Source organism: Streptopelia decaocto (assembly GCF_964273445.1).
Source record: "Streptopelia decaocto genome assembly, chromosome: 1".
Classification (NCBI taxonomy): domain Eukaryota; kingdom Metazoa; phylum Chordata; class Aves; order Columbiformes; family Columbidae; genus Streptopelia; species Streptopelia decaocto.
Window position 1 is genome coordinate 94807125 of NC_138663.1, and position 54528 is coordinate 94861652.

At 41.8% G+C, this 54528-nt stretch overlaps 3 protein-coding genes across 5 annotated transcripts; 2 read left to right on the forward strand and 1 right to left on the reverse strand.

Annotated features, from left to right (window-relative positions):
- Nucleotides 1-1946: 1946 nt before the first annotated feature.
- TUBGCP5 (tubulin gamma complex component 5) lies at nucleotides 1947-30035 on the reverse strand. 3 transcript variants are annotated; one of them, XM_082076268.1, is made up of 24 exons: nucleotides 29767-30035; nucleotides 26873-26926; nucleotides 26683-26791; nucleotides 24493-24589; nucleotides 23795-23905; nucleotides 23170-23249; nucleotides 22483-22618; nucleotides 21369-21486; nucleotides 17309-17398; nucleotides 16669-16762; nucleotides 16117-16363; nucleotides 15749-15951; nucleotides 14907-15022; nucleotides 13297-13565; nucleotides 12163-12361; nucleotides 10526-10714; nucleotides 9180-9362; nucleotides 9006-9090; nucleotides 8782-8902; nucleotides 7640-7818; nucleotides 6764-6889; nucleotides 6096-6184; nucleotides 3981-4081; nucleotides 1947-3013 (listed from the first exon to the last, which is right to left on the reverse strand). In XM_082076268.1, exons 1-24 carry the CDS (start codon nucleotides 29925-29927, stop codon nucleotides 2967-2969), a joined length of 3204 nt encoding a protein of 1067 aa, XP_081932394.1. In that variant the 5' UTR covers nucleotides 29928-30035; the 3' UTR covers nucleotides 1947-2966. The 3 variants fall into 3 exon arrangements, 2 of the variants coding, with proteins under 2 accessions (XP_081932394.1, XP_081932395.1); XM_082076269.1 differs by lacking the exon at nucleotides 23795-23905; XR_014186684.1 differs by lacking the exons at nucleotides 1947-3013; nucleotides 7640-7818 and having other exon boundaries at nucleotides 4032-4081.
- Nucleotides 30036-38630: 8595 nt separating this feature from the next.
- Nucleotides 38631-39662, forward strand: LOC309453062 (inositol 1,4,5-trisphosphate receptor-interacting protein-like 1; the record flags this gene model as incomplete). Its single annotated transcript, XM_082076192.1, has 1 exon — nucleotides 38631-39662. The coding sequence occupies one exon, from the start codon at nucleotides 38631-38633 to the stop codon at nucleotides 39660-39662; it is 1032 nt and encodes a 343-aa protein (XP_081932318.1).
- Nucleotides 39663-49733: 10071 nt separating this feature from the next.
- On the forward strand, nucleotides 49734-50765 carry LOC309453069 (inositol 1,4,5-trisphosphate receptor-interacting protein-like 1; the record flags this gene model as incomplete). Its single annotated transcript, XM_082076205.1, has 1 exon — nucleotides 49734-50765. One exon carries the CDS (start codon nucleotides 49734-49736, stop codon nucleotides 50763-50765), a length of 1032 nt encoding a protein of 343 aa, XP_081932331.1.
- Nucleotides 50766-54528: the final 3763 nt, after the last annotated feature.

Below are 54528 nucleotides of genomic sequence, written 5' to 3' on the forward strand. Positions count from 1 at the left end.
GTTCTTTTGAAACTATTAAGTAACTATTTCTTATTTTATGCTTTTTAGAGCAGGCATATTTAGGGGAAAACACATGCTTTTTCTCATTTAAATATAGACTAGGCTTTCGATGTTATGAATTAACATCCCTGAGCTCAAAAAAGAGATAAACTAATAAAACAAAAAAAGCCCTTGAAAGTTTAAAATCTGCCACCTAGAGGGCTTTTTAAAAAAATATGTTTTTAAATTAGAAGATACACACTTTGGAAGCTTATAAAGCTCAGTTTCTACATGTTTTGCTGGCTATTTTTTACATTTTCCTTTAGCTAGACTTGACAATTTACAACACAATAGTCTATGACAGAACCCCTTTAAGTTATACACACACGTAATAAATTTGGCCTCATTTTTCTAACATCTCTGCAACTGCATACTTGAAATTCCAGAAGTGCAAGCAAAGCATAGTCAAATGCTAGGTCTCCTCCATCAAAAGGGGAAGAGTGTCCAAAAGTTAAGACTCAAATCAATTCAGAGATAACTGCTAAAAATTGTAATTTGGGAACAGGGTTGAAAAATATCCAGAAGGAATGGAGACAGGACAGAATCCAAGTAATACCACTCTGTAAAGAAATCAGAAAACGTTACAAGGAAATTTGAGCAAATAGAAAGCAAAAATATCTCAAACCTCACTAAAAGCCTTCTTTCCTCCAAACAGGTAAACAGCCACTTAATCTGCTCCAGAGGACTGATGAAAAGGTCCCGGTGGGATCACAGGGCATGCACATTAAAATAAAAGACTTATTTTTCTGTGGTTCTAGAGAAAAAGGGGTGCCATAAGATGGACTCATCCAAGGGAATTTCTCTGCTGAGCGTTACTGACACACAAAAAGCTAAGCACAGGGGATGTCTGTGACTAGAATCAGCTAACATTGCCAAAGCTAGATCTTCCACTGTGCTTTTCTGACAAAAGAAGAGCAAACAAATATTGGAATCTGGCTGGAAAACAGCATGCAGGCATCACCCACCTCCAAGGCGCACAGAAGTCTCTCTGCAGAATGCAAAGCTAATTCCTAAGCAGGAAAATAGGTGAAACAGCAAATTCTTTCACTTGCACGGAGTCTTTCAAATAAAATAAGTAAAATGTGCAAAGATATTCACTAGGAATTATTGTTTCAACAACATGAAGGTTTGAAGGATTTTTTTTTTTCCCTTTATCTAGCTAATATTATCCAAGGTAAGTCTATGAAAAGCAGTTATTTCACTGAAGGTAACCACTGTATAGAAAGGAGAAATAAAGCAACCACTTGATAGATTTTTAAAAGAACAGAGTAGAAGAATACAGATACTCAAAAAGTAATGAAGCAGCACCAACAAGCGCTGAACTTCGCAGTACAAGTATGCCTTTAAAAACTACTAGTATGCTATTCAGTTTTACTCTGAATGAGCATGAAACATCTAATAAAGACCATATGCTGTCTCTGCGTGCAATAAATAATATGCAATGTCAAATGAGAACCAGTCATGGTAAAGTGGAAGTAAAAATTACTGTTGTTAATAGGCGTCCACCTACCACAAAAAAACATTCACTTGGCAAAGTGTGTCACGTGGGAGCAGAGGATAACACAAACATCACGTTCTTTAAAAAAAAACCTCCACTCAGTCAAACAAGAATATACTAAGGGGCAGCAAAGTTTCCCAGTGTTATACTTCCAAAAAGAAAAAAAAAAAAAAAATTTTACCTGAAAAGATTTTATGGCTGTAACTTGGAAGAACCTTTTGAGAACTCCTGTTCAAACAAGAACTCCAATATTCATTTTCATATAAAGTAATTATTAGTTCACAGCTAAAGTTTTATAATGTAAGCCACGGAGTCGCACAGTTGGTAGTAATATAACTCATTTATCTTGCAGAAACAGTCCTCAAACTTTCAGTTACCAACTGGATTTCAACAGAAACGTACACAATGGTGACATTCCAATTATTAAATATTTTATTTATTCAAATAAATAAAGATGTAAATGGCTATGATTGATTTTCTCATATTAATGGGGGTCTACTGATGCCAGGATTACAGAGAAAATTCCACAGGGAGGAGACAGGGCAAGTCACCTTATGCAGAACATGCTCCACATTTAGTTCTCTAGAAATGTACCCTTCTGTATTACAATCTATCGCTTTACAATAAATCATCTATTACATATAAGGTTTGTTTGCAAATGCTTTGAAGTAGGAGAATGATCAAGTCGTATCTGACCACCTCTGAAACATCCCAACAATCCAACAGTTAAAATTAATATATTACCCACTGGGATCTTGATCCTACTTAAACAGACAAGACTTGCCACTAAAATTAGTAAGCATTTAATCATTTAACATAAAAAATACAGGTATTTTATGGTCTGCAAAAATTTTGATAAATTAATCTTGTATTTTTTACGTCAGCTTATCATAACAGTCATAACTGTTCCCAAAATGCTCTTAAGAACCATTTAGTAAATAAGATTAATGCCTCTTAGCCTTTTTTCAAAGGAAAAAAAGGCCAGAAATGAACACAATCAACCTTTGGAATAATATGAATTGAGTCACACCACTCCACACTGCCCTGTAACCTAGTCACAGCTGCAAAGTCAATGGAAACAGTACATCAGCAATGTTTCTTAACAAAGAAAAATAATAATCCTTTTTACATCATGAAGTACAGTTTTATGTATTTTCATGTAAGGTTGTTTACACAGGATGAATTTTACACTGTACATGTTTTTTGATGTCGAAGCATATACATACAGAGAAAAATACTGCCACAACTAATACACCTAAACACCTATACATTATTTACATTTTGAAATGTTTTACACAGCTCCAAACCATCAGCATCTTTTAGCTATATAAATTTCAAACTGGAGTGTAAAATGCTTACAGTTTTTTAACAAGGGGATTTCAACATAAACGCTGCTTTCAGTTATTTAGCAGTTCAGTGGACTCAGGTGTTAACTTTGTTCCATGCCAGCCATCAGTGACAAAGCTAAAGATTCCACTGCAAACCAAACCATAAAAACGTAGTTAATATTTGCATCTGTAGCAGTCTGCAAGTATTTATTGCAATATCCAATTCTGTAGCTTTTTTTTTTTTAATTGTAACACTCAGGATTTAAGATGGTAAGACATTTTATGAATTTCTGACGGTTAAGATGGTATTTTACCATCTTCAACATCAGTTATCCATTAGTTACTTCAGGTGGTAAGAACTGATGAGAAAATAGTTCATTTGTTTGAAATACTACTGCTGTACACAAAAAAAATGTTGTGGGAGGTTATATGCAGTAAGCCATTCTCACAGATTGTTCTTGCAGACAAGCTCTTGTAGACTGAGTAGCAGTGATGTCAGATATAACCTCTTTTAGGAACCCATTCAAACACGCCCTGACATCCCAGCTAACCCCCATTCAGCAGGTGCCCCCCAACTCAAACTGGCACTGATTAGCAATTTAAGCCAATATCAGGCTGCAAGTAGAAGCACAGACATGTCATCTTCTGCTGTTTCTGCTACTGAGGAAGAAACTTCCAACAGACAGGCAGAGTCAAGAGCTCGGTGCAGTGGCAGCTGAAGCATCGTAATACAAAAATTGTATCTGTTCAACATATATCACAGGTCTCATCCAACAACAACAAAAAGAATGCTTTTCTATGCTCTCTAAAACTTAGTTCAATTAATTTGTTTAGAAAACTGCTTGTCATTTGCTTATCTACATCAGCATCCCCTCATCTAGAAAACAGGTAAGCTGAAGACAGCTGTCATTAAAAACCATGGCATGAATACTTTAAAAAAATAATGAAGTTAACTTATTAAGAAGTAAGGCTTCACATGCCTCTGTGAATACCTCACAAAATGAGATTATTTGAGATGTATTGACAAACACTGAAACAGATTAAAACGTAAATACGTTCCTTGTAACACTTGTGTCCCAATATATGCAGGTATGTGAAAAGCCTTGTGTACTTACAGTGAGGAAAAGAGCCTCGACAGACCGCTTTGTTGAGAACAGTTACAAGAAACATGTGACAGTTTTTAAAATCGGATTCCATCTTCTCTATGGATTCCATCCTGCAAAACAGTTTAACAGAGGAATGCTTAACAGACTAGCCACTATGTTATCACCAAAATATGACCAAAACTTCAAAGTAAATGACAAAAGTACTCTTTGCATAGCATTCTGGCTTCAACTTACAGTATTCAGTTATCCCTGCGCATACTGCTTCTGGAAAACAAAGGCAATTCTGACAGGAGCATCTGAGCACTATCACAAAGGCATTAATAATTTCCTTATTATCTTGGAAATCTCTGCAGTAACCAGGAAGAACTGTGTGGTTCCAACTGACAACTATTATTCCTATATAGCTTTTTATTTCAAGACCGCCATTCCTGGTTCCTATTGCTTCAGAACTCCTTGGGGTAAACCTATTCTGCCAAATAAAACAGGGACACCCACACTGCTTTACTGTCAGCCAGCTCTTGAATTCCACTCTGGACTGTGCCAGCTGTTGCTCAGAGGAGGGAGAAGATGTAGTTCACAATAGTCACTCCTTTCCTTTTCCCCCTCTCCCAAGAGGATACAGATGACAGCACATCAGCTATGACTTTTTCCTGTCACATCCAAGAGCAGGCAACCACATGCCCTGAGTTTCAGTCTTTATCAGCAGCCGTGACAAATTATTTCTGACACTTCAAAATCCAAAAATAGCAACTTCCAAATGCCACAGAGAGAAGGATCTGAGTTCTAGGTTCTGTGCCAAAGAGTATTAGTTCTGAAAAATATGGATGAGAGCCAGTCCACACCAGCTGGCCTCTAGGTCACAGATCAACCCTTAAGTGCCAGACATAGTCTTGGAGACTTGCCCTCTATCATTCATCCTTCAAGCAGTAGGTTACACAAGCAAAAGTATAAATTGGGAGAGAAGTAGCTGGAGAGCAACCCTGCAGAAAGGGATCTGTGGGTGCTGGTCAACGGCAGCTCCATGAGAGTCAGCAGAGTGCCCTAAAAGCTGAGAGGGCAAAGTGCCTCCTAGGGTGCATCAAACACAGCATAACCAGACAGTAAAGAGGTAATTGTCCTGCTGTATTCAGCACTGGTGTGGCCGTATTCAAGTACCATGTGCAGTTCTGGGCCACGCAATTTATTAATAAGAAGGGTGTGAAGGCCCTTGAATGCCTCCAGAGGAGGCAACAAAGCTGGTGACAGGGGCTGGAAGGCAAGTCCTGGGAGGAGCAGCTGAGGACTCTGGGCTTGTCTAGTGTGGAGAGCAGGAGGCTGAGGGGTGACCTCATGACTCTGCAGCTTCTGAGGAGGGGAAGGGGACAGGGAGGTGCTGAGCTCTGCTCCCTGGGATCCAGTGACGGGACACGTGGGAATGGCTCAAAGCTGCACCAGGGGAGGTTGAGACTGGACATGAGAAAGCATTTCTTTACCAAAAGGGTGGTCAAACACTGGAACAGGCTTCCTAGAGATGTGGTTGATGCCCCAAGCCTGTCAGTGTTTAAGAGGCATTTGGACAATGCCCTTAACAACATGCTGCAACTTTTAGTCAGCCCTGAAGGACGAGGTGATCCCTGTAGGTCTCTTCCAACTAAAATAGTCTATTCTATTCCAAAAAAAAAAACCCAGATATTATTTTTAATCTTGTCTAAGGGACAACTGATTCACAGACCAACACACTAATCTTATCTTGGAAATTACAGGTAGATTTCTAACTTCAGTCATTGCACATAAGGAAGCACACCTTTTCTAAAAATCCCAACTATGACACAAATCTCAGGTTGTTTCCACAGAAAAGGTACTATAGGAAAGGGCAGACCAAAAATAACTTCAGAATTTGAGCATTTGAACTAATGGAATTAAGCATTCTGCATGAAAATCTTGATTCCAAAGTCAATGGCACTGAACACTGAACTCCAGTGCATGAAACATGTTAAGTTCTGGCTAAAACAAATTTCACTTCTGCTAAGAAACAGCAATTAGCCTCTGGTATCTGCCATTAAATACTGAGCAAAAAAATATCTTGAAGTCATAGTCTGAGCTGTGAAATTATGACCATGTAGAACTTTAGGTAGGTGTACTTACTTCCAAGCCCCCAGACCAGCCTGCCAACGGTCTGCAAACATCAGTACTAAATTTAACACCTTCATTATAGCTTCTTTCACAAAGCTCACCTAAAATAACCATTAAAACAAAAGGAATAACAGTCAGAAATTCTTGTTAAGCATGATCAATTTCATTATGAAGCTGCAATACAAAGGTATCCCATGCCATTTAATCTGATGTGTAAAAACAATCTCCCAAGTACAATGTGATTTTTCCAAATTTGTGTTTTGTATTTGTTCTCTAATTCATTTCACAGATGACTATTTTGATGAGGAGTAAGCATAGACAGTATGTGGGATAAAAGGCTACAGTGCTACCCCTGTACCCCCTTTTCCTGCCATAACAGTATGTATAATCCTTATGATGTCACCAAGTTGGTTTAAATCCACCCACCTCTTAGATACAAATGAGTCATCTAAAATCCCATATAAAGAATATAATTTGATCTTCTCTCCTTGACAGAATTGAGCCGAGACTTGCAAGAGAAACTGGATCTCAGTGCTAAATCTGGAAAAGCTACTGTTTCCTCAAGAGTACCTATATATTCCTTAGTACGTTTCTACTGAAAAGACAGCATAATTAGTACTAAACTACATTCTTGTCCTACTAAACTCAATATATCAAATATGCCAATTTTTTTTACTCACCTTCTCTCTCAGTAGGCAGCGATCATGGATTGTAGATAGATATCTGTAATGAATCTTTATCAATTGATCTAAATCTTTGGCTTCCTCTACCTGATGCTGAAACTCCAAGCCTGTGCTGTGAAGTATCTTAAAGAGAAGACCATAGTTATTAAAATCCATGTTATAAACAAGTGCTTATGACTCTCTTCCATTAATTTTATTATTAAGAGCCTAAAATTACCTGATTAATTTACTCTTCCCTCCCAAATTTTAGGCTCACCATCCAAATTACCACGAATATAGCAAAAAATTCAAACTCTTCTCACAACTGCACAATGACATTCCTCATACAAGTAAGAATATTGCCATTGCACACGGGCAGACAGACTATTCCCAGAGGAGCCGATTTGGAGTATTTCTATTAAAGGCAAAAAACCACAATAGTAGAGTAGACACAAATCTACAGGCATTGCCTTTGTATTGGAGAAGTTGTGCATACATTTCTGGATCTGTATACTAGAGATTTTTGAGAAGGATCCATTGAACTATAATGTCTGTAGTAACACTTCTATAGGCAAAATAGCTCTAAAGAGAGTAACAGCTTACAGAAATTACTTTTTACAGGACTGTGCTTCAGCCATCTAGCACTGGGAGAAACAGTCACAAAGAACTAATAATACCCAAACATCAATCATATGCACGCAGAACTTCTAAAGCATTTTTAGAATTATTGGTCTATAAGTGACAAGTTAAAACTGAAACACGTTTAGCTCAAAATCCTTTTACAGAAAGGACAGTAGACTATGACTTTGCTTTTTAAAATTTTTTTTCAATTAAAATTATTACTGCATTTCCAGTTAGAAGTTAACATAAATGAAAGTGTGATATTAGACAAACCCTAGTCATGATGTAGTTGTGCAGGCTGTTAACAAAATGCATAAGTTTCACTCTTAAGAGGAACATGCGATGTATTTGTTGTTTTATACTTTCTGTTTGCAGTCCAAATAGAGGAAGCGTTCCTTGTTCTAATAAAGTTCCTTCCTTAACCTGTGGGTTTTCTGCAGCACAAACTAATTCTACAAAGAAAAGGCAAGAATATTACATTGCAGTGCATATGAAGACAAACTGTATCCAAAACGTTACTTAAAACTGAAATTTGTTATTTCTTATTATTCTGCACACAATACTGATGTAAGATTTTGCTTGTAGTGCAGATGTGTTATTAAAGTATAGCAACAACATACTGAATAGTTTGACAGTATGTGTACAATGTACTAGAATAAGAAATGCTATTTAAGAGCTAAAGACTCTATGAAAGATGAAAGGATAAAAAAAAAAAATCTACATTAAAATAAAAAGTGTATACTCTCTCCACAAAGCACAAGGCTATAAAGTTTAAACAATAGAAAACCACATACTTTTATGAAGAGAAATACTTAACAGGTATACAGAACCTATCAACTTTCTAATTTATTTTTCTAGGACATCATGTGTGTATCCAGTTTATATAGGACATGAAAAATACAAAAATTAACCTGGTGAAGGAGACACTAAGCAATCTGCTTCTACGATCCCCAAATATTTAAATTGTAGCTTAAAGTATGCATTCCAAACTATGTAGTTTATTGTTTCAATCTCAATGAGAGTATTTTTATCTTGTTTTCTTAACTTGTTTGCAAGTTATTACTCACAAAAACTTGGACTACACATAAAGCAAAACATTAGAGCGTAGTAGACAGACCCTTCAACAGCAAGGTCTGAAGAGTGAAGTAACAAGTTTCCAATATAATTAACCAGACCTGAATCAAAGAGACAAAGAGAATGCATGAATAACTAGTGTTGTCCTTGAGGCTGAAAAGAAGTTAGAACCACGCTCAGCCTAATATATCTCATTTTCAATGCTAATAGAGATTAATATTTTATAGAATGAATCAAAATTCCGACTGGTTTTACTACCTACTGCAGAAAGCAGCAGACTATTTCTACCTTAGATGATAGCACAAGTTTTTACAGTATGTTTCACTGAAGATGTTTCTTACCATCAAATCGCAAAACATCTAGACTATACTTGGCCCACTTTATTTGAAGTAAGAGCAGAAAAACTTGATTGTAAATTTTTTGGCACTCTAAGCTTATAACTATATCCACAGGCCAAGGAACCTAAGAAAAAGAGAGGATAATCATGACAGAAAACATGAGTCACTTTAATACAACATTTCAAATCTGTTCTAGTATAAGAACTATAGCAATATTAACCCATTACCTTGTAACTCAATGTCAAACCATCTAAGGTGTGGACAGGAAGTTTCTTCTTTGCTGTATCAACATTTTCAAATGATATGGACAACCTATGCAAGGAAACAAGGGATTTAATTGGTAACAATCCAATTATAGGTAAGTGTAAAAGAAACATATTTTGCAGGATTTTGCATTTTACCTTGAACTGTCCTCTGGGTAGCGCTGTCCAACTGCCTCTTGAAGCTGAACATTTAAGAAAGCAACATTCTGCCAAGTTTCCTTTTCTCTAATTTTGTCAAAAATAGATGTATAGAAGTCATACATGGTATCTCCAGCTTCAAGTAAGAAAAAGTTTCTCATTGCCTGCAAATATTCTACAAGCCTAAACAGGGAAGAAACAATTAACAATTCTTTAGTCTTAACCATAAAAGTGAAATCAAACACAACTGTTACAGAAACAAAAATCTGAAAAACTTCTCACTACAAGAACTCTACTGAACACAAACTTCATGAAGTCCACAGGAAATCCTTTGCTAAATTCTCAGGCAACCTTCACATACACTCAAATTGAACAAAATCCTAAGCCATTTCCTCCTGTGAGCTTGAACAGCCCCACTGACTTCAACAGAAGCGCTCATGGTATTCAGCAGTCTTACAGGCTGGGCAATTCTCAGAAATAGCTCAGGGTTTGGAAATCCTGTCCCTCTCTCTAAACAGAACTTAGGGAAGTAGATGAAATTTCAGAGAGTTCTGTCTGAGACTTTAATGTGGAGACCCAGAGAATTATTATATGGATTTTCCTTTTCTGAGAAAGTAGGAAGAATGAGTATCGTTACGACTCTCACGAGAATCATTACTATAAATACATGAAGTATTTCAGACAGACAGCATGATGACTTATGACTACCTGAAAGTTAAAGAAAATAGGCCATTTTACTTTAAGTAATATAAAAATATCACATAATACTCTTTTGTCTGAATATCCACCAAAGACAAATCACAGAATGTTAGGGATTGGAAGGGAACTCGAAGGATCATCTAGTCCAATCCCCCTGCCAGAGCAGGAACACCCAGATGAGGTTACACAGAAAGGTGTCCAGGAGGGTTCTGAATGTCTCCAGAGAAGGAGACTCCACAACCCCCCTGAGCAGCCTGTTCCAGTGTTCTGGCACCCTCACTGAAGAGGTTTCTTCTCATACTTAAGTGGAAACTCCTGTGTTCCAGTTTGAACCTATTGCCCCTTGTCCTATCATTGGTTGTCACCAAGAAGAGCCTGGCTCCATCCTTGTGACACTCACCCTTTATATATTTATAAACATTAATAAGGTCACCCCTCAGTCTCCTCTTCCCCAAGCTAAAGAGACCCAGCTCCCTCAGCCTTTCCTCATAAGGGAGATGCTCCACTCCCTTAATCATCTTTGTTGCTCTGTGCTCGACTCTCTCCAGCAGTTCCCTGTCCTTCTTGAACTGAGCTTTGCTGTTGATTTAAGACAGACCAAGTTTTCACCCAGGATTCTATCATGTTAGATCCCCCTACTTTCTTACCTATAATCCTTCTTTAAAGTTTGCATTAGATTACCACAGCATTCCAAGTAGTGTTTGTCTATGTGAGGATAAAGGCAGGACCTCAGTGTCAGTTCAAAAGTCTGGCAGGTCACGGATTCTGATGATCTATCCACACAAACATCCCCACCTGTAAACTTCTCATGAAAGTCACTCTGCTCCAAATATAACCTCCAAAATAAAATAAACTACTTAGGGAAGAAGATTCATAATTCACATAATATGTTATATAGAAAACAAAAAAGTTATACATTCAAAAATTTTAAACAAAATTGGATCTATCTGCTCTGAAATATATGGTGCAGAAGTAATACAAGCTGTCTCACATAACTATAGTACATATCAAGCCTACTAAGTTATCCTTTGTACTGTTTTTGTATGACCAGGAGTAAGAATATCAAAAAGGATGGCATACTGTAATGGCATAATTGCTCAAGGAATAATCCTGAAAAAAACAACATCAAGTTCATACACTATATGGCTTAATAAACAAATCCATTACCATAGGAACTTTTAAAACTATTGTGTGCATACACAGCAGTCAGATTAACTTCCTGGGAAAGAAAAATAAAATTAAAGAAACAAAAGTAAAAATTTGAAGAACAACAAAAAAAGCAAACCCCAACAATAACAAAACAAATCCAAAACCACCAAACAAAAAACCCACCACCAGACACATGGAGAATTGGTTTGAGGCACCTTATATATGGGGTCCCTATATATTATCTTTAATATTGTATCATGGAAAGAGAGTATCTGCAGTCTACACTTGGTAAGTTTAATTATTTTGTCACAGAACAGATCAAATTATTACAATATTTTGTAAAAAGCTACTCAATAGTTGAAGCCACTGTAAGAGGAAGCCCAGCCAATAGCAGCTATTGCCTTGATAGACATGGGTCAGACATTAATCTATCAATTTTGACAAATAAAATAGTCCCAACGAACAAAGGAAGTAAGAGTCTTATCTGCTATTCATTATGATTTCTTTAAAACAAACTCCTCCTAGCACTGACATAAAAACATGCAGATCACCAACTAGTATTGAGGAAAAACAAAAATAGCTATTGTCTTATTTGTAATCACAATGTAAGTAAGATTTTCAGAGTTTGTCTTTCCTTCTAACTGCCAAGACATTTATAATATCTACATGACTTCCCTCATTATAAAGAATGAAGAGCTTTTATGCATTAACTTGAATTCTGGAAGGCTTTAAAAGTTAAATTATTTAAGCACAGCACAACTGAAGCTGCATTCTCCAAAAAAATGTACTTGGTGCAAATCAAAGACATTGTGCACAAATTCCAAGCAAACACATTAAGAAGTTTAGATTTTACAACAACATTCACTATCAAAACACTTATTTGCTAAAAAAACTATTACAGTAAGGACTACTGCCGCTTTCTATGCTAACAGATGCGAGTAGCAGATTCATCGCTGATTTTGTTTTTCTTTAACTAAGTGCAAGGGTATTGTTCTCTTAGGTTCTATTGCTTAACATTGGTGCTTCTCTTCATTCCACACCTGCCTGTTTTCAGCAGCAGTAAAAATCTGGCCTGCCAAATGACACCAAGCAGAACATTGCTCTCAGCATCACAGCAGGAAGATCATTCATTTACCTGGCAAAATTAATAGCCAGCAGTGGGTCATGGACATCATCCAATTCCAAGTGCCTTTCTGCTATAGACTGCATCTTGATCAGGCTCTGCTTCGTGGCCTGCTGTTCTGTGATCAGATCTGGGATGGACTCTTCCCCGTGCCGCAGGCGAGACTGCACCGATTCCAAGAACAGCGTATATAGACTCTTCCGTTCAGCATCTAAATTGGGCAACACATTCCACGGTTAAGATTTTGTTCCAAGAGAAAACATCTTAACTACAAGAACTCCTCCATAGTTCAACATTTACTTGGTAAGTTTTAACATACTAAATTTAGGCCACTATTAAGGAAAATACTCAAATCCATATTTAACTAAATATTGCCAAAACAGTAAGAGTAGTCCAACACCTGAAGTTGGGCATACATTCAAGTAGATTGTTAAATGGGTGTCTGAAATATGAAATATTTCTGAGACTGTGAGAGAACTTTGTCCTTCAGGTGCAAAGGCAATTAATTCTTAGCACCTCAAAACAACCCTGCAGTATTCACTGGAACAGATTATATTAATATTCTCACACCAAAGGGAGAAATACACCTAGAGAGACTCCAAAATAATTTAGCTATCTCTACTTCTAAACACCAAGAAACTGCAAAACAAAAAAATGTTAAAAAAAATATCAACATCAGTTACACTGTTGTACTGCCTTAAAATCACTCAAGATAAATATCCAAAATATCGATATCTTTCATCTAATTATTAGTAAGCTTTTTAAAAAAGTTCCAGATACTATTTCAGAATTATTTGACAACTTAGTGATGGAAAACAACTACTTATTATAAAAGAACAAGCTTACTATTAGAACATACACTGTTTTTGTTTGCTTCATAACAAATAAAAATATGTTTTGTAAGCACATGAAAACAAGGTCAAGAAAAATTTAAAGCAATGAAAAGCAAAGGGAGCACCCAATCTTTACTCACTTCGCTCTTGTCACTTGTTTGCACCAGAAGAGTGTTTTCAATCAGACCTGCACAATACTGACATTCAACACGGAACATCGTATTATTCTAAAACCATGGCAACACTAAAACAAAAAATACACCCATCCTGTTAGATACCCCAAACCATAACAGTCCACAAACTGACATCTCACCTCTTGATGCAGCCTGCTGCGGAGAGCCATCTTTGCACTGAAGATTCTTCAACAGCTGCATGGATTTTCCAGCCATGATGATTTGCTTTAGCACAGGTTTCAGAAAAGAGACCATAGTGTGTTGCCTGCTGGAAGGGGCCTGATCGCTGCCAGAACTGGCACTGGCATTGTCACTCATCTTCTCTTCATTCTCAGTCTTCTCTGACACACTATATAACGTGTAGGTAGCATACCAAAAATCTCTGTGATTAACTGGAACATTTTTGTTTCTGCAAAGAAATAAAAAGGCTTTGAGCATTTCCCTTTTCAAAAGATGAAACTTTATTACTAGAAGATGCATATCATCTTTGCTCTATGCTTTTCCTCTTACAATAGTCAAGAAGTACTTTCAAAACTATATAAAATAAGCTCATTCACACCACAAGCTATCTAGACACCTCTAGGAAAGCATGAAAGCTTTAGCTGGATGAAGAATCAGCTCACAGGAGATAAAACAAGTGTCTAATGAAATAAATCCCCAAAACAAGGTAAATTGAGTAATCATAATTAAATTTGTCCAGGAAGTTAACTATTCACAGTGGCATGCATCCTCAATAACAAAATGATTAGTTACTAACTTGCAGTTGTATTTAAAACCCACAATGAAGCAAATACTAGTGGGACAGCTGAAAAATTCTAGAGTAGGTGAAACTCAATTCTTGGTTTACTTTGCTTTTTTGTGTTGTTTACATCAAGATACACAGTTTGGTCTTTGAATTCAGAGGGAAAACAACGTGAGATAATTAAAATGAAGCACAAATATAAATAGAAGTTGAAATCACCCCTGTTGGTAGCACTGAAAACACAACTACAGAACCATAGAAAGAGAAATCAAGTAGGACACAATACGGAAGTTAAAGATCTCAGCTACTAGGGATTTATTACAATAGCACCAGAACTGTTCTCTTACTTCATGCCCACTGTGATCTGGCTTAACAGAGAGGTTCAATTAAGACTGGCAGACAGGGGAAATGGGATTGGCAATTACGAGCCCAAATTTTATTTTTATATTCACTTTCCACTTCAAGCTGTCAAAAAAGGGACCAGCAAAATGCAGCATACAAACAAAAAGAAATTGACAACTCAAATAATGTTTAAGATATGTGCATGTAATTCAAGACATCATATTAACTTGTACTACAAGTTAGAAGGAATGAGTGTTTTAATTCTAAATAGCATTTGATTTCTAAAAACTATACATTACTAGAAGAATTAAAAAGCAAATTTTGTGATTTTTGCAAATGTCTTGGATTTGAAAAATGGTTAATTGCTTTTGAAAAAGTCAACATATTCAGAGTCAGACTGGTGATTATTTATCATAGATGGAAAAAATAAAATCATTGATTTCCATTCTAGAACAATACCTGGTAGGGCTCCATATCTAATGCAATTTCCCTAAGGGGAAGTTTGAGACAAGTTATAAAAGTATGATTAAGAAAGTAATTCTACTTAAGTAAAATAACAAACAAGAAAACCTACTTTTATTGTCACCCTTTACTTTCTAGGTTCTACAGCAGGTTTTGCATTAATATTTACATAGCATTATATGTGTCCAGTATTAGCATTCCTACCTCTGAATGATAAATTCCTTTGCAGGATCAAACAAATTACCATGGACTATCCACTCATCCACTGTCTGTAAGTATGGTCTCACAGTTTCAACCCAGAGCGAGAACAGAAGGGATACCTGAATTTAAGGGGGCGGGGGGGGGGGGGGCGGGGAGGGGGCAGAAAAAGTGGCTGAATGTTTTTATACTACGTATTAGAAGCAATATGGCAAAGCCTAACCTCTCCATTACGCAATTATGGTTTATAAGATATACATAACTACTGTTAAGGATTTTTGAAGATAAAATGTTAAACTAAAAATTAAAGTTTTAGTAGTTTCAATAGAAGCTTGCATTGTGAATGCTTCCCTGTGTTACTTTTGTCATCACAGTTAGACCCAAACAACAGTTTTCATTTTTTTCACTCTTTTGAACAGTAAGAAATAGTCATAAAACACTCTGTGGTTTTATAATGTAGAAAACAGGAAAGCAAAAGGACATTATGACATCTACTATATTTCAGTAATCAAGTTACTGTAAAAACCTCAAACCGTACACTTCAGCATTAACTAAATCATGAAGTTATAGAAACAGAAGGAGGGAAAGCTATTCCAAAGCTCCCTCTTCCATAACAGCCTCCTGGCCTCCGATTTCCCCCAGTCCCAAAACCACACTGCTGCCAACCTCCTCATAAATCTGATTTTGTCCAGGCTGAGTGAACTCATGTCAGAAAAAAATAACTCATCATTGCTATCAAATTCATCCTCATTCCTCAGTAAGCTAATATACTCCATCACCATCAAGAAATTTAAGTTACTAAATATTCTAGTGTGTCGTTCTATTAAGGAAGGAATAATTTCCTCTACCGTTTGCTCAGATGCTTCTCCAACACTGTCATATTCAAGAATAGCTTTGTAGAGAGTATTAAGCAGGTGAGATGCTCGTACAACATTTCTAGTGTCAGGTGGGACTTCAGCCACTCCTGTGCTGAAAACTTTGTGAAGTACCTTCAGCTGTGCCAGTCGAGGAGACAGCTTATCTATTACTATTGAAAGTGTGACTGTTTTATCTGGGGAAAAAAACCAAAACAAAATAATAAGATGTTAATGAGGTTTTAAAATGCAGCATGGCATCTTGCACAGTTTCAAAATGTATCTGCATAATGTTTTTCATTATTCACTCATAAAAATTTCCTCGTGTGCCCCCCTTGTGTAAAATTTCCCTTGCACTGTACCTTTGTTAATTATGCATTTTTCAATTTCAGTAAGTTCTTCTTTAAAGCTAATGAAATATTTATACAAAGCCCACATAAAAGCTTGATAGGTTCTAAAAGGGGCTTCAGTAGTTTTCTTGGGAGTGGAAACTGTTCCATGAATTATACTTTCTGGGCTGTGTCCCATCACTTCATCAATAAACTTCTGTAGTCTAAACACAACTTGACCATACGCTGCTATCTGCTCCAATACAGATCTCAGGCAATTCTAGGAACAAAAAAATACTTTTTAGAATCATCTAATATTTTTTTTTTATTTTATAAAGCCTAAAAATTAAATCATAATATATTTCTATCAATTAAAATATAATAAAATTCTGCCATCTCTACTGCTTCATCACATTTGCAGATATAGGAATAGGCCATTCATTTTTATTACATCAGATGTTCTTAGTTTAGTCAGAACACAACTGTGGAAATGTGATTTTTCCACAATCAGTTTAATATCCTGTTCCCCAAAATTACATCTTCCTAATGACAGATATATTCAGCTGAGATTCAGAAACTACTTACATGGGTTAAATGAGTTACAATGATATCATTCCGCACAGCCACTTTTCCATCATTCAGCTGAAATATAAAAAGCTTTTTCACTCCTGAAAGTAACCTTGAAAAAGAAACAAAAACAGTAGTAATTTTCCCCCTTAATAGCCTCACAATCATATAATTAATAAAAGAACTAGCTCTCCCTTGCCTAAAAGTTTATTTTCTTCAAATAAAAGTGGACCACAGATCAACTACGATGCTACTGGTACTGTAAGTTGTTGCTAGAACAACAACAACAAAACACTGGCATCAAGTAATCATCTTTTAAAGTTCCTTTCCAGTTGAGATAATTTCCAGCTATAGGACGACTCAAATCTATTTTTGAAAATTGGACACTATTAAAAAATCCATAGAGGCAGGATAAGAACAAGTTGATTCCTCTTAACAGTTAGACTTGAATCAATGCATACAAGAAGTACCAAGCTACTTTCTTCTTTATGAATGTGAATGGTTAACACATAAAAGCAGAATCTTTATTGTCAGCAATGGTGCACGCTAAATGCTCAGTAATAATTCTTTCTTGAGACAAAACTTTGAAGATAAATCTCTCATTTCCTTGAGAGAAATGCTAAAAGCTAAAACACAAGCTTTGTGACGTTGCTCTTACCAAAGTGTTTCCCTTATAAGCTGAGTTTCAGTGACGAGTGTTCTCTCTTCTGGCACATATAAAGGATCACTGGTGTACAAATGGTGGTCCCTTATAAAAAGGAAATGAAAACCATTTAATGGCTGAAATACCAGCTGAATCACCTGAACGTAAGAATGAAACAATAATCTTCAGGCTCAGTTTTGTTCTAATTTTATCAGATTACACTTGCTGCTCATTTTAAGGCATTTTAAGTATATAAATTAAAGCAGAGTTTGTTTTCATATTATTAAGCAAAATACTACGGAAAGCATTAAAATATCATCTAGTAATATACAGCAAGACAAGCAATTAAATAGCAGAAAACTACAGTACTGAATCTGCATTGTTTTGATTTTTGTGGGTTTTTGTTTTGTTTTGGTTGGTTTGTTTTTTAAATTCTTGATCCTTGATTTTTTCTATTTCTCATTCAAAAAATTTATAGTTAGTTTTGTTAAAAATACTAAAGTAAAAAGTAAAATATTAATTTCCTTAAACCATGTAAGAAAATTCACACTTTAGTCCAAAAGTTTACTTAAGAAATGGTGGAGTTGCTCTGTATGTGAGAGAGCAACTACAATGTATTGAGTACTGCCCAGGCACAGATGAGGAGCGAGTTGAGAGTCTGTGGGTGAGAATTAAGGCTGGCAGGGGTGATACTGTTGTGGGTGTCTATTACAGGCCACCAGATCAGGGTGAGGAGATTGATGAGGCCTTCTACAGGCAGCCAAGAGCAGCCTCACAGTCACAGGCCCTGGTTGCACTGGGGGATTTAACTTCCCTGATGTTCGCTGAAGGACTACTCAGCCAGCCACAGTCCAGGAGGTTCCTCCAGTGCCTTTGACGATAACTTTCTGATGCAAATGGTGGATGAGCCGACTAGGAGAGGTGGATTGCTGGGCCTCATCCTCACTAACAAGGAGGGTCTGGTTGAAGCAGAAAAAGGTTAAGGGCTGCCTTGGTTGCAGCGACCATGAAACGGTGGATTTCAGGACCTCATGTAGCAGGAACAAAACAGCAAGCAGAATTGCAACCCTGGACTTCAGTAGGCCTTTTCAAACAATTGCTAGGGGAAATCCCATGGGAAAGGGTACTTGAAGGTAAAGGGGCCCCAGATAGTTGGTTAGCATTCAGGGACTGCTTCTTCCAAGCTCATGATCAGAGCATCCCAACACATAGGAAGTCAAGGAAGGGAGCCAGGAGACCTGCTTGGCTAAACAGGGAACTGCTGGGCAAACTCAAGTGGAAGAGGAGAGTTTATGGATCATGGAAGGAGGGGCTGGCCACTTGGGAAGAATATAAGGCTGTTGTCAGAGGGTGTAGGGAGGCAACTAGGAAAGCTAAGGCCTCCTGAGAATTAAACCTGGTGAGAGGGGTCAAGGACAGCAGAAAGAGCTTCTTCAAATACATGGCAGATACAACTAACACTAGAGGCGATGTAGGCCCACTGATGAACGAGGTGGGTGCCCTGGTGACAGAAGATACAGAGAAGGCAGAGTTACTGGATGCCTTCTTTCTCTCTGCCTGCTCTGCCGGAAGCTGTCCTGAGGAGCCCTGTACCCCTGAGGCCGCAGAGGAAGGCAGGACAATGGAGGAGTTTGCCTCGGTTGATGAGGACTGGGTTAGGGAGCAATTAGGCAATCTGGACACCCATAAATCCATGGGTCCAGAAGGGATGCACCCACGGGTGCTGAGGGAGCTGGCTGAGGTCATTGCTGGACCACTCTCCATCATCTTTGACAAGTCTTGGGACATGGGAGAGGTGCCTGAGGACTGGAGGAAAGCAAATGTCACTCCAGTCTTCAAAAAGGGCAAGAAGGAGGACCTGGGTAACTATCCACCGGTCAACCTCACCTCCATCCCTTGGAAAGTGACGGAACAACTTATCCTTGGTGCCATCTCAAGGCATATCAAGGATATGCCAAGGTCATTAGGGGCAGTCAACATGGCTTCACCAAGGGCAAGTCATGTTTGACCAACCTCATTGCCTTTTATGAGGACATAACGAGATGGATGGATGATGGCAGAGCGGTGGATGTGGTCTATCTTGACTTCAGTAAAGCATTTGACATGGTCTCCAACAGCATCCTCACAGCTAAGCTGAGGGAGTGTGGACTGGATGATCGGGTAGTGAGGTGGACTGTGAACTAGAAGAAGGAAAGAAGCCAGAGAGTTTTGGTCAATGGGACAGAGTCTAGTTGGAGGCCTGTATCTAGTGGAGTGCCTCAAGGGTCAGTACTGGGACCAGTACTATTCAATATATTCATCAATGACTTGGATGAGGGAATAGAGTGTACTATCAGCAGGTTTGCTGATGAAACCAAGCTGGGAGGAGTGGCTGACACACCAGAAGGCTGTGCTGCCATCCAGCAAGACCTGGACAGGCTGCAGAGTTGGCCGAGGAAAAATTTAATGAAATATAACAAGGGCAAGTGTAGAGTCTTGCATCTGGGCAGGAACAACCCCAGGTTCCAGTATAAGTTGGGGAACCACCTGTTGCAGAGCAGTGTAGGGGAAAGGGACCTGGGGGTCCTGGTGGACAGCAGGCTGACCATGAGCCAGCACTGTGCCCTTGTGGCCAAGAAGGCCAATGGCATCCTGGGGTGTATTAGAAGGGGGGTGGTTGGTAGGTCGAGAGAGGTTCTCCTCCCCCTCTACTCTGCTCTGATGAGACCACTCTTGAAATATTGTGTCCAGTTCTGGGCCCCTCAGTTCAAGGACAGGGAACTGCTGGAAAGAGTCCAGAGCAGAGCCACTAAGATGATTAAGGGAGTAGAGCATCTCCCTTACGAGGAAAGGCTGAGGGAGCTGGGTCTCTAGTTTGGAGGAGACTGAGGGGTGACCTTATTAATGTTTACAAATATATCAAGGGTGAGTGTCATGAGGATGGAGCCAGTCTCTTCTCAGTGACAACCAGTGAGGGTGACAGAACACTGGAACAGGCTGCCCAGGGGGGTTGTGGAGTCTCGTTCTCTGGAGACATTCAAAACCCATCTGGACACCTTCCTGAGTAAACTCATCTAAGTGTTCCTGCTCTGGCAGGGGGATTGAACTAGATGATCTTCCAAGGTCCCTTCTAATCCCTAACATTCTGTGATTCTGTGAAATGGAAACTTTTGCAGCCACCTAAGAACTTTCTCTTATGATGGTGTGTTACACAATTCTTTGTAAACCTTCCACAGTATTTTTTCATATTTTAAAGAAATACAGAATGATTATTTGTATTTGTAGTATTTTGACTCATTAATGTCATCAGTGGCAAAATTTATGTAATCATGCTCAAAATTCAAAAATCCAAATTAAGCAATACTGATTATATATCATGTCTGTAACATACATCTGCTGAAAATATTGCAACAGAAACAGCACTGCTTTGTTGATGTTACTGATTTCCTAATCTTCATTGTAAATTTTAGTTCATAAGTGTCTAGATAACCGACACTAAAATTCATTCAATTAAGAAACCAAAGATAAATCTAATTATCTGTATTACTGCAGTACTGACACATCAAAAATTGGGACAGAGAGAAGAATCAGGCTTTGGTTTTTTTCTTAATTGAATTTCCTTCTCATTTTCTTGCCAAAACCACAGCAGATCATGACGATATACTGCTTTATGTTCTCTCCCCACACAAAATCTGTGTTTAAGACTCACTTTGTAAGGGAGGCACCAAAACCAAACAAGAAGTTAAACTTTAGGGAACTCTTCATTCCAGGCCAACTTACAACCCACCTGTCTTAGTCCCTCAGAAACCTTCATAAGGGTCAACCCAAATAAAACGCAACAATACGATCTGCTTCTTTGAAAAAGGAAAAGTCTCTGATATGACAAATGTAATAAAAACTAAATAAAAGGAAAAATAATATATTAATAGAAAAAAAATCTTGTTTGGTCATCTTATGTGTACCCTTTTAATTCTGTTTTTAACTAAATCAGTAGTAACTGTACTGTCTTTATGCTTCCACAGTAAAGAAAGACATTTAATGAAGTCATTATTTAGCATTATATGCCAATAAGGACTATGTGATATTGTTTTCTTACCAGACTGCAGCTAGGTTGGAATGCAAGTGTAAACTATGTGAGAAGCGAGGAGCTCTTCCTGTCCAGTACTGAGGAACAACGTGCTGCTCCAGCCAGCTGCGGGCATCAGGTTCACCCACTGTGAAAACACGTGATAGTCAGTGAGGTATTTTTATTTATTCAGGAAATGCTTATAAAATACAGGAAAAAGTTATTAATAAGCCTATCCAAGCCACTCCAGAATCACAGATCTTTTAGTAAAGTTACATTTTACAACTATTTACACTTTACTGCACTCGCATGTATGACACCATCATGCTTAACACATAGAGATGCCTCATCTAAAAGTTGCAGAAGTCCTAAAAAATAAACCTGCAGATTTGTGTAGTTTCCAGTTCTTCCTCAGGCAACTCTCAAATGGTATATACAAAACGAAGCTGACTTAAAAAATAAACTGACAAATATCACCAACTTTGTCACTGTGTTCCTTTTTGCCATGCATTTAGTACATTACTTAATTTTTTTTTTCTTAAATGTGATCATCAACAAAACTTTACCTAGTCCCAGTTAGATAACTTCTTGCTTATGCAACATATGACTATTTGCAGTCTTCTTATACAAGGTATCTTGTATCCTACAATATTCTATGCAAAACTTTACAGCTATAGTTAATACTCCCTGAAGCTATTCAAGAGTGAGCCGCTAGTGTTTTAATTACTTAATTTTTTTTTTCAAAAATACTTCATACCCAGAACTGAGTCAACTGTTTTTGTTGTCCACCAAATTTTGTTTCAGCATTCTGATTCTTAATAATAAAAAAATTACATTACATCCACACAACCACACGCCACATTTACAGTATAAGTTTTCACTGCTATACTGGAATGTGCCTTGTATATTTCCACAGAAAGATACACAATTCTTCTCCATCAGTAACACCAGAAATCAGATCAAACCTTCCATACCGTTGCTTTACGGTTAAAAATGAAAAAAGCAGTAGTGAAGAATAAGGTGTACCTTAAAACTACAATTACAGGTCTGAAACACAATACCTTTCTCAAGAATAATAAATAAAGCTGCATTAGCTTTCCAAATTTGAGTGTATGACTGTATCAGAATTATAGCTTATTCTAACCTTTCCAGGAAACATTAGGTACCGTTTTCTTATTCGGATCTTGGTCTTCTAAAGGTGTCCTGTCTACTTGAATTCCCGAGTCCTCCCTGCTCAAAGGCTGAGTGTCTTCCTCCTCTTCGCTTTCTCCAGACCAATCCTATTGAGCGCAACAAAACCCAGAACACTTCAATACAGCAGAGCAGACAGATCCATATTCCCTTCCTATTCAAGCCAAACATAAACTATACTCTTCTTTCTTCCACTATAAAGTAAATTCAGGACACTAAGACTAACATGACTGTCTACAAGAGACTAGTTTAAGTTCTACATAACATTAATAACTGGACAAGATCACAGAACTACAGCAAGTTCTGATTAGGAGCAGGCAGGGGTCAGCAGAAGGAGCCAGTTTAGTTGCAGGACTAAGTCAAAAGATGGTGTAAACCAAAAGCATTTGTATTACTGTTACTCTGCTTGGGTCTGTATGTATTTCACAGCATTATGTAAGAAGCAAAGTATTAAGGAATCCTGAGAGAATCAATTTGTAAAGCATACAAACTAGGACAACTCAAGCAGTTCTCTAACATACTTCAAAACAGCTTATACAGTCTGTTTTTTTGGGGGGCTTGTTTGTTTTGTTTTGGCTTTTTGTGTGGTTTGTTTTGGTGGTTGTTTGTTTGGTTTGTTTTACCTTAAGAAATTACTTACTGGTGTATCTACGCCTGGGCCAAAATAAATTTCTTCTCCTTCCATCAGATACTTTCCCCAGTCAAATTCTTCTTCATTTTCTAAGAGAAGTATAAATATAAAAATAGTAAATATCACATAACTCTGACTTTTGTTTCCTCTAAAAACACTTCCAAAGTTAAAATTACCTTATTACTCTAAAACTAAACCAAAAAGCATTCCTTTCCACCTAAGGTTACACCACTGTTCCTTTAACAGTATGGCATGTAAATTGCAACTTATCAACCGTGTATACTCCTCATTTGTTAATTCTCAATTTTTTTGCTTCTACACTCAAAATGTGCAACACAGCGTGCTGTCAGTACATTTATCTGTATTATGTTACAGCACCCTACACTTCAATCCTGGATAAACATGCAAGAATGCAACATATCACTTAGTGTGACTAATCCCATTTAGCTTGGTGGAAACATTTTATATGTATAAGTTACATATGCACAAGGATCTTGGACTGTAAACAACATAAAGCAACAATGGTCTTACTCTCTGAAAATGACACCACATATCCATGATGTGATGTGTAATACTTTAAAAATAACAATCACACTTAAAATATATTATATCTTAAACATGAAGCTTACTCAACTGTAATTAGTGTTGTTTGAGATAACCTCTTCATATTCACATTCCTGGAATGGGCTGAAAGTGCATTCAAAACACCGCCGAGGGAATGTGCAGAGATCATTCAAAAAGGAATCTTAAGATGCAAGATTTTCTTTAGGTTAGTCTGAAATGTTCTTCTTTCAGTCTATGATACAACACTGTAAACAAACGGGGGATGGTATCCACTCAAATTTAAGCACAAGCCTCATTTTTAGGCATGGAGTGAAACAGTCCTACTTTAGAAAGCAGGCAGCTGGGATCTCCCTCTGGAAACCTTCAAAGGTATCTCCCTTTCCTCAGCTAAACAGGGAACACAGGAATTTACATCACCAAAGCTGTTTCAGTAGACCTCCTACTGAGGTGCAAGACGGAGACTGGGGACAGAAACCCCTTTGTCTGTCTTTGAGCATGTAAGCACAGCTGAACAGGTGGAGAACATTCGCGATAGTGGCACAAGTAAAAAGAGCTCCCAAGGTACTTTGGTGGCTGGAAAACTTAATTAGGCCATATAACATAAATGGGGGTAGGAAAGATTCACAGGCTATTTTAAATGTATAAATCATAAAAAGACAATCAATAGAGCACCTTGAAGGAGATAATAAAATGAAGAGGAAAAATGTCCTTCTTATGCATTAACAGATTGTATCTTTCATTAGCAGTATAAACATCTTGTAAACTTACCCACTTCTTTGACTCTTGGTTTTTCCACATAGGTGGTGTTGGATGGAGAATCAGACAAACACAACAGAAGAGACAGTATGGAATAGTGTGTATCTGTCTTTAAAACACATTAAAAAAAAAAAAAGGCAAATCAGTAAGTGATCTAGAGATTTTGGTTAAGAACAAACTCAGCCTATTATCTGCAGGAATGTTCCTGATTAGTTCCCATTCTCCAGTCCTGAATTACAAAAATAGGATCTGTAACTTTATATTTAATTTTATCCATTCTCTTTTGCCTACTAATTAGCCAATGAACACACAAATACTTCAAAAGTTGCTACAGCATAAACTGCCTCTTACTGAGCTGATAATCAGAGAATATGGAAAAGAGATAAGAGGAACCATGAAGTACTGTGGAAATAAGAAGTCACCAGAGGACAAGGGATAACAGACAGCTGCATTAAAGTGGATGAGGTGGAACAACACCAGTAAAGGGCCTGCAGGAAGCCAAACTTTAGGTTCCCTTATTTGTATCGTTGATTCTTTCAAACAGAGGCTAAAATGAAGTTACCTAAAGCACTTTGCTAAAATCTCTACATTTTAATATCATTATCTTCCCTCATCTGAAAATCTACACAGAGCATTAAGGATACACCTTTCACTCAAACATTGCACAAATGCAGTTGTGAAATAGATGCCTTCAGTCAGGTTAGAATACTGTGCCAATACTGGTATGCTGCAGAGATTTGTATTATGCTCTATTCCCTAATACTTGCTTACAGCACAACCATTTCTTATTAAAGAGAAATTTTTCTTCGGCCTGATTCTAACTTTCCAAAGTTCTTCAGCAGACTGTTTCATATCTAGACACATGGAGATTCTGCTATCTACATTCTATATACTTTGACACATAAATACACACACTTATGAAGCTATTTCAGAATGAGATCCACTTGTATTAACAAAATTAATAATAAAAATTCTGATACAGCAGCATCATACTCATCTAGTACAGATGGAACATAATACGTCCGTACTGAACATTACTGACTCTGCAAGAGTTTGCCAGAGAACACAAGTAGGTCATTGCCAGAATTACATATGTGAGCTGGTATTTCACTTACCAGTCATAAAACTGATAAATACTCAATCTTCCCAGTTACATGCCACTGCTAAAAACAAAATGCAGTTTAACTTCCCAGATATGAGATATGATGTACCTCCAGCTAAACCCCACTTGCATTTTCAAGAAGGGGCGGGGGTGGAAGCTTCTTTCAAATCTTAGAATACTTGCAACATTCAAATATTAAGTACTTGATGGGGCTTTTGTTTGGTTGGTTGGTTTTCATTTTATTGAACTCTCAAAACAAGCACAACTAAAGGTACTTTAAAAAAAAAATCTACAGAGTATAACTGAAGATTTGCGTAACCTATTGAGGGTCCCATGGATTTCCCCACAAATTAGAGGAAACATAAAACTGCACAAAGAAAGGTAAAGGTCAGTTCAATGAGAAGTAAAATCAGAATATGACCCAGAACACAGGTCTATTAAAGAATATCATTAGATGGAACACCACCTCTTAAATCACAAGCTTAAATTTCCCAATAGCAGGAACTTTCAGTTTTCAAAGATCAAATTCATTATTAAAGTACCACACTGGAAAGTGTCTAACTGCAACAAATTTTGCCATATCCATCCAGTCCATATCCTTAACTGATTTGATACAAAGTGTATCAAAGCTGAAACATACACAACCTCAATAAGGAAGCTATAGGGCAGGAAGACTCCCTATGGAAATACTTAAGTCAAAACAACCAGATGCATTACTTAAGGTAAAAAAAAAAAAAATGGGTAAAGAGTAAGAACTGCTCAGTTCACAATTGTTTTAGAACAGACAGGAATCTAGATTCTAGCTACCACATTTGTACAATGTCGACCATAAAACATCTGCTCTACAACAAGAAGCTGTCCTTTAAGTCATGAAACCGCACACCCTGAAACCCTGACAAAACAATAAACACATTCCTAAAGGAAATGAGGAAACTAAAGAATACAACCTTGAAAATCCACGACATGAACAGCAACTGGAAACCCCACTGCTAAGTCATCTGAAATTTCTGACACAACATTCCAATTAAAGCCTTCATCATCAGTATAAACGCAAGAGTGCTGGATAAAAAAAAGAAATAAAGAGATTGCAACATACATACCTTTGTTTCTTCAATACTTGGGAGTGGTGAGTTCAGAAATTTTTCTGTTAGTCTCTTCCAGCTCGCAGCTTTTCCAAGGTCAGAATGAACTATCAATTTTTCATGTATTCTAATAACAAAAATAGCATCAAAAATACTCCCCAAAAAAAAGTTAACTAATCCATTATTAATCCATAAGCATAAAACTTACCCTTCTATTGTCCTCTCTACTTTGTGACTGTTCACATCAAGAAAACGGTGAAATCTGTGTAAGAAATCTGTGTTAGAATATGCTGGAAAAGGAAGCTTAAGTAAGGAAGAAAATAAAGCTGACTTACATATACAAGGACAACATTATTAGTTTAATAATGCATGCTTAATTCAGCAACAGCATTAACCATCAAAATGTAATCTCAGTGTCTCATAGCTCAAGAAGGATTAACTACAATTGACCTTAAAGATGCAAAAATGGAACATAGGTTACATTTAACCAGCACTTTAAGCTGAATGGAAAATTACTACTGTATCAGCAAACTAAGTAAATAAAGTATGCTGTCACTTAAGTCAAGCGGAACAAGGAGATCAAGAACTGTGTTGTCAAAGGTACAAAAATTATCTGGGACTTGCAACACAAACACAGGCATAACAAACACCCACATGGGGAGGTCTCTAAACCCAAACGAAGACCCGGTATACATGATAAAGGAAAGTGCCTTAAAGAAAAGAGAGTTTAATCAAAATAAAGATATACCACCAAAGGTAGCGTGTATAGGGACAAAATAAGAACTTGTGAAACGTCAGGATGGACTTTGCAGAAGAAATTAGAAGATGAACAGGGAATGGGATGTGACAGCAGTGAGCTCTATATGAAGGTTCCCAAAGCCAACCCAATATTTTGCCTCAGCTTCCAGCAAGAACTGTACAGAAAGCAGGGGTAAAACTCTCATGACCACAGACAGAAAGGAAAAGTACTCGATCTGAATCAGGAGCAAAACTTAAGCTAAAAAGACTGCATTTGGAAAGACAATCTATAATCACTGCAATATCAAAGTAATGAACTAGAAAAGGAAACTGTAAGGCAGGTAGCAATGACTTTTAATAAGTATCACTGGAGGATAAAGATATGCCCATGTTAAAGAAAATTTTAAAATTACTTTGTTAACTACAGAACCATTAGTCTGATTTCATCTGTGTGTAAGGCTTTGGAATAAAACACAAGGAAATGTAACATTAACTAGGTATCTGACATTTAGGTTAAGAAAACATTGCTTATCTCATTTATTACAGCACCTTAGCTTACTTAGAAAATCATTAGTTCAAATGGGAAACAGTGGTAAGTACCAGAACTGGGAGATTGAGAATAACAGTCTGGAAAAAAAGCAACAAAAACAAAGAATCCGCACGGAAAAGAAAAATTAAGCTGAAGGGAAGTTATTAATGAAATTCCTTTAGTCTATTACTTAAAGTTTTAATTAAGAGCTCTGACACATACACAGAAAAAAAGCATCAATTTTTTCAGGCAAGCTGGGAACATCGTGAATAAAAGAGGACTAGTGTGCTGCACAGAAAGAAACAGATGAACCTGAGAACTACAGCATAGAAACACCATCAAATCCAACAATACAAACCACAAATTTCACAAGCTTGCAACTAAAGAGATTTTCTGCTACAAAGCAAGGTCTCATGGTTTGAAAATATAATATCAGTAAATCTCAGGCTCCTGTTGTACACACATTTTTTTTAGACATTTCTGACATGAAACCCTTCCTTTTCCCAAACTTCCCTGTCGAAACAGTTTGTCAACAATTCTGCATCACCCCCTCTGTTCTCCTGACATGTTATTTAAAAAACAAACAAACAGACAAACAACAACCCAACAATTCCCAAATCTAAAAGAACACACAGCTACACAAGCTACTGGATCCCAGAAATAGAGAGGCAGATGTCACAAGAGGAGATGGAACACAGGGCACATCTACCTGGCTCAAGAAACCCTGCTACCATTACCAGTCCTCAGACTCAGAATAATGACTGCTACAAACTTCTGTTTTGATGGAGCTACAAAACCAATAAACATAATCCTGTGACACATTACACAAAATACTTCTGGTAAATACAGAGTGTTTCAAAAAGATGGACCTGATTTCAAATTGAAATTACTTTGAAATTGGGTCTATCTCTTTGAAGCACCTTGTATAAAGACCACAGGGTAACAGCACTTAAAACACCGTATTCCTACATTTCAAACAAATACAACTAGCATCCTCAAAATTCAGCAGAGTAGAACTTGTCAAAACACCAGCTGCAGGTCATACCCAGCTCTCTCAAACATCAGACTCCCTGTTGCTGTTGATCAACTATTTGGTTAGTAAAACAGTTTTATTTGAGTCTATTAGTAGTTAGGATTCATGGCCTGACTTGATGCAATTATGCTGTTGCTCACCCCCCAAAGATGGATTTAAACAGCATAAGAAGGAGTGATTTTATAGGGATAAAATTGCTTGCTGTGTGAAATTAAGCAAGTATGTAAAGCTCTGAAGAGGCAGTCGTTAGTGATAGTATGGGAAATTGAAAATAGATCATGAACAATTGGCAACAGACACTGAAATTATAACTGTGACAACTGAAAATACAGCATGTGAAACTTCAGAAAGGACCTCTCAGACGGCAGTGTAATAGAATTAAAGGGTTACAGATGCATTACAGGTTAATAAAGACCATGTTTACGACAAGCTCAAATAACATCGAACACATTATCTTCTGCAGACTGACAAGCTCTCATAAAAGCAGCACAGCGTTCTTGGTTAGAAGCTTCATCTTGATTTGGTGACGATTGCTTCTTTACTCCAACAAACGACATTTCGGGTGGCTAAATGAAGACGTGAAAAAGCACCGTTTTTTACAGATCAGGCGTAAAGCCCTAGAAGGCCGGTAATTAAAACTGACTAATAACCCCTGGCCCTCTGCCTCGCAAACGGCCCCAATGTTCCCGCAGGCCCCCTGCACGGCGGGTACGGCACCTCCCTGCTGCTGACAGACACCGCGGGGCTGGAGCTTCTCCCCGAGGCGTAGAGTAAACGGAGGTGGAGGGGAGTGGGCACTGACCTGAAATTGGACCAGGCGAAGTTGAGCGCCGTCTGGAAGCGGCCGCCGCCCAGCTCCTCCTCAGGCAGGCCGGTCACGCTGAGCACCAGCGCGCGGACGGCCCGGTCCTGCTCCTGCTCGAAGCGGCTGCGGTGGCCGGGGGAGGCCAGCGGCGCCGCCATGGCCGCGGCGACCGAGGAGGAGGGGAGTGGGGGGCGGGATAGGGAGTTGAAGGACGGGACGGCACCTCCGGGCGGCGCCACCGACCCTCCGCTCACAGCGCCGGCGGTCAGCACTTCTCGCGAGAGCCGCCCTCCCGCCACCGGGGATTTCGGAGGGGGGAGGTGGGCAGGGCGCATGCGCGGGGCGGGAAAGGACGGCAGTGCTACCGTTGCTGTCTGCTCGGCTTGAGGGTCCGGGTGGGGGTTGGTGCCGCATGGGCTGGCAGAGCACTCTAGAATCACTTCTGCAGCATTTTCCCTTCACGGAAATGTTACTTGTATTTAGAAGCGGGAGGGCAGTCTTTTTAGCGGGGCCTGGTGGCGATAAGACAAGGGGAGGTGGTTTTAAACTAAAGGAAGGGAGATTCAAGCCAGACATGAGGAAGAAATTTTTTACAGTGAGGGTGGTGAAACACTGGCCCAGGTTGCCCAGAGGGGTGGTAGATGCTCCATCCCTGGAGACATTCCAGGCCAGGCTGGACAGGGCTCTGAGCAACCTGATCTAGTTGAAGATGTCCCTGCTCATTGCAGGGGGGTTGGACTAGATAACTTTTGAAGATCCCTTCCAACCCAAAACACTCTATGATTCTGTGATAAAGGCATGGTCACTGTGAGTGAGAAATTAGCCACCGGTAGCCAGGAGGAACTGGGGCTGGCTCTGCATTGCAGAACTTTCGGCAAACCCAAATGCAGTGCGTCTCCTGAGGGTGAGCGGGATGTGAAGTCGGCGAGGGTCAGACGCTCCAGGTCGCACCAGCCACCTTGTGAGCCTTTCACTTGTGCTTCTTTAGTGTGTGTTATTTAAGAGACACCATCGCAGCCTCTTGCTGAGAGCAGCGTGCGGCAACAGGCCCGGCTGCCAGCGGGCTCTTCTGAGGCCACTGGGTTCCTCCTCCCTACCTGAACCTCTGCACGTGCACAGCTGGACAGACCGCCATTGGGGCATATTTGGTACAGGGGACACGAGCATGAAAATCAGGGATGGAATAAGGAACCAGTTTTGTCCTAGTCCTATGTCAAACATTTGCTGACCAGTTTAAAATGCTTTTGTCCCTCCATATGGTTTAACAGGGCTACAAGGACAACAGCCTGGCCATGACCTTCCTTCTAGAAAGAAACTAACCAAATCAGTGGGAAGTGTTATTATTGACCAGTTCCTGTAACAGTCCCCACTTTGCTGCAGTTGTCCTGTCCTTTGTCTTGCTTGATCTCATCAACAAATGTTGGACTGTATCCTCCCTGCCATTTTTTTTATTCCTCTTCTCCATTAAAACATTTATATTGGCACAACAAAAGGAGTAGCCAATGAATCAGGAGGAGCGGTAGAAAGAAGGCCGCAGAAATGTCCTTTTTAAGTTAAAATATATTTAATGTATGAACATAATGTGAAGAATTGTGTACAAATATAGCAGTAGGTATAATTTCATAATCCTAAGAATAGTAAAATAATATTGATGTTCTTATAGTGTATTAAGAAACACTAGTATGCTTTTACCCAGGCAGGCTAAATCTTACCTCAGGGTTCAGATGCACAACTGCAAGGAAGTGATGGGCTCAGTGCACCTGTGGGCAGATGCTCAGCATGAACATCATCAGCTCAGAGGTACTCTGCTTCAGGGCCTTAACATACTAAATATTCAAAGGAAAAGCCTGTAAAACTCCACTGGTGTTGCTGCATCTCCTCTGACATTGTGTGTATTTCCTACTTTAGATTAGCAGTAGTCTTTTTACTCTTTAGTTGACATAGCCAAATAATATTTTGAGCCATAATTTGTTGTCCCGTATGTTAACGAAAGGCCTACGTAGTCAGTAGACACTGCAATGGTATGTACAGTAGCAATTAATAGTTGGAATACTATGAATGGCGTTTAAACAAAATTATTAGATATTAAGGCTTCAAGTGTTCTTAATACAATGTAACTGTGGTTACCACATAACTCCTATGTATTTAAGCATTCCTTTGCTATCACTTCAATCACTGTTTCAGAGGGGAAGCTCCTGGCTTTGCAGCATGATGGGAACATGCGTGTATCACCTGTGCCCTCTGCAGTGTGAGGAGTATGGCAGCCACCCATTTGAGCACCTCATCAAAGAAAAGAAAAAAAAAAAGATATTTTTGCAGCAAGGAGGAGTCCAGATCTCAACAGCTGCCTCATGACAAGCTGAGTACCATGAAACATGGGCTTTAATGACAGCACTGTCTGAAAGGTTTCCTGCTTCCCGGCTGCCCATCCAAGCTCATTTCCACTTGCACCACACCCTCAGCTGCTCTGTTTGTGGAGCAACACAGTAGCTGTGTCGGGGAATAGATCCAGGTTAAAAATAGTCTTGTTTCTGTTTTGCCAGGAGTTTTAACCTGGGTCAGTTCACTGATCCATTCCCTTGGAGGCATCAAGAACTGAGGGAAGAACCACATACCCTAAAGCCTCCAAGGCAATGAAAGTACAGCCTCTGTTGCTGTTGAAACAGAAATCTGTGGCTGGTTTTCAAAACAGGATACAAGGGCTGGGACAAATGTATAACATCTGCGCTGCCTCAGTTATAAAAGGCTTAAATGCCACAATTTTTTTTTCTTCCCCTCATCATAGGCATAATTTCTATTTTCGTTTTACCAATTTACAGTAGCAAGGCTTGCTATTTGATTTCAGCTGGGGGATGTAGCACTGCACAGGGAGAAAGCACAAAGGCCCTCTCTAAAAGTAGATATAAACAATTTTTTAAAATAAGATTTAACGCTAGGAAGCTTAACAGCTTAATTTATATTCCTTGATTTTCATGTTGTTATTGTCACTTCCCACCCAGTTGTCCTTCCAGGTCACACTGCTATGAACTAGATGTATTCCACTTAAGTTCTCCCTTGCCCATAGGATTAGGTCATATTTGTAAAGTCATCTAAACATCTGTGTCCAGTCACACATTGGAGGAGGAATTACAATGCTGAACTGTGTGTCCTGTAGAGAAACTTCTCCAAGCAGGCATTCTCTTCCCATCTTCTCAACCTCAATTGATGAGCCAATTTGTCAAGCAGGAATCACGGTCAGGCGAAGGAATGCGTGAGGGTGCAGTGGACCATTAGACAAGCCAACTACATGAGGTTCATGCTTCATCTGTCAGACTTGTCAGGTGTCCCATAATTTTGTCAGTCACCTCTGTTACCAGCAAATCACAGGATAAATTCCACAGGTCTGAGCTTTCTTTAAAGTAGTAGTTAAGATGTTAAGTTTTTTCATTTTCAGCATATCTAAAGAAATAATTAATTAGATGGAGTGGGTTACATAAAACTGTTATTTATTATAAATACATTGTGGCTGTACTTTAGGGTGTATGAGGCTAATGTGAATGCTGAGCTATCAGTAAAGAGTAAGACCTGCCTTTATGGTCATGCAAAAATCAGTCCAAGTGACTGAATACCAGAGGAGGCTATAAGCTCATGATTTACATCAGAAGTTACACAGAAGTACCTCTGAAAAGCAACAGGAAGATGATATACCTGATCTTTATCCTTAACAGGAAGGAGGTCATCTGATAACTTTCTACTACAACATAGTTTTTTTAAGTGCACCATAGCTTCTTACTCGCAGTTCTTAACCTGGTAGAGTTTCACAATCGAATATAATGTAGGACAGATTTCAAAAACTGCTGAAACTGACATTAAGTCTAATTTATAATGGTTTGCACTTCCTGTTAGTTGGATGTTTGTTTAAATAGACATTTCAGGGCCTTGGTTAAGAGTATCCAACAGACTTTTGTGTGATACCAATAAAGATTTGATATAGCCGTAAATTAAAAAAGGGATAGAGGAGTGCAGATAAAGAAATTGTAAGGGTACCAAGCTGATTGATGGAAAAAAGACAGTAGGATAGTTGGGGTAATTTGAGGAATTTCCTATTGACTTAAAGTCCTGCGTAAAAATCAGGATTTAATGTGCAGTTAAATGTCCACTGAAGGCTGTCACAGGCTGAAACAGAATGCATATTGCCAGTCTTCTAATTGCACTGTTAGCATCAGCTACTGCAAAGATCATTGTACAGTTCCGATGCACCTAAAGGGTTATTTTTACTACAGAGCAGAATATTGTATAAAATTCTGACTGTGTGTAATTTTTCCATACAGATCTTGGAGGACAGGGTGGGCCAGCAGTCACCCTTCAGGTATGCACATTGCTGAAGCCTTACAGACTTATAAAGTTTTCTTTATAAAATGACAAAACAACCCACAAACATATATAACATGATGCATAAAGAAAGGCATAGAAAGCAGATACTGGGCTTAATTGACACCTTAAGGGATGCAGCCAGCTCATAAAGAAAAGTGAAAACAAGAAGAACTGGGTGTGAGACTTCAAAAATACCCCTATTTTAAAAACAAAGAACAAGCAAGAGATGTGTTGTCTTTACATAGTTTGATACAGATTAAATAGCATAGATAGAAAGTAAAAAACTATGAGGTCTCATGGTAGCCAAGGCAGCCCTCAACCTTTACTGCTTCAACCAGACCCTCCTTGTTAGTGAGGATGAGGTCCAGCAATGCACCTCTGCTAGTCGGCTCATCCACCATTTGCATCAGAAAGTTATTTTCAGTGCACTGGAGAAACCTCCTGGACTGTGGCTGGCTGAGTAGTCCTTCCAGCAAACATCAGGGAAGTTAAAATCCCCCAGTGCAACCAGGGCCTGTGACTGTGAGGCCGTTCTTGGCTGCTTGTAGAAGGCCTCATCAATTTCCTCACCCTGATCTGGTGGCCTGTAACAGACGCCCACAACAGTATCACCCCTGCCAGCCTGCCCCTTAATTCTCACCCACAGACTCTCAACTCGCTACTCATCTATGCCTGGGCAGTACTCAATACATTGTAGTTGCTCTCTCACGTAAAGAGCAACTCTACCACCTTGCCTGGCTGGCCTGTCTTTCCTGAGAAGGATGTAGTCATCCAAGACAACATTCCAGTCATGTGTGCTGTCCCACCATGTCTCTGTAATTGCCACCACGTCATATTCTCCTGACTGAACATATTCTAAGTCCTGCTTATTCCCCATGCTGCACGCATTGTTGTACAAGCATTTCAGGGAGTGAGCTGAGCACACTGATTTCACCCTACGGGTATGAAAGGCCTCCTGGTCTTCATCAGTTCTAGCGTGCCGCCCCACTGATGCAAGACCAGCTACAACCTCATCCCCCTTCGAATTTAGTTTAAAGCTCTCCAAATGAGCCCTGCTAATTCCTGTCCCAGCATCCTTTTGCCCCTGCGAGATAAACCTTTCCCATGTATCACTGTCCGGACTGGCGTCTTATAAAACCAGCCATTATCAAAGAACCCAAAGCCCTGCCTGTTGCACCAGTCTTGTAGCCAATCATTTATGGACTGAATTCTTCTATTCCATCCCACGTCGGCACCCGAAAATGGAAGGAGGGAAGAGGAAATAACTTGCACCCCAGACTCTTTCACCAACCATCCCAAGGCCTTGAAGTCTTTCTTCATTCCCCTCAGACTACGAGATGCAGCTTCCTCCCCACCTGTCTGGAAGATCAGCAGTGGGTAGTAGTCTGTTGGGTGCACCAGGTTGGGGCGTGCCCTAGTGATACCCCTGACCCGGGTTCCAGGTAGACTACATACTTCCCTATGATGAGGGTCAATTCTGCATATCAGGCCCTCTGTCTGTCTCAGAAGGGAATTGCCTACTACAATTACCCTTCTTTCTTTCTTATCGGGGGAAATCTTAAGTTATGGAGTCAACCGCCCCTTCCTATGTGAACTTGGAGGCGGGCCTTGCACCACATTCTCACCTACCTCTCCTTCAAGATCCAGGGCCTCAAACCTATTACGGAGGGGCACCTGGAGAAGCAAAGCAGGCAGGCAGGGGGGTTGCCCATGATGCCGAACTGGAACTCGCTTCCAACCCTCCTCACCTTTTTGGTTACCTGCCTCTGCCTGACAGCCACAGGACAGGGGCCGTCCCAGGTCTCCCCCCTGTACCTGACAGGGCGGGGGATCTATCACCTTTTGGGGTTGTCTCCCTGGGGCCTTTTTGACTGGCAGGCCAGGGAGTTACTCCACCAATCAATCTCCATCTCACACTCCATGATGGTTCTCAGTCTCTCGACCTCCTCCTTAGGTTTTCATAAGTAGCATTGCCTCACAGTGATGTAAGATCAGTTTGAGGCCTGATCTCCTTCATTAGCCGCTGGACCCTCTACTCCAGTGCTGAGTAAAGGGGAAAGATCACCTGCCTCAAAATGCTGGCAACACCACTCCTAATGCAGCCCAGGATAGCATTTGCCTTCTTTGTGGCAAGAGCATGCTGGTGGCTCATGTTCAACTTGGTGTCCACCAAGACCCCCAGGAACTTTTCTGTCAAACTGCTTTCCAGCTGGGTGACCCCCAGTATGTACTGGTGCTCAGAGCTATTGCTTCCCACATGCAGGACTTTGCACTTCTCCTTGTTGAACTTGATGAGGTTCATGTTGGCCCATTTCTCCAGCTGGCTGAGGTCCTTCTGGATGGCAGCACAACCCTCTGATCTATCAGCCACTCCTCCCAGTTTTGTGTCATCAGCAAACTTGCTGAAGGTGCAGTGCCCCATCATCTAGATCATTAATGAAGATGTTGAACAGGACTGGACGCAGTATGGTCCCCTAGGATATAGCGCTAGTTACTGGCCAACCAACTAGACTTTGTGCTGTTGATCACCACCCTCTGGGCCCAGCTGTTCGTCCAGTTTTCAGTCTACCTCACTGTCTGCTCATCCAGCCCATACTTCAACAGCTTCTCTGTGAGGATCTTACGGGAGGTGGTCTCAAAACCTTACCGAAGTCCAGGTAGACAATATTCACTGCTCTCCATTGTCCACCATGCTAGTACCTACCTGAAGAAACTTAACCAAGGGATTCTGAAAGCTAGATGCTCCACTATTTCATACTATTTCACACTCCATGGTGGTCCTCAGTCTCTCAACCTCCTCCTTAAGCTGTCGTAAGTAACATTGCCTCACAGTTATGTAAGTTCAGTTTGAGGCCTGATCTTCTTTACTAGCATCGGGGGTCAGAGACTTCGATTTGACAGCATGTTGTCCTTTTGCTATTTACTGATATGTGGTTTCTTCTATACACACTATTTCTCACAGCCTCTCTGATATCTTTGAAGAGATGGAGGCCTTAATGATTCATCATTGCCTAGAGATGGTAGGCAGAAACAACAAAATTGGCCTTAACTCCCAATAGCTTGGTTCCCTTTCACCATAAATTTTCCATTCTAGTTCAGAGTTTAAACTTCCAAATCTCTATAGTTCTTGAAATACTGATATAAGAATATGGCAACTTTTATGAAGAGACAGATAATTAGGTTCTAGGGGAAATAAATGTTTTCATGAATAAAGGTCAAGCTAAGCAATTAGTTTTAAATAAAATAAAACTTCCCCCAGAAGGTTCTCTAAGTAAAATTGTGAAATTTGCTTTCAAATGGCACTCTTTTTCATTTAGAAAATTAGCTTGTCACCATTTAATTGCAGGGCTACAATAAACCGTGGCAGATACTCTCTGTCAACCTCCCTCCTCCAAGCCCTCCCAACCAAGGATAGGCAATAGGAAGAAAAGAGAGAGGGACTTGCAAGTTGAAAAAAAAAAGTTAAAAATGCTTTACTAATGCAACAAAAAAATAGAGAAAATAATACAAAATATACAAAAGCAATCTTGCATTTCCCCACACAGCTCAGCATTGCCCAACAGCAGAGCCGGCTCCGGCAGCTGCAGGGCAGGCACTCGGAAGTTCTGGGCTGGACTCCGCAGCAAATCTGAACTGGAGCAGGATGAACTGGAACCAGGCCTCAGACCACAGGGACGACAGGCAGGGTGGTCTTCAGATGCCGGCCGTATTGAAGAGAGCGAGACCTCCATGATCTCTCACTTTTATACGGTGTTATGACGCGGATGGGATGGAATACTTAGCTGGTCAGTTTTAGTCACTGGTTCTGTTCGCCCCTCCTTGCAAATACGCCCCTCTCACAGGATGTGCGTTCTTATCAGCCACCTTGCATTCCATCGCTACTGTCTGCAAAAACATGTAGCCAACTTCAGAAAAGTGCAGTTACTTAGAAGAACTTAGCTGAAAAGAAAATTCACTAAAAGAGAAACTGGACTTGTTTGTAACAAAACCAGGACAAGCTCCACTGTGGTTCTCTTCCTGAGCAACAGGGAAATAGCTGCTCTACCACAATCTCTCTGATGGACTGCAGGTAAATAGCTGCTCCACACCATGGTCCTTTCCATGGCCCGCAGGGGAATGTTTGCTCCAGCCCCTGGAGCTCCTGTGACAGCACAGAGGACGGGTCACAATGGGCAGGGCAGTCACCAGGGGCCCCAGAGGCAGGGTGGCTGCAGTGCAACCTGGGCCAGCGGTGGGTGCACACACGGGGGGCCGGGCTGGACAAGGGCTGGGGCAGAAATGCCAAACCCTGGGTAGGGGGGTCTCAGGCTGGAGTGAGGGTCCAGCCGCTTGGGGGAGAACCTTGGGCTGAGCACTGTGACAGAGCGGGGACGGGTGCATCCCAGCGCCATCCGTCCCCTCTCCCTTCGTGCCCCCGGGTCCCTGAGGCTCCCGCATCGCGTCCCCCGCCACGAGCTCCCTCCTGCCCAGCCCCACTGAGACCCCTTCTCTTCCCTGTCCTACAGGCCATGGCTCTCGTTGTGTTCCTCATCCTGGCTGTGCTGGACTTTGTCCACAACACCCTGGAGATGATTGGCAAGCTGCACTGTGTCGTGCAGCAGCTCACACAGCAGTTGAGCCGCAAGATGACTCAGCTGCTGCAAGGTTTGGTGGAAACTCTGAAGCAGAATGGGGTGGCCAGAGAAGTCCTGCTCTCTGTTGCCTCCCAGCAGTGGTGCTTCTGGGTGTCTGCTTTTGGGGCAGGAGCCCTGCTCCTGCTCCTGTGGCTCTGCTGGAGGACCAGGAAAAGGAGCCACAAGCCAGAAAGCAGCTGCCAGCAAGGCAGCCCTGAACGTCAAGAAGAGGATGAAGAGGCAGAAGAAGATGACGATGATGATGATGACTATGGCGGCATTGGGGATCTGGCTGGATGTGTGGCTGATCACATCATGTTGCCAGCACCGTACATGGCTGACAAGTGCAGGCTGGTGGAGGACCTGGTAGAGGAGCTTCTTAGTAGCTGCCGAAGACTTTCCGGGAAGACCTTCAAGCCACGGCTGCAGCCGGCCATCATGATGGGCTATGTCTACGAAGGGTGGAGTGCCCGGGAGGACAATGTCCTCTACCAACTGCTGGTGCCCCTGCAGCCTCCCCCCGGCCATGCCTTCTTATTGGAGACGGACACCGCGAAGGACGTGCTGACCAGCGAATCCTGCCTCCGTGTGCAGCTCCAGTGCATGTGCAAGTGGGAGCAGCTGCTGGGGGACAGGTTGTGCTTCCTCCACCACAGCGAGGATGAGCTGAAAAGTCAAGGCCCCAGCCTCCTCAACACCCTGTGCACCAACTCATACTTGGACATCGAGAAAACCACCTGCTGGTTCCAGATGCTGGTGAAAGATGCCTGGAAGCTGATACCTCTGTCACACCTCTGCCAGCTGACGGTGCTGCCCACCACACGCACCTGCAAGCTCAGCGTACGGAAAGGGCAGGAAAACCTGTCCATTCAGATGACTTTTGGGGTGTCGCTAGATGACTCCGAGTCCTTCCTCAGCCTCGACTAGGACACCGTGTGGACTTCTGTGGACTTCTAGTGCCTACCTGAAGAAACTTGATCAAGGGATTTTGAAAGCTAGATGCTCCACTATGTCATAGATTAAAGAGTTTTACAAATAAAGCTTATATGGCCAGATCCATTTATAAACAAGAGAAATCCGCATTTAAATCTGAGAAGATTTAAACGGTCCTGAAAGCCGAGATACAAGGTATTTTTTCTGTATAAGGGAAGAAAGCTGTTATGACATGCTTGTTTCTCTATAGATAAAGTGACTGCACATCAGTGCTGCTGACAAAACCAAGCAACCGCATCACTACACAAGTCGTAACATTTATGCACACAGGAACAGAATGACAACACACTCCCAGAAAGATCTCTCATGGTTAGAAACTTAAGCCAGTGTATTTACAATGAAAAGAAAATTCAAGAGAGTTCTAGAAGAGCAAAATATTTTATTTGGAATGGGTACAATGAAATAAGAAAGCACCTACATATTCTAGCAAAAAGAAAAGCAGCATATGGTAAAACTGTCTAAGAAAGTGGCAGGAACAGAACACCAAGCAGAATCACAAGCCTGGACTTCAGTAGGGCCAACTTTGGCCTTTTCAAACAATTGCTAGGGGAAATCCCATGGTACTTGAAGGTAAAGGGGCCCAAGATAGTTGGTTAGCATTCAGGGACTGCATCCTGACACATAGGAATTCAAGGAAGGGAGCCAGGAGACCTGCTTGGCTAAACAGGGAACTGCTGGGCAAACTCAAGTGGAAGAGGAGAATTTATGGATCATGGAAGGAGGGGCTGGCCACTTGGGAAGAATATAAGGCTGTTGTCAGAGGGTGTAAGGAGGCAACTAGGAAAGCTAAGGCCTCCTGAGAATTAAACCTGGTGAGAGGGGTCAAGGACAACAGAAAGAGCTTCTTCAAATACATGGCAGATACAACTAACACTAGAGGCAATGTAGGTTCACTGATGAACGAGGTGGGTGCTCTGGTGACAGAAGATACAGAGAAGGCAGAGTTACTGAATGCCTTCTTTGTGTCTGTCTGCTCTGCCGGAAGCTGTCCTGAGGAGCCCTGTACCCCTGAGGCCCCAGAGGAAGGCAGGACGATGGAGGAGTTTGCCTTGGTTGATGAAGACTGGGTTAGGGAGCAATTAGGCAATCTGGACACCCATAAATCCATGGGTCCAGATGGGATGCACCCACAGGTGCTGAGGGAGCTGGCTGAGGTCATTGCTGGACCACTCTCCATCATCTTTGCCAAGTCTTGGGACATGGGAGAGGTGCCTGAGGACTGGAGGAAAGCAAATGTCACTCCAGTCTTCAAAAAGCACAGGAAGGAGGACCCGGGTAACTATAGACCGGTCAGCCTCACCTCCATCCCTGGGAAAGTGATGGAACAACTTATCCTTGGTACCATCTCAAGGCATATCAAGGATATGCCAAGGTCATTAGGGGCAGTCAACATGGCTTCACCAAGGGCAAGTCATGCTTCACCAACCTCATCGCCTTTTATGAGGACATAACCAGCTGGATAGATGATGGCAGAGCGGTGGATGTGGTCTATCTTGATTTCAGTAAAGCATTTGACACAGTCTCCCACAGCATCCTCACAGCTAAACTGAGAGAGTGCGGTCTGGGTGATCGGGTAGTGAGGTGGACTGTGAACTGGAAGAAGGAAAGAAGCCAGAGAGTTGTGGTCAATGGGACAGAGTCCAGTTGGAGGCCTGTATCTAGTGGAGTGCCTAAGGGGTCAGTACTGGGGCCAGTACTATTCACTATATTAATCAATGACTTGGATGAGGGAATAGAGTGCACTGTCAGCAAGTTTACTGATGACACCAAGCTGGGAGGAGTGGCTGACACGCCAGAAAGCTGTGCTGCCATCCAGCAAGACCTGGACAGGCTGCAGAGTTGGCTGGGGAAAAATTTAATGAAATATAACAAGGGCAAGTGTAGAGTCTTGCATCTGGGCAGGAACAACCCCAGGTTCCAGTATAAGTTGGGGAACCACCTGTTGCAGAGCAGTGTAGGGGAAAGGGACCTGGGGGTCCTGGTGGACAGCAGGATGACCATGAGCCAGCACTGTGCCCTTGTGGCCAGGAAGGCCAATGGCATCCTGGGGTGTTTCAGAAGGGGGGTGATTAGTAGGTCAAGAGAGGTTTTCTTCCCCCTCTACTCTGCCCTGGTGAGACCACACCTGGAATATTGTGTCCCCTTCTGGGCCCCTCAGTTCAAGAAGGACAGGGAACTGCTGGAGAGAGTCCAGCGTAGGGCAACAAAGATGATTAAGGGAGTGGAGCATTTCCCATATGAGGAAAGGCTGAGGGAGCCTCTTTTTAACTTGGAGGAGACTCAGGGTTGACCTCATTAATATTTATAAATATGTAAAGGGTGAGTGTCAGGAGGTAAAAGCCAGGCTCTTCTCGGTGACAACCAATGATAGGACAAGGGGCAATGGGTACAAACTGGAACACAAGAGGTTCCACTTAAATTTCAGAAGAAGCTTCTTCACAGTGAGGGTGCCAGAGCACTAGAACAGGCTGCCCAGGGGGGTTGTGGAGTCTCCCACTGTGGAGACATTCAAACCTGCCTGGACGCCTGTGTAACCTCATCTAGGTGTTCCTGCTCCGGCAGGGGGATTGAACTAGATGATCTTTTGAGATCCCTTCCAATGCGTAACATTCTGTGATTCTGTGATTCAGAATGCCCTGATATGTTAAAAATATTACTCAGTACAAAAGAAGTTTGTTCTTCAATAAGAGAAATCAAAGTATATTGCTATATGCTCATATATGCTATATACTCAGCCTACGGAAAGGGCAGGAAAACCTGTCCATTCAGATGACTTTTGGGGTGCCGCCAGATGACTCCGAGTCCTTCCTCAGCCTCGACTAGGACACCGTTTGGACTTCTGCATTTCCTTGCCCTTTTACCCCATAGAGTGCATTGCTGGCCCTCTTAAGCCACACCACTGTGGGAACAGCGGGATGTGTGGTCCCAGCTAAAGGGTCTTGGACAGGTTATACAGAAGTATGTTTTTTATTAGTGTAAGGATAGCCCAGGCCAGTGAGAATGACATCTCAGGCTGGAAAACTGCCCCCATATGTATGATATGTGAGTGTTGGGCCTGGGCGTGTGAATGAGTGGGTCGAATGCTGCCCTCCCTGAAAATAAACTGTTGTTACAATAAAAGCTGTGTGTGACTATCCTGTCCTTTTTGGCTGAAAGTGACAAGAGACAAAGACCATACTCTTGTATCAACTGTTTAGACAATTTAATAGAACCATTTCATAGAATCATTTTGATTGAAAGAGACCCTTAAGATCATCAACTCCAACCATAACCTAACTCTGGCACTAAACCATGTCCCTAAGAACCTCGTCTAAACGTCCCTTAAACACCTCCAGGGATGGTGACTCCACCACTTCCCCGGGCAGCCTGTTCCAATGACTGATAACCCTTTCTGTGAAGAAACTTTTCCCTTTATCCAATTGAAACCTCCCCTGGTGAAACTTGAGGCCATTTCCTCTTGTCCTATCACTTGTTAATTGGAAGAAGAAACCAACACCCTCCATGCTACAACCTCCTTTCAGATAGTTGTAGAGAGAAATCCAGAAAAATCCAGATACTCACTAGAGTTACCTTCTTCATGGCTAGCAGTGCGGAATTAATATGCAGTTAGGGTGATGTGCATCACACTTCTAATTCTGGAAAAGTTATGAGTGGCAGCTGTTGCACTCTGTGAGCATGGCTTTTATCCAAACTAGTAAGCCCTACGAGTATCTAAGCTGCTGTGCAGAGCCCTCTGCCTTAGTCCAGATGGGCACAGTCCATAAGTGGAAGGGCATCAGCAAATCACGCATGTCAGCTCTGTGAAGAACAACTTCAGTACTGTATTACTGGTCTCCTTAAAGTGCTGTGCTCTTTATTGCAGCTGGAGTGTGGTCTAGACACATCCGTGTAAGCTAGGTGTAGAAATCTATTTGAACATGACAGGCTCAGGTTATTCTCAGGGGTTCAGAGTAACGAGAAAGTGTTTATGTTGTCTCTGGACTTTGACCCCAACAGCAATGTAGACACATTCATGCCATCTGGTACCCAAGCTAGTAAGGCAGGCATGAAACCAGCTCGCACGTCTCTGCACCCGCAGCACTCTTCTGTAGAAGACCAGTAGAAAGTGGCAAGCAGAACATATTGCTTCCAGCCACTCCTGGTGGCCTGCTTAGCTACTCTATACAGAGCTCAGGATATTCTTTGGGAAATGCTTTTCTCTTTACCTGCTTTGCATCCATGAAGCTTGCTTTGCTTTGGTCTTCTTTCTTCTGCTGCTTCCTGTTGAGCTGGTTTGCTATTGCTGTTGTTCTCCCTGCTTTATAAGTAGATCTCTCATGTTTTTACATGTTTTGCGTTTTGCAGCTGCTGTTATGAAACTGCAGCAGCTCTTCAGTCATAGCTGAAACATTGAGTGTTTTTATCTTTTACTGCTGGACTACTGGAGCAGTGCCCATTGGCCCTCTCCACTTAAATGAGCTTCCAGTTACATGCTAGTATCATGACTGTGTTTGCCAGCCAATGGGGCACGTACATTTGCCTGTACTTGTTAGATTTTCCAGATACGTCTTTTTGCAGCACAATCTGGAGAGTTTCATGGCATTTTATGTATCTGCAAATTTAGCTCTGTGAACCAACAGAGGTTGGTTCTGTGGTTCTGTGCTGCGTATTCACCCAGCAAAATTTGACTAAATCAGTCACCATTTTGATTAGACTCAGAACCAGTCCAAACATGCCCAAGATTTTAAACGAACCATCACTGTTATTTTGCATTAAAATTGCCAAGTCGTCACTAGATGTCATCCCTAAAGACCCCAAGGAACACATGCTGTAGCAAGTTATAACAAGAACCTTCATCTCTTCTTTTTTTTTTTTTTTAATAGGTTTTCAATAATGTACGGTTGCTATTTTCTTCTGATCTAGAAAGAAACTCTAGTAGCTCTTTCACTGAGGGGTTCTCCCTGAGTCAATGCTTGCTCTGCTTCCAACAGCACTGGGACAACGCTGCCAGATTTCTGTCACAGAAATTCTGGAAGCAGACAACAGTGATTTTTGTTCTGATGTATAATCCACTCAGACTGCCCACATACTAACAGTAACTTTAAGGGTATTAAGAGATATCTATTTTACCAGACATTTTACCAGTTTCCATCATTAATCTCACATTCTTCAATTCAGTTTTCATTACTGATGTTGTCTACAGGATCTTTCAGGACGTGGCTTTCTTCTGTGTTTTGGCAAAAGGCCATTGCATTCTTCAGATGAAGCTAATCTCTTGTTGAGGCCGGCTTGGCTGTATGTGTTTCAGCAGCAAGACTTGGTTTATGCCATGGGAAATCCTTTGAGCGTAGAGGTGTTGGGTGAAGATCAAAATATTATGTGTTCCCTAGCAACAGTGCTATCTGGAGTTTATCACTTGGGAATGACCTGCTAAAAAAACCTTATTAGCCATTCCCAAATCCTTCCTCCTTGACTGTCTTTTTGGGAATGCCGTGCAAGGTCCTGCTGGGTAAACTCCAGTTAGTCCCATAACTCTTACGGAAAATCATGTAAGTGACTAGATAAACATTCCTCCCCATTCCCCAAATTTAAACAGTTGTGGTATCTCAGTCATAGATCAGCTGGATGAAGATTCTTAGTTTCCAGATCACCTGGATAAATGGGCTAGTAAAACCTTCATAATTTATATAATTTATGCTCAGCATTTCCAACGGGACGTATTTGCTAAGCTCAGCAAATTGTGTGCGTCATAAAGCATTGTAAGGCATAAAGCAAACACTAATCTGTCTATAAAACTGCAGTCATGATCTAATGCAACTACTCCTTTTTCTATAGTGATGTGCTACCTGCATAAGTTGTGGGACTAAATTGCATGCAGGCATCAATTTCATCCCCACTAACGCAAAAGGTTTGTGTGGTATGTAAGTGTGGGATGTGGTGGAGATTAGTTGATTTTAAAAGGAAAAATCCTGAAGGATCCTCATCTAAAGCACAGTTCTCTGTACTAAAAAGGATGTACAGAGTTCTGCTTTCTTGAACATACAGAAAATCAAATTGACAAGAGTTTTCACCACCGAGCTCCTTTCTCATCCAGCACCCCACAAATATCTCTTCTCAGGATCATACTGCTATGTTTGTTTAGACTGCTCCGAGGTCTTCCTGCCACTTTCACCATCTGGACTATCTCTCATCCTTCCACATGCAGCCGGATCAAAACAGTTCTTAGTAAAGCCTGTGGTAGTTTCCGAGAAACTTTTGAGCAGCTGTCGTTTTTATTTTGCGTTCAGGCAGGAATATTACCAGTGTTTTGGGCAAGAAGGCTGCCTCAATCTCTGCTTCCAGCTCAGATGAATGAACTCAAACTTGCAGATTTCTTGCAATACTCTCAAATGAAAAATTAAGGTTACTTCCAATTTTTTTCAACTTGTTTTAATCCATCTTGTAATAATATCAAATTACCAGTGATCTCATAAACATTTTTTCCCCACAATTTAGTCTATTAGATAGCAATTATGTCATTTGCTATATTAGAAATTTTCAGCTCAAGGACAAGCCCAAGTTAATTTCTTGTACTTCATGTATTTTTGAATGTCACCCTTACACTGTGTCTTCCATTCTCCACTTGGAAATCAGATTCAAACCCCACCACCACCACTGGAGCCCTGTTGCAATTCCATTTCTCAGCTGAATAAAAAGAAATACCCTTAACAATATTAATATTGTCACAGCTTGGAATGGGAAACATCTCCAGGCCAAGAGACAAGGCATTGCTCATTCCAGCATGGTACCTGAAATTATTTCAGATTTGCTGATTACCTGCACGTCCAGGAGCTATTAACAGTAACAGATTCATCTAAGCAAAATGTCTGGAAATAATTGAAAACTATGTAGCCTCTTCTAGAGAGGTATAAAGAGATGTTTTCCAAACATCATCCAATGGAAACTTCTGAGGGCCATTCGAGTCAATGAGAGCCTGGCAGCATTTTCTACTGTGATGCATGCCCTGGGATGCTGTGCTGCGGTTCCAGCAGTGAAAGTAAAACTTGTGGTGATATGGAAAAAGCCTAGTGAACATGGAGTAGTGCTAGAAGATAGGAAGAGGTCTACAGCTAGTGGTGGATAGCAGTTACAATGGGTACAAAATCACAGAATGGCTCAGGTTGGAAGGTATCCCTGGAGGTCATCTGGTCCAGCCTCCCTGAACAAGCAGGGCCACCTAGGGACAGTTGCCCAGGACTGTGTTCAGACAGCTTTTGAATATCTCCAAGATGGATGCTCCACAGCTTCTCTGGGCAACCTGTGCCAGTGATGAAAACAGCCTGGCTCTATCTTCTTTGCACCCTTCTTTCATGTATTTATGCACATGGATAAGATCCCCTTGAGCCTTCTCTTCTGCGGTTTGAACAGTCCCAGCTCTCTCAACCGTACCTTATTAGACAGGTGCTCTGCCCCCTTAATAATTTTGGCAGCCCTCTGCTGGACATCTCCAGTATGTTCTTGTCTCTCTTGTACTAAGGAGCCCAGTACTGGACCCAGCACCCCAGGCATGGCCTCACCACTGCTGAGTAGAGGGGAAAGTTCACCTCCCTCAAAATGCTGGCAACACCACTCCTAATGCAGCCCAGGATAGCATTTGCCTTCTTTGTGGCAAGATCATGTTGGTGGCTCATGTTCAACTTGGTGTCCACCAAGACCCCCAGGAACTTTTCTGCCAAACTGCTTTCCAGCTGGGTGACCCCCAGCATGTACTGGTGCTCAAAGCTATTGCTTCCCACATGCAGGACTTTGCACTTCTCCTTGTTGAACTTGATGAGGTTCATGTTGGCCCATTTCTCCAGCTGGCTGAGGTCCTTCTGGATGGCAGCACAACCCTCTGATCTATCAGCCACTCCTCCCAGTTTTGTGTCATCAGCAAACTTGCTGAAGGTGCAGTGCCCCATCATCTAGATCATTAATGAAGATGTTGAACAGGACTGGACGCAGTATGGACCCCTAGGATATAGCGCTAGTTACTGGCCAACCAACTAGACTTTGTGCTGTTGATCACCACCCTCTGGGCCCAGCTGTTCATCCAGTTTTCAGTCTACCTCACTGTCTGCTCATCCAGCCCATACTTCAACAGCTTCTCTGTGAGGATCTTACGGGAGGTGGTCTCAAAACCTTACCAAAGTCCAGGTAGACAATATTCACTGCTCTCCATTGTCCACCATGCTAGTACCTACCTGAAGAAACTTGACCAAGGGATTCTGAAAGCTAGATGCTCCACTATTTCATACTATTTCACACTCCATGGTGGTCCTCAGTCTCTCAACCTCCTCCTTAAGCTGTCATAAGTAACATTGCCTCACAGTTATGTAAGTTCAGTTTGAGGCCTGATCTTCTTTACTAGCATCAGGGGTCAGAGACTTCGATTTGACAGCATGCTGTCCTTTTGCTATTTACTGATATGTGGTTTCTTCTATACACACTATTTCTCACAGCCTCTCTGATATCTTTGAAGAGATGGAGGCCTTAATGATTCATCATTGCCTAGAGATGGTAGGCAGAAACAACAAAATTGGCCTTAACTCCCAATAGCTTGGTTCCCTTTCACCATAAATTTTCCATTCTAGTTCAGAGTTTAAACTTCCAAATCTCTATAGTTCTTGAAATACTGATATAAGAATATGGCAACTTTTATGAAGAGACAGATAATTAGGTTCTAGGGGAAATAAATGATTTCATGAATAAAGGTCAAGCTAAGCAATTAGTTTTAAATAAAATAAAACTTCCCCCAGAAGGTTCTCTAAGTAAAATTTTGAAATTTGCTTTCAAATGGCACTCTTTTTCATTTAGAAAATTAGCTTGTCACCATTTAATTGCAGGGCTACAATAAACCGTGGCAGATACTCTCTGTCAGCCTCCCCCCTCCAAGCCCTCCCCACCAAGGAAAGGCAATAGGAGGAAAGAGAGAGGGACTTGCAAGTTGAAAAAAAAAAAGTTAAAAATGCTTTACTAATGCAACAAAAAAATAGAGAAATAATACAAAATATACAAAAGCAATCTTGAATTTCCCCACACAGCTCAGCATTGCCCAACAGCAGAGCCGGCTCCGGCAGCTGCAGGGCAGGCACCCGGAAGTTCTGGGCTGGACTCCGCAGCAAACCTGAACTGGAGCAGGATGAACTGGAACCAGGCCTCAGACCACAGGGACGACAGGCAGGGTGGTCTTCAGATGCCGGCCATATTGAAGAGAGCGAGACCTCCATGATCTCTCACTTTTATACGGTGTTATGACGCGGATGGGATGGAATACTTAGCTGGTCAGTTTTAGTCACTGGTTCCTGTTCGCCCCTCCTTGCAAATACGCCCCTCTCACAGGATGTGCGTTCTTATCAGCCACCTTGCATTCCATCGCTACTGTCTGCAAAAACATGTAGCCAACTTCAGAAAAGTGCAGTTACTTAGAAGAACTTAGCTGAAAAGAAAATTCACTAAAAGAGAAACTGGACTTGTTTGTAACAAAACCAGGACAAGCTCCACCGTGGTTCTCTTCCTGAGCTACAGGGAAATAGCTGCTCTACCACAGTCTCTCTGATGGACTGCAGGTAAATAGCTGCTCCACACCATGGTCCTTTCCATGGCCCGCAGGGGAATGTTTGCTCCAGCCCCTGGAGCTCCTGTGACAGCACAGAGGACGGGTCACAATGGGCAGGGCAGTCACCAGGGGCCCCAGAGGCAGGGTGGCTGCAGTGCAACCTGGGCCAGCGGTGGGTGCACACACGGGGGGCCGGGCTGGACAAGGGCTGGGGCAGAAATGCCAAACCCTGGGTAGGGGGGTCTCAGGCTGGAGTGAGGGTCCAGCCGCTTGGGGGAGAACCTTGGGCTGAGCACTGTGACAGAGTGGGGACATGTGCATCCCAGCGCCATCCGTCCCCTCTCCCTTCGTGCCCCTGGGTCCCTGAGGCTCCCGCGTCGCGTCCCCCACCACGAGCTCCCTCCTGCCCAGCCCCACTGAGACCCCTTCTCTTCCCTGTCCTACAGGCCATGGCTCTCGTTGTGTTCCTCATCCTGGCTGTGCTGGACTTTGTCCACAACACCCTGGAGATGATTGACAAGCTGCACTGTGTCGTGCAGCAGCTCACACAGCAGTTGAGCCGCAAGATGACTCAGCTGCTGCAAGGTTTGGTGGAGACCCTGAAGCAGAATGGGGTGGCCAGAGAAGTCCTGCTCTCTGTTGCCTCCCAGCAGTGGTGCTTCTGGGTGTCTGCTTTTGGGGCAGGAGCCCTGCTCCTGCTCCTGTGGCTCTGCTGGAGGACCAGGAAAAGGAGCCACAAGCCAGAAAGCAGCTGCCAGCAAGGCAGCCCTGAACGTCAAGAAGAGGATGAAGAGGCAGAAGAAGATGACGATGATGATGATGACTATGGCGGCATTGGGGATCTGGCTGGATGTGTGGCTGATCACATCATGTTGCCAGCACCGTACATGGCTGACAAGTGCAGGCTGGTGGAGGACCTGGTAGAGGAGCTTCTTAGTAGCTGCCGAAGACTTTCCGGGAAGACCTTCAAGCCACGGCTGCAGCCGGCCATCATGATGGGCTATGTCTACGAAGGGTGGAGTGCCCGGGAGGACAATGTCCTCTACCAACTGCTGGTGCCCCTGCAGCCTCCCCCCGGCCATGCCTTCTTATTGGAGACGGACACCGCGAAGGACGTGCTGACCAGCGAATCCTGCCTCCGTGTGCAGCTCCAGTGCATGTGCAAGTGGGAGCAGCTGCTGGGGGACAGGTTGTGCTTCCTCCACCACAGCGAGGATGAGCTGAAAAGTCAAGGCCCCAGCCTCCTCAACACCCTGTGCACCAACTCATACTTGGACATCGAGAAAACCACCTGCTGGTTCCAGATGCTGGTGAAAGATGCCTGGAAGCTGATACCTCTGTCACACCTCTGCCAGCTGACGGTGCTGCCCACCACACGCACCTGCAAGCTCAGCGTACGGAAAGGGCAGGAAAACCTGTCCATTCAGATGACTTTTGGGGTGTCGCTAGATGACTCCGAGTCCTTCCTCAGCCTCGACTAGGACACCGTGTGGACTTCTGTGGACTTCTAGTGCCTACCTGAAGAAACTTGATCAAGGGATTTTGAAAGCTAGATGCTCCACTATGTCATAGATTAAAGAGTTTTACAAATAAAGCTTATATGGCCAGATCCCTTTATAAACAAGAGAAATCCGCATTTAAATCTGAGAAGATTGAAACGGTCCTGAAAGCCCAGATACAAGGTATTTTTTCTGTAGGGAGGCAACTAGGAAAGCTAAGGCCTCCTTAGAATTAAACCTGGTGAGAGCGGTCGAGGACAACAGAAAGAGCTTCTTCAAATACATGGCAGATACAACTAACACTAGAGGCGATGTAGGCCCACTGATGAACGAGGTGGGTGCCCTGGTGACAGAAGATACAGAGAAGGCAGAGTTACTGGATGCCTTCTTTGTCTCTGTCTGCTCTGCCGGAAGCTGTCCTGAGGAGCCCTGTACCCCTGAGGCCCCAGAGGAAGGCAGGACAATGGAGGAGTTTGCCTCGGTTGATGAGGACTGGGTTAGGGAGCAATTAGGCAATCTGGACATCCATAAATCCATGGGTCCAGATGGGATGCACCCACAGGTGCTGAGGGAGCTGGCTGAGGTCATTGCTGGACCACTCTCCATCATCTTTGACAAGTCTTGGGACATGGGAGAGGTGCCTGAGGACTGGAGGAAAGCAAATGTCACTCCAGTCTTCAAAAAGCACAGGAAGGAGGACGCGGGTAACTATAGACCGGTCAGCCTCACCTCCATCCCTGGGAAAGTGATGGAACAACTTATCCTTGGTGCCATCTCAAGGCATATCAAGGATATGCCAAGGTCATTAGGGGCAGTCAACATGGCATCACCAAGGGGAAGTCATGCTTCACCAACCTCATCGCCTTTTATGAGGACATAACCAGCTGGATAGATGATGGCAGAGCGGTGGATGTGGTCTACCTTGACTTCAGTAAAGCATTTGACACAGTCTCCCACAGCATCCTCACAGCTATGCTGAGGGAGTGCGGTCTGGGTGATCGGGTAGTGAGGTGGACTGTGAACTGGAAGAAGGAAAGAAGCCAGAGAGTTGTGGTCAATGGGACAGAGTCCAGTTGGAGGCCTGTATCTAGTGGAGTGCCTAAGGGGTCAGTACTGGGGCCAGTACTATTCACTAATTAATCAATGACTTGGTTGAGCAAATAGAGTGCACTGTCAGCAAGTTTACTGATGACACCAAGCTGGGAGGAGTGGCTGACACGCCAGAAGGCTGTGCTGCCATCCAGCAAGGCCTGGACAGGCTGCAGAGTTGGGCGGGGAAAAATTTAATGAAATATAACAAGGGCAATGTAGAATCTTGTATCTGGGCAGGAACAACCCCAGGTTCCAGTATAAGTTGGGGAACCACCTGTTGCCGAGCAGTGTAGGGGAAAGGGACCTGGGGGTCCTGGTGGACAGCAGGATGACCATGAGCCAGCACTGTGCCCTTGTGGCCAGGAAGGCCAATGGCATCCTGGGGTGTTTCAGAAGGGGGTTGGTTAGTAGGTCAAGAGAGGTTTTCCTCCCCCTCTACTCTGCCCTGGTGAGACCACACCTGGAATATCGTGTCTAGTTCTGGGCCCCTCAGTTCAAGAAGGACAGGGAACTGCTGGAGAGAGTCCCAGTGCAGGGCAACAAAGATGATTAAGGGAGTGGAGCATTTCCCTTATGAGGAAAGGCTGAGGGAGCTGGGTCTCTTTAGTTTAGAGAAGAGGAGATTGAGGGATGACCTCATTAATGTTTATAAATATGTAAAGGGTGAGTGTCATGAGGTAAAAGCCAGGCTCTTCTTGGTGACAACCAATGATAGGACAAGGGGCAATGGGTACAAACTGGAACACAAGAGGTTCCACTTAAATTTGAGAAGAAACTTCTCAGTGAGGGTATCAGAACACTGGAACAGGCTGCCCAGGGGGGTTGTGAAGTCTCCTACTCTGGAAACACTGGAACGTGCCTGGACACATTCCTGTGTAGCCACATCTAGGTGTTCCTGCTCCCGGAGGTGGATTGAACTAGATGATCTTTTGAGATCCCTTCCAATGCATAACATTCTGTGATTCTGTGATTCAGAATGCCCTGATATGTTGAAAATATTACTCAGTACAAAAGAAATTTGTTCTTCAATAAGAGAAATCAAAGTATATTGCTATATGCATTCTAAAACACCTGAATGCAACGAGAAGTATTACAGGAAGAACATGAAGAAAGTAGTTTTGCTTATCTGCACAGGCAATGAGCAATGAATGTCTAAGCAGCAAACAACCTTCATAAATTAAGAACATCCCAGAAATAAATTCTTTCAGTGCAGACCTTTTGGTGAGGGGACATGGAAAACCACTAGGGTGACTAATAAAAAGATTGACTGCTTCCCAAGTAAATGCTCCTAGGAAAACCTCAGAGACAGATCTTATTACAACATCAAGAATTCTAACTAGGCCAAGCCCACATCAGCATCAAGCACAGCAAGGCAATTGACAGACACATTTAGGACACCATCAACATGACTTCCATAAGAAGCGATGATATGGATGCCATCTGGAAATCACAGAAAGGGAGCTGGATGTGGATGAGCTTCTGTCAAAGTTGATCTCTATTTTTTCCTGCTATTTTTTGTGCAAATTCCTGACTCCAATTATATAACAAAAATTCTCTTGCGCACACACAGTCTTAGTATACTTGTGGCTGGAGAAGTTCTGAGAGTGAAGGGCTTTGGGGAAGCAAAAGTGCAGCTCTGCAAGGTTTCAGGGAAAGGATTTAAGCTGTCTGGCTTTGCCATCATTTGTCATGATGGATCCTAACAATTTTTAAATGATTTTTTTTCACTTTCATGAACAGCAGAAAAGCTGTAGAAGGGTTGTAAGTTCCAGAGTATATTGCAGATTATTCTTATGTTCAGGTTTACATTAGTAATTGGTATTCCTATAGGTCCCACAAGCCATAGAGGTGTTTAACTTGTCTGAAGCCAAATCATTCCTGCCCTCCCTCATCACATATGCATGAACTCCCTTCTGAGGCTGGAACACCTGTGTATTTTCATTGGACTTAGTTATGCTTTAGAACACTGAGATGAGACTCTAATCCTTTTAAGGAAAGCACCTCACTTTATCACCTCCAAATTCTTACAAGCCTCTTCAAACTTGTCCTCTTTCTGTCAGCAAAAATGGGACCCTGAAAGTTGTGGTTGAGGCAATCCCCAAGTTACCATAATCACTCTTTGTCTAAAGCTAGTAATAAGCTATATTTCTTCTTAGCACTGAAACGGTCATAAAATAAGTAGCTGTTGAGGCCTGCAATATAGAAAACTTATATGCTTGGAGGCTCATAAATTCAGTTCTTAGTTAACTTCTTTGTCAAAAGGGATGCATTTGAACTGGGTAAGTGAACTGTCTATTGATAAGTTGATGCTAACAGAGGGCAGGCCAGGTGGCCAGCCTGGATTCTCCAAAGTGGGTAGCAGATCAAAAGCTAATGCTATATCTGAGACATGTTTCACAAAATGGGGAGTCATAAATTAATCATAGAATCATTTTGGTTGGAAGACACCCTTAAGATCGTTGAGCCCAACTGTTCAGCTAACTCTAGCACTAATCCACGTCCCTAAGAACCTCATCTATGTGTCTTTTAATCACCTTCAGGGATGGTGACTACACCGCTTTCTTGGGCAGCCTGTTCCAATGCCTAACAACCCTACCCTATTTAAAACCAAAGTGTCATGACCATGGGATACATCCTGTCTCCAGAAGTGCTT

What these genes read in the sequence shown, in the direction of transcription:
- TUBGCP5 (XM_082076268.1), bottom strand. Translation starts at nt 29,927, where the DNA reads ATGGCGGCGCCGCTGGCCTCCCCCGGCCACCGCAGCCGCTTCGAGCAG. An exon ending in AAAATGCATAATTAACAAAG is followed by an intron (nt 15,952 to 16,116) that starts GTACAGTGCAAG and finishes TTTTTTCCCCAG; the next exon opens with ATAAAACAGTCACACTTTCA. An exon ending in TCGAGGCTCTTTTCCTCACT is followed by an intron (nt 3,014 to 3,980) that starts GTAAGTACACAA and finishes TTTGGTTTGCAG; the next exon opens with TGGAATCTTTAGCTTTGTCA.